Below are 72089 nucleotides of genomic sequence, written 5' to 3' on the forward strand. Positions count from 1 at the left end.
GCGGGTTTTCGTGAGATAGTCGCCGTCCGTCCATGGTCCTTATTGACTGCTCCTTATTTCACAAACCCCTATTACTTCAGCCTGTGAGGCAACCTGAAATGAAGGAGAGAGAGGGAGACAGACAGAAAGTGATAGAGAGAGGGAGGGAGGATGAAAAAAAAAGGGAGAGGAACGGATTAACTGTCAAGAGAATGTGAAGCTAATTGACGCCAGGTTCACGCAGCTGTTTCTTGTTGCTGCGCGCTGCACGGACCGGGTGGGAGGATTGGATCCAGATGTGGGCCCTGCTCTTCGGATCGCCCGCCAATAACAATCCTCTGGAATGCCAGTCTACAGGAGACGAGACCTATTAGTGGACCCGCGCCGGGGCGTGCTCCGCTGCGCTCTCCATTCGTCTCTCCATGTCAAACCCTTGGTTTGTTTTTCAGCAGACCGTCTTAAGACTTAGGGCTTTTTGTTAGGGCGTTGAGTTGACTACAGGGCTGTCTTCACAGAGCTGTTAATACTATAATTGTGTTTTACTAACTAGCCTCATAATGTAGGTACTGTGTCATTGTAGCCGTGTTACATGTTGATATTATTTGACACATTCAAGGGTTTGAAACCAGCTATGGGGTTCGAAATATGTTTAGCATATTTCTGAGGGGCATTTTAAAGTTCCCCAAAAATGGAAAATACCTTTGTGTCCTGCTGTGAAAAGTGTTTCTTTCAAAACCGTCCTTGAAAATGCATGTATCCTTTCTTCCCAGCTGTATTTTCGGGCATTTGACTGGTGGGACGTGGGGGCCTTATTGTTTGCAGGCATTTATTTAGTCTCCTACTTTAAGAGGAGGACATTGACCGAGAACAAAAGTACTAGTCACCCAGTAGTAAATTAGAGCGTTCACAGTGGAAAAAGGGAACTGAAAGGAACTTACCACCACATTATGCTTTTTTAATACCCGTTCTTCCCTCCTCCAGCCCAGACAAAGCCTAGTTAGGATTGGTTCCCCCTATTCTCCACGGCTTTCGGGGATATTCTACCCCTCTTGCTTACTCTCTCTCCTGGTCAATGGGGTTGGGGAGTCCAGCTGCAGTGGGCTTGTCAGCACCCAGAGGAGAGTTCAAATCCATGCTTGTATGAATTTCCCATTGAAGACTTATAGCACAATATGGACTGGTTTTCAAATGAGAAACTCAGTTCTTTTTTGGATCCCCCCCTCTTTTACAGACTATTCCAAATCTTTCAAAATGTTGGAAAGTTTGGAAAACGTTGCTGTGAACCTTCTCTCGCAAGGCATTCTTTACATTGTCATAATCGTGACATGACACGACACATCATTGGCTGTAAAAAGAAAAGAAAAAAACATCAGCTCATGACAAAGAATGTGTAACACTGTCCAAGTCTGTCTCGTTATATGCTTTAGCGCTCACGCAAACCTTTTCTGGCTAACCGGCTGACCTAAATCAAGGCTCGCGTCATGAAGGCGAATGATGGAAGATTCAGGAAAAGTCTCCCTACAACTCTTCCCATGTGTCTGATGTACGAGCGCTTTATGACTCCTCGTGCTATCTCATCAAACTGCACCCCATCCATCTCCGTTCTGTTTCCAGTCCTGCTGAGCTTCAGAGGATGGGGGTCTGTTCAGGGTCTGAAATCATAAAGTCCTGATCTAGGATCAGTCTTTTAGATCATACTGAATACAATTATTATGGACAGGGGGAACCTGATCCTAGATCAGCACTTCCACTCTGAGATGCTTTATGAATACAGTTGTTGTGAAATGAAACCCTGCTGTTGTTCCGTTATTCCCGTATCTCCAATTTACCAGACCAGCTTGCTCTCAGTATGTTTTGTTGGAATGTGATCTATTCCGACCTACACTATATATACAAAAGTATGTGGAAACCCCTTCAAATTAGTGGATTAGGCTATTTCAGCTACACCCGTTTCTGACAGGTGTATGAAATCGAGCACACAGCCATGCAATCTCCATAGACAAACATTGGCAGTAGAATGACCTTACTGAAGAGCTCAGTGACTTTCAACGTGGCACCTTTCCAACAAGTCAGTTTGTAAAATTCTGCCCTGCTAGAGCTACCCCGGTCAACTGTAAATGCTGTTATTGTGAAGTGGAAACGCTAGGAGCAACAACTGCTCAGCCGCAAAGTGGTAGGCCACACAAGCTCACAGAACGGGACCGCCGAGTGCTGAAGCGCGTAACAATCGTCTGTCCTCGGTTGCAACACTCACTACCGAGTTCCAAACTGCTTCTGAAAGCAACTTCAGCACAAGAACTGTTAGTCGGGAGCTTCTTGAAATGGGTTTCCATGGTCGAGCATCTGCACACAAGCCTAAGATCACCATGCGCAATGCCAAGCGTTGGCTGGTGTGGTGTAAAGCTCTCCGCCATTGGACTCTGGAGCAGTGGAAACGCATTCTCTGGAGTGATTAATCATGCTTCACCATCTGGCAGTCCGACGGACGAATCTGGGTTTGGCAGATGCCAGGAGAACACTACCTACCAGAATGCATAGTGGCAACTGTAAAGTTTGGTGGAGGAGGAATAATGGTCTGGAGCTGTTTTTAATGGTTCGGGCTAGGCCCCTTAGTTCCAGTGAAGGGTAATCTTAACGCTACAGCATACAATGACATTCTAGACGATTCTGTGCTTCCAACTTTGTGGCTGAATGGAAGCAAGTCCCCGCATCTAGTGCAAAGCCTTCCCAGAAGAGTGGAGGCTGTTATAGCAGCAAAAGGGGGGACCAACTCCATATTAATGCCCATGATTTTGGAATGTGACGTTCGACGAGTAGGAGTCCACATACTTTTGATCACGTACTGTGTGTGATGTTTATGTGTCTTTCCTCTGTATTTTATTAGTTTGCCTCTTGTAGTCACAAAGCCAAGGCAGGTGGGCTCATCGTCCGCAGTCTGTGAGGCTTGGTTTTCTCGCTCTCTCTCGCTCTCTTTCACACACACACACCTTGGAGGGGAGCGCACCTTCGATAAGTCTAAACATCCCTGCGACTGAACCTTGAGTAAGGCAAAGGCATGCCTGTGAGTGTGTGTTTGGGCCATGCCCCCAGAGTCCTTATCTAGCCAAGCTGTAATTGAGCCCTTCACAAATCCCCCCCCCCCCCCGCAGGCTCTATCTCTGCTTGGCCAGGTGTTCCCAATGCAACCCTCCAGATGAGCCACCTGCAAAACACAGGTGTGGCCGTCGCCAGGCAAGAGCACAACACAGCTGCTCCGGCCTGGGGGATAACTAGAAGGTTATTATGGGATCAACTGCAGGTGGAGGAAGAAACACACACACACACACACACGAAAGAACTACACACATACACACTCACACAGACGCACACATACCAAAACAACACGGACGTATGCACGTCTGCATACACACACACGCACGCACACACACACACAGTAACCAAACACCCCAATGAGATGAGAGGTCTTTGGCTGGCAATGTCAAAGCACGCCTTTGAATCCAAAAGATGAGGACTTTCTCTTTCCTGGGCCCCCGTGTTGATGTACGTTTCATTTCACCTGCCTATTGTTTAGTCTCTGACATGACAGGAACAATACAGTTATTTGTAGGGCTGAAAGTGGCACTATTGTCAGGTCCTTCCTGTAATGGACGACACAACAAACCACCATCTTGGCATGAAGCTCAATTTAAACCATTTAATATGAAGAGGAATACGGTTCTTACTATGTCAGACGTGCCCTTTGCGAAATTTCTGTTTTCTATAAAAAGCAGTAGCGAAGTCACTATTGTTTTACAAGGTCGCTGTTAGGTATGGATAAGAGCGTCTGCTAAATGACGTAAATGTAATGTAAATGTAAGTACATTAATGCACTATGCTTATGTTAATCATAGACTTCACATGACTTATAATACTGTAGGTGTAGGCTATAAGATAATAAGAATGGAGTATGCATATTGCATATGTTACTGGGCTATACTATAGAAAAAAGGCTTTAGGCCTGCATACTGTAGGTATGAAAGCAACAGTATCACCATATTAAGCACATTGCACTCTGGCAGTTGGTTAAATACTGAGAATTTGGTACGGTTGGCAGAGCAAGCCAAACTTCAAGCGAGCTCTCGCTGCCTTGGCAATTTTAATAATTATAATACTGTAAGTAAGGGCATGTAAGGCTTTAGCTATATATGGAGTCTGCCACGGATAGGCCGGTTGGTTTATCTGGTGCGCAGTTTAACTGGAGAGAAAAGGAGAAGGTGGTTATTGAATATCGTTTAACAGAGTTATTGGAGAAAAGGATTGGCGTCTGTCCCGCACTTGGCCTTCCTTTGTGGAAACTTAGGGAAGATGCAGCCAAGTGAGCGTGTGACCCACCTCTCATAAATTCTAAGCGTGTACACACACACACACACATGCTCTCTCACACACACACACACACACACTTTTTCGCTCTTTCTTTTACTCTCTCACAACCACATACACACACACACACATTAGCACACCACATGCACAGTTGCACACACAGGCACTCGAAAGCACAGTCCTCCCTTCTCCAACCAAAAGTGTAACAAGAGATCTGACGGTTTTCCATGGGTGAGTAGGCGGGTCAGGCCTTACTTAAACTAATCGCTCCCAGCAGTGTTGAATAGCCAGACACTCTGGAGCCGTGGGCTGAGGTTTTGGAATACCACTGCCGGCTCAATGCCTGCCTTTCATCGAGAGCAAGGGAGAGAGGGAGAGAGAGGGAACGAGAAAGGGGGGGGGGGTGAGTGAGTGAGAGAGAAAAAGAGGGACCCATTTGTTATTGGTGATATAGGAGTGTCTGAAAAGGAGGGTACAATAGCTCATGGGGAGGGAGGGGGTGGGTAAGGTGGAGCTTGGGGGTAATGGGGGGGGGGGGGGGGGGGTAAAGTAGCAGTCAATGGATTTTCTTGTGTTTTCGCTCGGAGCGGCCCCCCCACCCATTTGTTTTTAATATCCCGGGATGAGCTGCGAACGAGCCTTTGAGTGAATCGATAGCTTTGAATTGAGTTGCTGCAAAGAGGGGGGAGACGAGGCCAAGAAGAGAACACCCATAGGACTTCACATGGCCTGTTCTGATTTGATATCATTATTGTGCCGAGCATGCAGCGAGTAAAATAGTCCCCTAGATTTAGCGTGTGACCAGACCACTGCCAAGCATCTTATTTATTTAGCATGTTTTTCCTTCACTGTAAATGAACTTACCAGACATGGAGAAAATGATTATGTCTCCCGTCAGGTTGTCCCTACAGCAGTTGTAATGGAAAATATCAGACGGGACTGCTGCAGTTTCCTCCTCCAAAAATCTAAGGCAGGAGTCTGAAAAAAAAAGCAGAAGAGAGAGAGAGACTCAGAGATTCAGGTGCATTGTGCTTTCATTGATTCCAAAGGAACTCCTGTGGGCTAAGATATGGTGGGTGGGAGGCAAGCCAAGGAATGAGCTGTTTTGGCTGGCTCTTAAGCCTGTGAATGACGAAAGACAAGCTTGGCCTCCAACAGACATACACAAAAACACACACATAAACACTCACTGGTGTCTACTTAAACCAATGTGGAGGTGGAATAGGTACTTTACGGCTGAAAAAAAGACACTTTCACAGCATCCCAGTGTTTTTGTTGACTTCCTGCATGGAGCTCCATTTGGCTAGCGTTAGCATGTTTGCGCAGCATTGCGAATTAAGTTAATGAATGTTTTAAGTCGTGTGGCTTATAGAAAATGTATTTACAGACACTCAAGCTGCCTCATAGTTTTTTTGTTTGTTTGTTTACTTCCTGAGTAGGCTACCTTGTTTGTCTGTCATTAGTATGCTTACTAAGCATTAACAGTCATGACGCCATTATCACCAATGAAATTTAAGTAAATGCTGCTACCTCCCTCCCTGCATGCTTCTCAAACTTTTGTTATCTAAAACTTCCTTGAATGGCTTCGTATGCTAATACAGCAAGACACTTGACTGAAGCCGCCAGAGATGTAAACCAAACGTAGCGCTAATGCTAATACATTAGCCGTTGATTGCATTCAGATCATTCGTGCGTCGCCTTAGCACAATGGGGCTCCTGGGGCTCCTGTTGCGTTGTGGTGCTTGGTGGCTTTCTCTCACACAGATAAGAGGAGGCCCAAAGTGCTGTTGGGCTGGCCCCAGCTTTGTTGCCCTTGGGGGCATGTTAAAAGCCTAGAGATAATTGCCCATTTAAGAAGCGAGGTTCTTCTACCCCAGCCCCCTTTGAGATGGAGCCTCCCATCAACACTACCACGGCCATTCATGAGGCAACATGGCCACCTTTTGTGATGATAATGACACCTTTCAGTAGTCACCTCAGCTGACCGGGGGCGGCTGTGTTTTCCTAGCAGAAGGTGGTGCGAGTGTAAAGCGTGTGTAAAGGCTTTTGGGTTTGCTCCAAGAGGGAAGCATGACTGTGAGGATGGTTTTTGATTGAGACCACACAACATATTCCATCCCTGATAAGTACATTTGGGTAATGTGGCTATGGTCATTATAAGTGCAAATGGGGTAATGATTGTCTCTGCTAGGGATTCATATTTTCCAGAAAATCTATCAAGTTTCAATACCGGGAGTAATTAATATTGATCCCCGGAGTCCTGGGAAATACCACAAAAATTGGAAGTGCCCATTTAAATCCAAGATATTGTCACTATGCCAGGGTTCTCCCAAAATAGGAGGGGCGCTGTGCCACACTGCTGGCTTGGCTGCACCACTATGTAATGATTTAACAGCAAGTGAAACTGATATTTAGGAATGATAGAGTGACTTTGATCGGCAATGACATTGTTGTGAATTTCGAAACAGGCCGTTCATAAATTCGGAGTGTTATGTTCCTCAATTAATTCAGTGCATTTTACCAGTAGGCCTAGGGTATCTCGACACAGAGCATGCTCAGTATGCACCCCGAGTAGGCTATAGCGTTGTCAAATCATATAAGCTTTGTAACGGCAGTCAAACAAAAGTAAAATGACCAAAGTTGCCAAACCTCAAAAAATGACAGAATATCTCCTATTTGGCAAAATCGAGTTGTTGATTATACAGATAACAGATCAGCTCATGAATAACGGGAGATGAAGAGAATAAATTATTTAAATATCAAGGTATATTAACGGCGACCAACTCTGCAAAAAAAAATCCATATTTACTCTCATCCCGTTTGTTGATCACATTCTCTACCGAAGCTCTCATATGGGCAACAATATCAGACAGCGCAGAGAAGCGGGGGGAAATGTTATAGCGGTATTTTGAAATGCATAGGCAAAACGTGCTTTGAAATTGCAACCTATGGATTACAGAATAAAGTTAGGAATTTTCATGCAAGACAGGAGTCATGATTTTGGGTTTCAGTGGGATTGGGACAATAGGAAAATAGCAGAGTTGTGGACTCGAGTCACATGACTTGGACTCAAGTCTGACTCGAGTCACAATTTTGATGACTTGAGACTCGATTTGATATAAAATAAAATAACTTGAGACTGGACTTGGAGCCTCAAGACTCGGGACTTGACTTTGACTTGAGACTAATGACTTGAAATTGTCTGACCAGGTTTTGTAATGTTTTGTCACTCATTTTGTGGCACAGAGTCTACGTGGATTACTCTACACGCAGACAGAGACAGGAGCCACAGCATCGCCCTTGCAAAAAAACCTGCAACAGATTGGCTAGTGAAACGCACACTAGGCCATCTGATTGGACCAGCAAACTGTCAATCAACACAGGTCGGGTGAGCTAGCGAACAGATTGCTGATTTGTAGTACAGCTATTTATTAATTAATTTAACCAGGCAAGTCAGTTAAGAACAAATTCTTATTTACAATGGACGGCCTACACCGGCCAAACCCGGACGAGGCTGGGCCAATTGTGCGTCGCCCTATGGGACTCCCAATCACAGCCGGTTGTGATACAGCCTGGAATCGAACCAGGGGGTCTGTAGTGACGCCTCAAGCACTGAGATGCAGTGCCTTAGACCACTGCGCCACACGGGAGCTATAGGATCAGGTGCAGCGCGAACATCAAATTGTAGGGACAGAGGATAGCCATAATGAATAAATATGCAGCAAAAAAACAAAATGGTGATCAAGAATATTATTAACTGTTTACTTTGCAAGCTTACCAGCAATGGGGCAACAATTACTAGCAAAGGCCTACCGGTCCTTTGGTATGTAAAAATAGCTTGAAATTGATCATTAACTTATGAAGCTTGCATTTGGAATTTGTTGTTAAAATGAATTATTACTGTAGCGAAGACGCACCATAGGCCAGTGGAGAGTGCTTTTTTCTCTCGTTGAAATGTTTGCTGTTGCTTTCACACATTGAAATGCATATGTGGTAAATCTATATAGCATCTATAATAATGGCTAATTGCCATTTCTTACCCTGTTCTGAGGGGGCACAATGTTTATTGTGCACATGAACGTTCACAAGACTCATGAGGTAGAAGTTCTGTTTATTCAATGTATGGTTTCCTTCGTTCATATTTCCTGGGTTATGTCGGAGTTCAGTGTGTCTGTGTCCTATGTCTCTGTCATTTTTGTTGTGCGTAATAGGAGCACGCGCGCCTCAGTGCGCAAAGAAATAGGCTATGTGGCCTGCGCTCCACGCTTTGGAGTCAGAACTTTGAATAATAGAAACGGATTGTTCCCTGTATGCATGGTGTTGAAATATCATTAATAATCATTAAGTCTGATTAAGACGAATGTACCAATGTAACAATGGATGTGGAAATTGCCTTTTACATTGTAGAACCAGTTTATTGGTTGTAATTGTCAATTGGGTAATTGTATGGTCCTGGGGGCCAAGTGCTTATATTATGTACCTGTTTGAGCTACTGTTAGACAGATTTGATTTGTGTTCTCAAGGGGAGGCTATGCTGTCTTCCCCTCTACCAGTGTCTGTTCATTTAGGACAGGTTAAGCCTAATACAGAGGCTATTTCTTATGGGCTATTGCCATGTATATTTAGTAAATCTACTTGTATGTTTTGTATGATATGGCGCTTTCACCATTGGATCACCAAGACCTGTAAATAAATCTACACTCTCTGAGCACGTCAACCTGCCTTGCCTTCTGCTGATTTCATGCCCTTACGACTGCTACAAGGTCCATATTTTACAATTACATAGAATAATCAGAATATGTTGTAGACAAAATAATGAAAAGGACTGTCTGGTTCCTCAATAAATAGACAAAGATTTGGAGTTGAACAAGTAGTTGCATGTATAGATTTTTTACTTGACTTGAAAAAACGTGTGACTCGACTCAACTTGCTCTTAGAATGCACGACTTGGACTTAATTCTATATAAGGTTACTAAGTGAGTCAATAGATATATAATACCCGTTTTTGGGGCTACATTATTGCATGCTAAATGTAGATGAGCCAATTAATAAATGCGCTACCACTTCCACTTGTCCAGCCAGAGATCAATTAACCAAATATACAGGCAGAGATTCAGTGAAACAAAATCACATTTACTAATTATCAGACAAGTCACATGCTTTTGGACGGGAGTAGGACAGGAGTGAAAAGCAAAATCCACTTGTACAACATGCTAGCAAAATGTTCTGATCAGCTAATATACAGTATGAGCAAACTAGAATAAAGATGATCATTAGCACTCATCTCAACTTTCTACCAGCCTAATTGTTACCAAATATCCAAACGGAGATTCAGTGAAAACAAAAACATCGGACATTGATTGAATTATCTAGACGAGTCTCCCATACTCAACTCAAAGCAGTGCGATGGCGCTGTCCCAATCAAAATGGATCTGAAATTATAATCTAGGTGACCACATACATTTAAATTAGTATAACGGTTGGATATGACTTTGGGAGTTTCAGTATAAGCAAGAATTTGATACGTGCCTTCAATTGCATTAAAGATGTCATTTTAGCAGACGCTCTTATCCAGAGCGACTTGCATTCAGTTGATCATGACTAAGGTGAGTTTTCCTCTGCACTTTTTCTAGGCCCAATGGCTGTTTCCTCGTCTCCTTACTCCGCTGCCGCCTGCCTCCGCCACGTTGTTCTTGACACCAGTTTAAATCAATATAGCCTTTTTTCGGCCTCATTTCATTTCTATGATCTCGGACCAGGGCTTGGGATTCAGGTCACCGGGCTCTGGTCGGACCGGGATCACATTTTCAGTTCTGATTAGAATTCGAGTCTAGTGTGCAGTCCGGCAGTGTCAATTATGCGTGTGCTTTGAATTTATGGCGATCTGTGAGAAGTAAATGCTCTATTCTAAAGGTTTCTATGCAACAACCTGTTTGGATAATGGGCTGTTTAATTTTTTGCCAATCTGCTGCTGTGCATCTTGTGTATTTTGTGGAATTGCATTAGTGCGACATTGGGGGGAAATGTTGTAGGCTAATTTCCCAGGTCTTGTCATTTAATTTTTTCAGGAAATGTGAAGAGTGGTCCCGGGAGTGTCCGGGAACCGGTGTTAATCCCTAGTCTCTGCTCTATACTGAAGGGAATTGTGTCATTTTCACTGTTATTGGGTCCCCCCAAAAAGAAATGATCACTTATCGAGGTGTGACCACAATGTCCCCTTTTCCCTCTCCCACCTGGATAAGAGGACACCTACTGTATGTGAGAATGCTGTTCATTGACTATAGCTCAGCGTTCAACACCATAGTGCCCTCCAAGCTCATCACTAAGCTCAGGACCCTGGGACTGAACACATCCACCACACTGACCCTCAAGACAGGGGCCCCTCAGGGGTGCGTGCTTAGTCCCCTCCTGTACTCCCTGTTCACCCCCGACTGCGTGGCTGCGCACGACTCCAACACCATCATTAAGTTTGCTGACGAGACAACGTGGTAGGCCTGACCACCGACGACGATGAGAAAGCCTATAGGGAGGATGTCAGTGACCTGGCTGTGTGGTGCCAGGACAACAATTTCTCCCTCAACGTCAACAAGACAAAGGAGCTGATTGTGGACTACAGGAAATGGAGGGCCAAGCACACCCCCATCCACATCGATGGGGCTGTAGTGGAGCGGGTCGAGAGCTTCAAGTTCCTCGGTGTCCACATCACTAAGGAATTAATTAAGGTGCTACAGAGGGTAGTGCGTACGGCCCAGTACATCACTGGGGCCGAGCTCCCTGCCATCCAGGACCTCTATACCAGGCGGTGTCAGAGAAAGGCCCTAAAAATCCAGCCACCCAAGTCATAGACTGTTCTCTCTGCTACCGCACAGCAAGCGGTACCGATCCACCAAGTCTGGAACCAACAGGACCCTGAACAGCTTCTACCTCCAAGCCATAAGATTGCTAGTTAGTTAAATAGTTAACCAATAGCTACCCGGACTATCTGCATTTACAATTTTTTCACTAACTCCTTTGTCTCATCACATATGCTGCTGCTATTGTTTATTATCTATACTGTTGCCTAGTCACTTTATCCCTACCTATCTGTACATATCTACCTCAATTACCTCGTACCCCTGCACATTGACTCGGTACTGGTACCCCATGTATATAGCCAAGTTATCGTTACTCATTGTGTTTTTATTCATTGTGTTATTATTTTTCTACTTTTCTCTCTGCATTGTTGTGAAGGGCCCGTAAGTAAGCATTTCACTGTTAGTCTGCACATTTTGTTTTACGAAGCAGGTAACACACACATATACAGTCACACACACACTCTCCAAATGGTCAAGGCCCTACACATCTGTACAGTGAGGGAAAAAAGTATTTGATCCTCTGCTGATTTTGTATGTTTGCCCACTGACAAAGACATGATCAGCCTATAATTTTAATGGTAGGTTTATTTGAACAGTGAGAGACAGAATAACAACAAAAACATTCAGAAAAACGCATGTCAAAAATGTTATAAATTGATTTGCATTTTAATGAGGGAAATAAGTATTTGACCCCTCTGCAAAACACGACTTAGTACTTGGTAGCAAAACCCTTGTTGGCAATCACAGAGGTCAGACATTTCTTGTAGTTGGCCACCAGGTTTGCACACATCTCAGGAGGGATTTGTCCCACTCCTCTTTGCAGATCTTCTCCAAGTCATTAAGGTTTCGAGCCTGACGTTTGGCAACTCGAACATTCAGCTCCCTCCACAGATTTTCTATGGTATTAAGGTCTGGAGACTGGCTAGGCCACTCCAGGACCTTCATGTGCTTCTTCTTGAGCCACTCCTTTGTTGCCTTGGCCGTGTGTTTTGGGTCATTGTCATGCTGGAATACCCATCCACGACCCATTTTCAATGCCCTGGCTGAGGGAAGGAGGTTCTCACCCAAGATTTGACGGTACATGGCCCCGTCCATCGTCCCTTTGATGCGGTGAAGTTGTCCTGTCCCCTTAGCAGAAAAACACCCCCAAAGCATAATGTTTCCACCTCCATGTTTGACGGTGGGGATGGTGTTCTTGGGGTCATAGGCAGCATTCCTCCTCCTCCAAACACGGCGAGTTGAGTTGATGCCAAAGAGCTCGATTTTGGTCTCATCTGACCACAACACTTTCACCCAGTTCTCCTCTGAATCATTCAGATGTTCATTGGCAAACTTTAGACGGGCCTGTATATGTGCTTTCTTGCGTAGGGGGTCCTTGCGGGCGCTGCAGGATTTCAGTCCTTCACAGCATAGTGTATTACCAATTGTTTTCTTGGTGACTATGGTCCCAGCTGCCTTGAGATCATTGAAAAGATCCTCCTGTGTGGCGCAGTGGTCTAAGGCACTGCATCGCAGTGCTAGCTGTGCCACTAGAGATCCTGGTTCGAATCCAGGCTCTGTCGTAGCCGGCCGTGACCGGGAGACCCATGGGGCGGCGCGCAATTGGCCCAGCGTCGTCCAGGGTAGGGGAGGGAATGGCCGGCAGGGATGTAGCTCAGTTGATAGAGCATGGCGTTTGCAACGCCAGGGTTGTGGGTTCGATTCCCACAGGGGGTATGAAAAAATAAATAAATAATGTAAGTCGATCTGGATAAGAGCGTCTGCTAAATGATGTAAATGTAGTTCTGGGCTGATTCCTCACTGTTCTTATTGATCATTGCAACTCCACGAGGTGAGATCTTGCATGGAGCCCCAGGCTGAGGGAGATTGACAGTTATTTTGCGTTTCTTCCATTTGCGAATAATCGCACCAACTGTTGTCACCTTCTCACCAAGCTGCTTGGCGATGGTCTTGTAGCCCATTCCAGCCTTGTGTAGGTCTACAATCTTGTCCCTGACATCCTTGGAGAGCTCTTTGGTCTTGGCCATGGTGGAGAGTTTGGAATCTGATTGATTGATTGCTTCTGTGGACAGGTGTCTTTTATACAGGTAACAAACTGAGATTAGGAGCACTCCCTTTAAGAGTGTGCTCCTAATCTCAGCTCGTTACCTGTATAAAAGACACCTGGGAGCCAGAAATCTTTCTGATTGAGAGGGGTCAAATACTTATTTCCCTCATTAAAATGCAAATCAATTTATAACATTTTTGACATGCGTTTTTCTGGATTTTTGTTGTTGTTATTCTGTCTCTCACTGTTCAAATAAACCTTACCATTAAAATTATAGACTGATCATTTCTTTGTCAGTTTGCAAACGTACAAAACTAGCAGGGGATCAAATACTTTTTTCCCTCACTGTATCCATTGGACCCGTAGCTGTATTGTATGAGCTCATTGTGGACTCATTACCACAATCCTCCTCCTATTCCCCTCACTCACACAACAAGCTATCCATCACAAGGCGTAATTAGTGAGTGGGTGAGGTAACGATTTTATATTTCTCTCTCTACCCCCTTCAGACCCTCCAACATCCAAACTCCTCATTCCTCCCGCCTCTGGACTAGAGGAGAGCGCTGGTGCTGTCGTTTAAGCACTGTTTATTTTTCTAAAAGTAGATGTTCGGAGAGAGAGCGTGTGAACAGAAACAGATGCTCGAAATTTACTGGGGTATCTCATTTTGTGGGCAGCTAGCAACTCTTTTCCCTTTTTTTTCAGTCTCGGCCGCACAGCCTAGCAGAATGGTTAACAGCTGTGGGAGACAGCATGAAGGAGCTAAAGCAATTCCATATCGCATTCAGTATTGACTTTCCCCCTTCAAAAATGACTACATAAGTGTATGCTTAGCTTTCTCCCTCTATGGAGCGATTATGGGCAAGACATAGACAGTTCAGACAGTATGCGTGGCAGAGAAAGCTAAAGGCTAAGTAAGAATGGTTGGTTGGTGTATGTTATCTGAATTAAGTGCTAGCTAGCTAGCATGGACACACTGACCTGTAGGGCTAGCAAGCGTAGCGTCTGGGTTAGCATCTGCGGAGCACCCGCAGTCAGTGCTGCACCTCCTGTTCCCTCTGCCACGGCCACCTGGCCCTCTCTCCATTGGCCAGATGCACTCTCTAAATGTATCAGTCCAAGGATATCAAATAAAGCTGTGCTGTGCGTGTGCATGTGTGTCTGCGCTTGGCTTAGTTGCCTCATTTTAACCTGCAGTATCAGCTGAACCTTGGGAGGCAATTAGGATGTGTGTGCGTGCAAGGGTGGGTTATATCACCTCTTAATGAACTGCTAGTGTTTGTCTTGGACTGCTGTTTGTTTTTTGTTTGTTTGTTTGAGCACTTGTGTGTGCTAGTTGGAGTACTCCTGTCTGGAGCCTTGAAATGCCTTGATTATGTGTACCGTGGTTTGCCAGTTGTCAATTATAGAGTCTAATCATTGACTCACCACAGAATTAGAAGGAACTCAGTCTTGACAATCTAAAGTCGGCTCTATAATTCTATTTTTAGAGGTTTGGGTCCCCCAAAAATGTTGGTGAAAAGCAAAACCATCCATTTTCTACTATTTGTTTCTCTCTTTCTCTCTTGTACTGCCGATAAATCAGTCGCTGGCTTAAATTTAACTCAGTGAAGCTTGAGGACAAGAGGTTGCATTCATTTCCTCGCAAGTGTCCACACACTGGATTCAATGGCCTACCAGACTGCATTAAAGTGGTGAAACAAAAAGAGAGCCCAAGAAAGAAAAAGGGCCACAGAGGGGGTATTAAACATTGTGAGAGCCCCCCTCTTGAAGGGGGGGGGGGGGGGGGGGGGGATGAAGAGGAAATTAATGCCCCTCTACCCCAACCCCCCACCCCAACTTACTTGTCACAGCCTTTGTTTAGCCTGAAGGTGCAAGTACAATTAGTTATGTTAATCACGAGGTCCGTCGGTAAATACATTAAATAGAAGGGACGTGGCCTTGTCGGTGACATCAGCCCAGCAGACTGCCCTTGGAAACAGAGGAAAGAGTCTGTGGGAAAAGGGGGGAGGAGTCAGAGAGAGAGAGAGAGAGAGAGGTTCACACAGCGAGAGAGAACACACAGTGTGTGTGACAGAGAGAGCAGTGACAGAGAGAGAGCAAGATAACAGGCACAGAGCAAGAGAGCGAACAGAGCGAGAGAGAGAGAGAACGAATAGAGCGAGCGAGAGAGAACGCACAGTACTGGACTGCCTGGATATCCTCTTCCATCTGGGAGCCATCTGTGTTTCTTTGGCTCTGGACTCGGCCACACTGGGGCTCACATATGTGGGAACGCAAACACATGCCTGACATATGAAGGAGTGGAGAGAGAGAGAGAAGAGAACGTTAAGAAAGCAACGGCACCCCAGCTGAATTAGGACAGACGAGCCGACTCTACTAGGGTGGAGGTAAAACAGATTTGATTTCCCTTTTCCTTGTGTGCTCCTAGTGCATAGTCTATTTTTGTTGTATTTATCTATGTCTCTGTGTGCGCTTCAGTGTGTTTAGTGTGTGATCGACCGAAGGAGAGTGTGTGCTTTGTCTAGCCCAATTAGCCTCTGTACAGATGGTGAATCATCCTCTCTTTCTTATCTCCTCCTCTCTTTATCATTCTCTGCCAAGGGAAGAGAGGGATGCACATGGCTAAGAGTTAGCTTAGCACCAAGAACTGCTGCCTTTTAAGACCAATTCTGTCAGCTCAGTATTGCAAATGACTGTTTGTGAAAGCCTTGGGTCTGGTTTTGAATTGGAACACACACTGACACTGTAAATGCAAGACTACTTACTACTAGGAGGTTGCTTCTTAGTCGTTCAAATATTTTCCTAGTCTAGAAGCTCAGACGGATGGTATAGTCTTGTTTAGATCTTTTCCAGTTGTTTTGAAAGACACTGACGTGTTCATTTGCTTGTGTGCTGTACGGCCAGGCTATTCCACGCTTTTAAGGTAAACAAAATGGATGCTTATGTTGAGGTGAGGCTTGAGTGACTATGACAAGTCAGTGAAGGTTAAGGAAGGATATTGCTATCTTTATGCTTTCCTTATGCCTAAAAGTTTACCTAGCAACACATTGTTAAGAGTAATATCCAGAGCAGGGCTCTCCAACCCTGTTCATGGCGAGCTACCCTCCTGTAGGTTTTCAATCCAACCCCAGTTGTAACTAACCTGATTCAGTTTATCAACCAGCTAATTATTAGAATCAGGTGCGCTAGATTAGGGTTGGAGCGAAGACCTACAGGACGATAGTTCTCCAGGAACAGGGTTGGACAGCCATCCAAAGAATACTCTTGTTGCTAACACTGTATGCAAGCCTCACACTTTTCCATAGCTAATAATTAATTGAAATTGTTAGCAACTCAAGTACATACCTAGTACATTTATTATAGTGTAGGGCAAGCTATATATTTTTCAAGAAGAGCTCTGCTGCATCAAAGGGTGATGCCTGGGCATGTTTTGAGGTAAAACAATGAAGGGGAAGGCTATTCCTATTGGTACAGTGAATGGACTTGTCTCTGTGTATTTATGTTTGCTGGGGTGGAGTGGATGGAGAAAGAGGAATGAAGAGATAGAGAGAGACAGACAGACAGAGAGGGGACCTGGCAAGTCTCAGCCAAGTAGAGCAGGACTCCACGCCTGTAGGGAGATAGGACTGGGCAGGCTCAAACCATGGAGTCTCGCGTCTGGGGGCCGGCTGGACATTGTCACACTCCTGACAGCAGGAGCCGTGTGTGTGTGTGTGTGAGAGAGAGAGAGAGGGAGATATGGGCCCCCATTCTGTCTCCACACGTGAATTTTCAACAGTTTCAAAGTAGACTCATTCGTCAAAGTGTTTTATATAGAAATATTAGGATATTATGATACAAAATCCATTCAAGCACTCATCCACCTACATTCTCTTACCTATGAAGTATGAATTTATACCTAGTCCATAGCAATAATTAGTCATGAATTGCTGAGATGAATGAGAAAGATCAGACTTTCATGAAGTCAGCGACACCATTGACCTTTGTCCACTCAGCTTAAATACTTAGAATGCTACCTTTATTTGCCCCTCCCTCTTTCCATTGCTCTCTGTGGTCCACACACACAAGTTCCAGGCAGCTGCTCCAAACATTGGGGAGAAGGAAGCTCTTGATTAGTTCCAGTGACTAGGGCTGTGATATCTAGCCTGGGGAGGAAGAGGGGAGAGGTGTGGATGGGGAGGAAGAGGGGAGAGGTGGGGATGGGGAGGAAGAGGGGAGAGGTGGGGGTGGGGATAGGGAGGAAGAGGGGAGAGGTGGGGATGGGGAGGGGAGAGGTGGGGATAGGGAGGAAGAGGGGAGAGGTGGGGGTGGGGATAGGGAGGAAGAGGGGAGAGGTGGAGGTGGGGATAGGGAGGAAGAGGGGAGAGGTGTGTCTGGGGAGGAAGAGGGGAGAGGTGTGTCTGGGGAGGAAGAGGGGAGAGGTGTGTCTGGGGAGGAAGAGGGGAGAGGTGGGGATGGGGAGGAAGAGGGGAGGGATGGGGAGGAAGAGGGGAGAGATGGGGAGGAAGAGGGGAGAGGTGGGGATGGGGAGGAAGAGAGGAGAGGTGTGTCTGGGGAGGAAGAGAGGAGAGGTGGGGATGGGGAGGAAGAGGGGAGAGGTGGGGAGAAGAGGCCCCAATCACAACAATTTGCTCTCTCTAAACATCCATTTTAGAGTAAACTGTCTGTATATGATGAGTTAGTGTGTGTGTGTATGAGATAGAGTGCTTGTGTGTGGTGGGGGGGATATTGCTTGTGTGTGGTGGGTGGAGGGAGGGGGGTGGGATATTGCTTGTGTGTGTGGTGGGGGAGAGATATTGCTTGTGTGTGTGGTGGGGGGGGGGGGGGGGGGAGATATTGCTTGTGTGTGGGGGGGGAGATATTGCTTGTGTGTGTGGTGGGGGGAGATATTGCTTGTGTGTGTGGTGGGGGGAGATATTGCTTGTGTGTGTGGTGGGGGGAGATATTGCTTGTGTGTGTGGTGGGGGGAGATATTGCTTGTGTGTGGTGGTGGGGGGAGATATTGCTTGTGTGTGGTTGGGGGGGGGGGGGATATTGCTTGTGTGTGGTGGGTGGGGGATATTGCTTGTGTGTGTGGTGGGGGGGGGGAGATATTGCTTGTGTGTGTGGTGGGGGGGGAGATATTGCTTGTGTGTGTGGTGGGGGGGGGGAGATATTGCTTGTGTGTGTGGTGGGGGGGGGAGATATTGCTTGTGTGTGTGGTGGGGGGGAGATATTGCTTGTGTGTGTGGTGGGGGGGGGGATATTGTGTGTGTGGTGGGGGGGGGGGGATATTGCTTGTGTGTGGTGTGGGGGGGGAGATATTGCTTGTGTGTGGTGTGGGGGGGGAGATATTGCTTGTGTGTGTGGTGGGGGGGGGAGATATTGCTTGTGTGTGTGGTGGGGGGGGGGGAGATATTGCTTGTGTGTGTGGTGGGGGAGGGGGGGATATTGCTTGTGTGTGTGGTGGGAGGGGATATTGCTTGTGTGTGTGGTGGGGGGGAGATATTGCTTGTGTGTGATTATGACTGCTTGTGTAAGTGTATGAGTACATGTGAGTGTGTATGTATGAGAGTGTAAGTTCATACCCCCCCCCCCCCCCCCCCCAACCGGTTCTCCATTGAGGTCCTAAGAGGGCACCCTTCTTGTGAGAAGTGTTAGAGTCAGAGGTCTGGCTTGGAGCCTGTGGCTCTGGGTAATGCCTTGTGCCCCAGCCCGGTGACCCAGAACCGCAGGCCTTTGTTCACTGTACTGGTTTGAAGAGATACGTTTCCCGTCTTGGAGGGGGGGGGGTCTTGGGGGAGTGACAGCGCTAAATGGCATGTTGGGCCCCTGAGAAATGGCCCTTAGTGTCAGTGGTGGTTGTTGAACCCTATCGTCTGTGGTCCTTTGAGTGTAGTGTGTGTGTGTAAGAAAAAGTAGTGTGTGTGTGTGTGTGTGTGTGTGTGTGTGTGTGTGTGTGATTTGTATATATTAGGTTCTGTGTGTGTAGGGAGTTGCTTTCGAGGGAGACACTGTTTTGTCGCTGTGTGTGTATTCTGTGTAAGTGAGAGGTTGATTCATAGATAGAAGCTGTGTTAAAGGGAGATGTAGGGAGTTTATCTACTTAACCAGTCAGACGCAACGTTGTATCTGTTTCAATGGCGCTGCTCACAGACGCCATAATGGAGTACAATGTTGCGATCTCTATACATCTCTATGCGACAACTGGGAAAGAATGAGGAAGTGAATCTTGTTTCTTATGATTATCAGTGAAATTAACGAATTTATAAAATATTGATTACTATGTATAGCTTTGTAAGACTATAAATTACCAAATACCCAGTTTTGGAGGAGTTAGAGGGTCTAATCCCCTGCTTTTGGCTACTGTAACAGGAGATTTACAGCAATTGTGCTAAGCTAACGATATGCTAACTTCAATAATCTCCAAACTGCACGAAGAGACATAAAAGTGGTATTCATGAGTTCATCTGACTTGGTAAGTAGATAAACAACCTAAATCTCGCAGTATCCCTTTAAAGGAGATTGCATTTTTTGGTGTGTTCTTTTCCCTTTCCCCATGCATGACCTCTATCAGAACCATGCACAGGGCCCACAGATACCCCTCTCTCTCTCTCTCTCTCTTTTTCTCTCTCTGTCTCTCTCACTATCTATCATCCGTGACCTCTACAGAGTGTGTGTGTGTTGGCTCAGGCCCACCTCACAGGCTCTATGACAGCTACCATCCAACACAAACACCTCTCCTCTGTCTCTCCTCCTCGCTATCCACTCTCCTCCATTTTGTTAAACCCCCACTCTCTCTTTTGCCTCTGTCCTCTGTTTCCCATTTTCTCTCTCTCTTACTACCGTACTCTTTATCCTCTCCTTTCTCAAGGTTCTCTCTCTCTTCCTCCCTTCTTTCCCTTCCTATTGATCCCTCTCCTTTCTCTCTTCCTTCTTTACCTTCCTCACTCTCTCTCCTTCCCTCCCTTGCTCTCTCAGGTCAGTACATGCCTCCCTTCCAGAGGAGGCTGGTGGGAGGAACTATAGGAGGACGGGCTCATTGTAATGGCTGGAACGGAATAAATGGAACGGAGTCAGACATGTGGTTGCCATTTGTTTTATGTGTTTGACTTGGTTCCATTAATTCCATTCCAGCCATTACATTTTTACATTTGACATTTTAGTCATTTAGCAGACGCTCTTATCCAGAGCGACTTACAGGAGCAATTAGGGTTAAGTGCCTTGCTCAAGGGCACATCGACAGATTTTTCACCTAGTCGGCTCGGGGATTAGAACCAGCGACCTTTCGGTTACTGGCACTCTCAACCACTAAGCTACCTGCCGCCCAATGAGCAAATCCTCCCATAGCTCCTGCCACTAGCCTCAACTGCTCCACTCCCAGTTTTCTGTTTCACATGACCAAGTATGTAATTAATTATGGTGAGCAAACAAACTCTCTGGGGCCTCCTCTGTCCTATTGTCTATTTCCCTCTCCTAAGCCGTGAGTTATGGACCTGCGACTGACTGTACAGAGAAGCAAGATGCACCGCCCGCTTTGAGACCCCGGGTGTAGGTAGTATAGAGCATAAAATAACAATAATACACTCCCCACACACCAAGACACACCCACGTAGAAACACACAATCTTGCGCACAGACACCAAAACATGCACACACACCAAAACATGCACACACACCGACTGGAACACACACATAATCAGGGCCAAGACGATACCAGTATCGCAATACTCATTAGTAGCATGGCAAGGAAACAAAATATGAAGCGGATTTCACTTCTTTAGGTAAAAAGCACTAATGTTGGAAACAAACATCATTTTGTTATCATCTAGAGTCACATTTATTTATTTTTCAAACTATAGCACACAACATTTTACATACAGCAGGTTTTGAAAGAACTAAAGAATTCGATCTGCTTCGTGTTTTAATTTTTGGAAAAAATATTGTGATGCTGGTATTGTCACAGCCCTAACACAACTGCACTGAAACACACAAATGCATACACACCCATCCCCAGCACCCCCCACACACTCATTTTCTCCATTGTTCAAAGCACAGTCCCATTGTTGTCCTTATCTGTCTCTCTGGCAGAGGCAGTGCAGCTCCAACATTAGGACTGACTTTTTATTTTATTTTTTTATTATACATTTAGCAGACGCTCTTATCCAGAGCGACTTACAGGAGCAATTAGGGTTAAGTGCCTTGCTTAAGGGCACATCGACAGATTTTTCACCTAGTCGGCTCGGGGATTAGAACCAGCGACCTTTCGGTTACTGGCACAACGCTCTTACCCACTAAGCTACCTGCCGACTTTAGTCAGCCTGTCGCATGCTATCCAGTCGAATCTATCCAGTCGAATCTTGGCGCGCCTGTTTGCACCTACTGTATATTATGATGACATTTTTGTGATGTTTTAGTTTGTTTTGGTGTTCGGCAGGGATTTTTTGGGCTGTTCGTGCACACTAAATGTTTTTGTTGAGGCAAGTCGAAGTTCGGTAGCCGAAGTCTATGCCCCTTCACCTGTGATTGGTCAACAGTATGGGTGGGAACTATGAACGGGATTCGTCAATTAACTGTTTGTTGTCATTCAACGAGAGACAACTCGTTTTCATGCAAATACTGCACCAAACAATTTTGCCTAATGTAAAATTGCGCAACGAAGGCCTCCTCGGCAAAAACGTCGAAATTAATTACAGATTTCTTGATTTATCTTAGATTCATTCAGACTATTTTGAGGAACTGTACTGGCTATGTTGTTGCTATGGTGTCTCAAGAGGGACAAACAACAGTAATACTGCCATTATTTCTCATTTTGCAAGTGAAGGTCTATTAGGGAGTATGCGAGCACAGACTTTCGGTTACGCCTAGCCGAGTTCTGCTGGACGCAAACATAACATAGTATGCGGACGCCTTAACCCACAGCTCAACGCCAGTGGATGAGTACATACATGGGCCTGCTCTGGCACACTCCTGGGAAATAGGCACATATGGCTGGCTGATGATTAACGGGGCATTGTGTGAATGTGGAAATAGTTACATGTCATGATGTGTGTATTTTTAATCACTCCACCCACATTCCTTAGGTCAAGGGTTTTATGTTGAAGTTGCAGAGAGAATATTAGGCTATTAGCGGACTCTCATGAAAGCCAATTCATGAATCAAATAAATTGGCAAATAGATTGGGTAAGGATAGCCCTACAATGCATGTGAACAGGCCTGTAGGCTACACGTCAATGCAAGACAGTAGGCTATAAGTCCAACATTCCACTGCAATGCTTTACACGCCTGCTCTAGGTGCATTCTCCTGGCTTGCTCCCAACCATTTAAGAACTTTTCAAATTTAGACTTCAGGGGGTATACTCCCAACATTTCCCATATCTGACTATTTATGACTTGTATTACTCATCTTCTGACATTTTCCCTCTGTCAATGTGCAAGTATTCCACCGTCATAATCTGCGTTGTGAAAACCAAGGTTTATTCATGCGTTAAACATGGCCTGTGGCGTATTGAACATCTGGCTTTGATTGACCTCCTCTTTCCCTTGGTGGAGCTGTTCATATTAAGCCTCCCTCCTTGCACCTGGTCTCAAACGAGCTTGCCTTACTAGTGTCTCTCGTTCCTGTTGAAAGCTCGTATCCAATTTTATGGACAACACTGCCTTGTCTGATTAATCAGGCTGTAATACACAATTAATTGGTAGATATATCCTGAAACTAATGCCTGCAAAATCATGTAAATGGTCCCTACAAGCCAGATTTAAACTTACTCAAATTTTAGACAAAATAGCTACAGGAATATATTGATGAAAATGGTATATTCAAGTATTATTATTTTTTGTTGAATTTAAATTTTCAAAACCATCTAAAGATATATATATATATATATATATAAGGTGTGGATGGTTCTCCATCCTCCCCTGATTCAGAATATATGATTTTCATTGTCATGGCATGCTTGGTTCAATAGCTATTGATGAGAACCGAATAGGCCTATCCAATATAAAACTAATTTTACATTGGTGCCAAAGCGAACCTAATAGGCTACCTACCAGCTCTCTAAGTGGGGTAAACAATACTTTCCTGTGGATATTTTGACTCAAATTTTGAGCAGCTGAAGGACAAACCGCACAGGCAACCGGTAGAGTAAAGCTAGCAGCATGGTCAATCTGGAGTCTGCATTGGCCTTACAGCAATTACTGCAATGCGGCCTCTGCAGAAGTCAGGGCATTCATACTTCTTGCACTTCACGGAGCAGAGCCACAGATAGAACAATGAGACAGATATTTCACTGGATTTCTAAATGTGAAGCATCCGGTGGGCATTTCCACTCACTACCAAATATGGATGGATTCTGGCCGACATTCTGCAAATGTTCTCATCGATTCAACATTTGATCTCAATACAGTTCCCCAGTCTGCTGGGCACACTAGTGGACACAACTCTATCATAAATCGTGGAGTTGAGTTTAGTCGGCTACTTTAAATGTAATTTTATTAAACATTCTGGCTTGTAAGGATCATTTTCATGATTTTGCAGGCATTCGTTTCAGGCTGTATATAGCAATTAGTTGGGTTTTACAGCCTGATTAATCAGACGAACGCTGCCTGTGCTTGCTATAGTAGACTAGTGTCACGCTTTCGCCTCGGCGCTGCCTCTCTCTGACTCCGTCCATGTCCGACATGATAAAAAACGAGTGCTGTCTAGGCCAGCAGGTTAAGTGGAATGTCAGACGGTTCGTAATGAATAGGAGCCGGTTTGTCTGACCCTTTGAAAGACAGAAGAACTCATGAGCACCCACCACTCTCTGATTTACGACCGTGCTCAGTGTCAAGGGAGTTTTATCGATGTGTTTTGCGAGCCGGGTCGTTAATCAACAGTGGCGGCAGAAAGTTGAGTTAAAATCCGAAGGGATGACAACAACACTACTCGTGCTGCTTCCCCATTTTAATGTGTCATGTAATTGTCGGTGATCGTTTTTCATGGGCGCAGTTGGAGTTGAAAGAGACATCAGGGTGGTGGGGACTAGGATGATTGATGGCAAGCAAATCAATTAGGCATGGAGAGGTGAGAAGGGCTGTAACCCTATAAGCATCTATTGGGCAATGAGAAGGAGTGCTGCTGGTGTGGGAATGGGGGTAGAATGGGGATGGATGAAGGATGCAAATAGGGGTTATGTCACTTCGTCATTCAGTGTGTGATTTTTGGCTTTTTGACAAGCTTTTGTTTTGCATAGATGTGTTCACAGAATTTTTTTGTATGAGTTTCCCACTCACCTGGTGACTGACCCCACAACTGGTACTAGCCTCTATAGACCGACCGACCGACAGACAGACAGACAGACAGAAACACACACACACACACCCTCCATCTAACCCAGCGGCACTCAGTGACGCAGGTGTGTGTTGTGCCACTGAAATGGATGATACTCCCAGTCAAAAAGTGACAATCGAGCCATTGGTTACAGACTTAATGTGATCGTGTGTGTGTCCCCGTCAGTCACTGGTGTTTGTGTGTGTGACTCCGTTTCAAGCATCACCAACATACTAGTATATCAGACGACTTCCCTATAACCTATTACTTGTTTTGTTAAATGAAGACACAGTCCATGGAGATTTTAAAATGACCTTATTCAATCAAATCTGTAAACCATGTTTCTAGGGGTTGACCTAAGCCATTTGGATTCATGCATTCATCAAACGCAACAATACTCTGTGTGGAACAGAAAAACACCCAACTGAAGAGAAGAATGTCACAGCCTTCCTTAACAATTGTGATTGAATAGTGTACAGGGGGGTGTAGAGGCACCCTATTTCCTATATAGTGCACTACTTTGACCAGGCTCTGGTGAAAACTAATGCATTATATAGGGAACATATGGGACGCACCCTATCACACACGTGGAGGGCCATTTAAACCCAGAGCGCTGATCTCATGTCCACGTTGAAGCCGTTCCCTTCCTCAGGTCCTACAGTATTTGAGTCCTCTCTCCCAATCGCCCGTTCCTTCCCTGCTTTTTGAATTCAATGTCACTTTTTTTTTCATGGGGCCACACTTTTATAGCAGGCGTTTGTACACCGTACAGTCTTCTGCTTTTGCTCTCTCTCTCTCTCTCTCTGTCTCTCTCTCTCTCTCGCGCGCGCGCGCTCTCTCTCTCTCTCTCTCTCTCTCTCTCTCTCTCTCTGTCTCTGTCTCTCTCTCTCTCTCTCTCGCGCGCGCGCTCTCTCTCTCTCTCTCTCTCTCACTCGCTCGTGTTTCTTTCTCTCTTCTCTCTCTGCTGTTTCTCTGTCATTCTGTGCCAGTAAGTGCTATTCCATCTCTGCAGTCATTTTTTACAGGCACCAGCCAGGACAGCCGTTTGTGTTTTTGTAATTACTGCTGAGAGACGAGGTTATAGACTGGAGGGGGAGGGAGGGGGGGGGGGGCAAAGAGTGCTCCCACCCTGATCAGTCAGGAGCAGCCTCCCCCCTCTCTTTTCTCCCATCCCTTCGTCTCTGAGAAACGTGATGGGCCCACGTTGACGACACATCTGTTACTTACTCACACACACTCGGACGGACACACACAAGGACGCACACATGGACGGGGACACACACACACAAAGGTACCCTGTTGACGTGGGGCCCGGGTCCAGCTATGTAGTTTGAGATGTAAGGCGAGCCAAGACAAACATACAGCCGGGCCGTTTGAGGCCTTTTTCCCTCCGTGGCGCCTCTAACGTGTAGACTCATTTATTTTCCCTGACGTTGCTTGTCCAACGGACTTGGGATGTGTCCCAAATGGCTGCATGTTCCCTTAATAGTGCACAAGTTTTGACCAGAGACCGTAGAGCTCTGGTCTAAAGTAGTCCACTATATAGGGAATAGGGTGCCATTTGGGATGCAGCCTTGGATGTCTTGCTCTGTCTGAAATGTTAGGCAGGACTTAATTTGAGTCTTTCTTGGATCAAGGCCCCACAAAATATTATAAATAATATTTACCTGTCCATAGGTAGTAAATCATCTTTTAACACCCCCAGTTGATTAGACACTACGGAGGTTACAATAAAATGTTCCATTGGCCGATTGGAGTTGTCGCCGCCCGAGAGGCAAATACTATAAATAAAGTTTATTCAAATGAGCTGAATGGAGCTAGCTGCGTATTCCTCCCGCATATCAGAAAGCTGACACCACACACACACACACACAGACAGACCCCCGATTTAGGAGCAAGCGCTAAGCCTTTATTTACCCAGTTGTCATGGGGGAGTTGTTCAAACCTGTTGCTTAGCTGTGGAGGACACGAGGATGGCTCGGCCTGACCGCGTGTGTTTGTGTGAATGTATGTGTGTTATTTAGCGCATGTGTGTGTGCTTTTGTGTTTATGTGCTTGTGTGTATGTGCTTTTGCGCATGTGTTTGTGTGTGTGTGGGCAACAGACAGAGCGAGAGAAAGGCAGAGAGGGTAACAGATGTGCGCTGTATTGTCAGTGCGTGTGGACGGGCAGAGACCAGGTGCAGGCTTTGTTTCCAGCCTTAAGTCCACTCTCACCCCGCTGCATTCAGTGCCTCGTGTCTTTACCCCTTCCTCCCTCTATCCCCCTCTCTCTCTCCCTCTCTCCTTCCCTTGGAACACAGTATTGTGTCTCTCCCCTTGGCTGGGGGAGCTGGGGCCCTTCTGTCCCCTCTTTCTCTGTCACAGGTGACTGTTGGGGGTCCCAGCTGGCCAGCCTCTTGCCCGATTAGATCCATATGGCGGGGGGGGGGGGTTTGGGATTGAGGCAGCAACGGTAGCGGTGGTGGTGCTAAGGGGCTGATAGCTTAAACCTTTTGTGTCCTTGGCTTGGCGGGCAGCCTTCTCTTCTTGTCCTCTTTCCTCTTTTTGACTTTCTCCCTCTCTAACTTTATTTTTTGTATCTCTCTTTTTCATTCTCTCTCTTTCTCTCGATGTATATATCTATCTCCTGAGAGTTTTGTTGGTTGGAGTGCGAGGGCGGTAGGTAGGTGGGTGCAATGGTCCGTTTTTGTGTTGTCATTTCTTTTATATGGATTTCTAAGCATTCAGAGCTCAGAACTACCAAGGCCTTTTGATGGAAATGTATCTTTCTAAAAACAGAAGTAGAATTTGTATTTTAGAAGCGCTCTACGTGTCTCGCTTGTGAAGCGAAATGCTAGTCATTTTGACACAGAATGCAGAAGCTCTTTTCCATTTGTTGTTTGAGACATTGGTGCTGTTGTTGTTGTTGTGGTACTGTCACATTGTCTGTCAGGTGTCCTTGAGTTACAACATAAAGGTTAGCTATGTGTGGGTTGGAATGGCCACACGCCAGGAAATGTTGTGCACGTGAATGTTGCAGCACGGGTACTGACCAAGACAAGATGAAGAGCATTACACCGGATTGAAGGTCTCTGCACTGGCTGCTTGTGAGTTTTAGAATTAATTGTACGATTCTTCTATTGCTTTTTAAATCAATCCACGATTGTGCACCACAATACATTCCCACGGGGGGCCAGTATGAAAAATGTATGCACTCACTAAAACTGTAAGTCGCTCTGGATAAGAGCGTCTGCTAAATGAGTAAAATGTAAATGTATATCAGACATGCTTTTAAGTTATGTACCCAGTAGGTCCCTCAGGTCCTCTGGCACTGGCCTTTTTAACTATCCCAAAGCCTAGGACCAAGAGGCATGGAGAGGCAGCCTTTAGTTACTATGCCCCCAGCCTCTGGAATAGCCTGCCAGAGAACCTGAGGGGGGCCGAAACTGTGGACATGTTTAAGAGATCTTAAAACACAGCTTTTTAGCTTTGCTTTACCTTATGGGGCTTTTAATCGTTCAGTTTTATTGTTATTCTTTTGTTTTTTTATCCTCATGTTTGATGTGTAGTAAATATTTCATTTTCGTTGTTTTTATTAGTTTTTTCCTGTGAAGCACATTGCGTTGCATTCCATGTCTGAAATGTGCTGTATAAATAAAGCTTGATTTGATTTGATGTATGTTCAGAGGAAGCTGTCAGACAGTGATAAGTGGTGAATGCCTGCGCTGCCACTCCTCACTCCATCCCCCATTTAGTGTCAAGATGAGTCGTAGATCATGAAAAGACATCTTTTGACCAATGGGTAAAATATGTTAATTGTGTATATAATCCTAAAAAAATTAACAATGGTCCAAACCTCAAGTCTCTATCATAATCCGTTCAAAAGTTATTGGAGGTTTTACCCTAGTTGGATGGCCAGATGTAAAATGTACAATGAACAAAAAAATAAACGCAACATGTAAAGTGTTGGCCCCATGTTTCATGAGCTGAAATGAAAGATCCCAGAAATGTTCCATATGCACAAAAAGCTTTTTTCTCTTTTACATCCCTGTTAGTGAGCATTTCTCCTTTGCCAAGATAATCCATCCACCTGACAGGTGTGGCATATCAAGAAGATGATTAAACAGCATGATCATTACACAGGTGCACCTTGTGCTGGGGAAAATAAAAGGCCACTCTAAAATGTGCAGTTTTATCACACAACACAATGCCATAGATGTCTCAAGTTTTGAGGGAGCGTGCAATTGGCATGCTGACTGCAGAATTGTCCACCAGAGCTGTTGCCAGATAATTTAATGTTAAATTCTCTACCATAAGCTGTCTCCAACGTCGTTTTAGAGAATTTGATAGTATGTCCGACCGGCCTCACAACCTCAGACCACGTGTATGGCGTTGTGTGGTGAGCGGTTTGCTGATGTCAACGTTGTGAACCGAGTGCCCCATGGTGGCTGTGGGGTTATTGTATGGGCAGGCATAAGCTACGGACAACAAACACAATTGCAATTTATCGATGGCAATTTGAATGCACAGAGATACCGTGTCAAGATCCTGAGGCCCATTGTCGTGCCATTCATCCGCCGCCATCACGTCATGTTTCAGCATGATAATGCACGGCCCCATGTTGCAAGTATCTGTACATAATTCCTGGAAGCTGAAAATGTCCCAGTTCTTCCATGACCTGCATACTCACCAGACATGTCACCCATTGAGCATGTTGGGAATGCTCTGGATCGACGTGTATGACAGCGTGTTCCAGTTCCCGCCAATATCCATCAACTTCGCAGAGCCATTGAAGAGGAGTGGGACAACATTCCACAGGCCACAATCAACAGCCTGATCAACTCTATGTGAAGGAGATGTGTCACGCTGCATGAGGTATATGGTGGTCACACCAGATACTGTCTGCTTTTGTGATCCACGCCCCTACCTTTTCTTTTTTAAGGTGCATATCTGTATTCCCAGTCTTGTGAAATTCATAAATTAGGACCTAATGAATGTATTTAAATTGACCGATTTCCTTATATGAACTATAACTCAGTAAAATCGTTGAAATTGTTGCGTTCATATTTTTGTTCAGTATATTTTATAACATAAGGAAGTGAAATATCATCACCAAAGCATGTTTTCAATCCACTCGGGGCACCCTATGAGATCCGGAGCCTGCTGGTTTTCTGTTCTACCTGATAATGAATTGCACACACCTGGTGTCACAGGTCTAAATCAGTCCCTGATTAGAGGGGAACAATGGAAAAAATGCAGTAGAACTGGCTTCAAGGTCGAGTTGAGTTTTGGAAGCCTTATAATATGCTTTCTTTCCTTCCTTGTATCCTAGTTTATTTTCCTGCATCCCAGTATGAGACTCAGAGCTTTTGTAACTGATAAATAATAAATAATAATAATAATATGCCATTTAGCAGACGCTTTTATCCAAAGCGACTTACAGTCATGCGTGCATACATTTTTTTTGTGTATGGGTGGTCCCGGGGATCGAACCCACTACCTTGGCGTTACAAGCGCCGTGCTCTACCAGCTGAGCTACAGAGGATAACTGATGACATATAATTGACATTTCTGTACCACACGCTCAAAGTCACTCTTATCAACTAAACATGCTTCTTCCATCTGCATTTTTCATCTGATTACCCACTCAAATATAACACAATTATCCTCAAGACACACACACGTGTCACATTTGATCTAGTTATTCAATGCAGTGACTCTTTTACGGGCCATGAGGGAATAGACCGCAGTAAGGAGGATGTCGGCCATTCCAGTTCACCGCTTCATCTGTTTCTCGAAACCTCTCTCTCCCACCCCCAGTCTCTCCACAGCTGTTAGATTGCTTATTAGAGTGGGAGATTGGAGACACCTGGTGCACAGGAGATATCTATCTATATAAAATAAGAAAATAACATGAACGATTTAAGAGGTAGGCCGTGTCCAAATACGCATACTTGCGGCCTACATAGTAGGCCATGTAAGTTTGCGATGAATTGGTATACTTTAAATGCTCAGATGTCATACTCATTTTGGCTTTTCATCTAGTAGAATTTGCTACACACTATTGAGGAAGATAATTGTCTTTTCACACCCACGTGTGTTCGACGACAGCTGATAATCAGAATAGAGGAACAATTCTCTACAAAAATCAACGATTTGGCGCGGAACAAGTGCGATTACCAATTCAATGACGCCTTCTCTGTATGGATGAGTAGTATGTTGATATTTGTTTCATACTGCATACATTTGTCCTAAACAGTATGTTCTAAATAGGCTATAGTACGATTAGTAGTAATATACAGTATATGAAGGACCAATGTAGCTGTTTTTATCTCAATATCAAATAATTTCTTGGTAACAATTAAGTACATTTACTGTAATTGTTTTCAATTACAATAGTCAAAAATAATAAATGGCTTCTTAGCAAAGAGCAATTTCTCAAGCAGTAAATTTGCTAGGACTGTCTGGGAGTTTTCTTAGTAGGGAGGGGAAAACTGAAAGCTAACTAGGTATCTATGCCAGTGTATTCTAATCTATAGTATTATCCTTTGCGTGACATTTTAAAAAAGTAATTAAAAAGTATACCAGATCTTTGAAACAGCTTCAGGGAATGTTCACATTATCATAGAAATAGAAGCTATGGAATGGGCTTCCACATTCAAGTCATTCTAGATTATATTTCTATGTACACTACAAGCGTTACTTTTCAGGCACATTTTTTCATTTTCTTTGTTGTTGCTCTCTCTATGTCTTCCTTTTTGTTCATCCATATCAGGGATATGGTGACAGGTGGCACTCCGGCCAGCTAGATAGACTTCTTGCACAAGGCCAATATTGACTGGTAAACATAGGTGTCTCTTTGCGCTAACACTGGACCATTTTCCCTAATAGTGTGTGTTTGGGCTGATGTGCCAGCTGCTCGACGTGTCCTTCAGACTGACAGTAGTAGTCACAGGTAGGAAGTCATCCGGCTATGGCCAACTCATTTAAATATTACATTAAATGATCTGTAACGGCGCCATGCAATGTCTTCTAGATTACCTTTGTCATAGCCAAGGTTTCCCTATTTAATTTGACTAGCGCGTGATGCTAGAGCTGTATGGTTACTGTAGTAAATCATGCTACAAAATTGGCTTGATAAAGAAAGCGTTCTTGTAATACACAGTCTGTTCAAGTACTGGCCATGTCCGAATACCCATACTTGAGTTCTAAAGTTTTAGTAAGTAGTAGTTAAGACAGATTTTGGACACGGCCACTGTCTCCCTTTTTATGTCTTGGTAGAAATGTTATTTACAAATCCTGAAAAATTACCTCTTGAAAAGAGTGTGAACCCGGACAGTGTGGTATGCTTTTGACTTGAGGCGGATGTACTCAAGCGAAGCACAAATCAAATCATCGTAAAACAACAGGTGTAGACTTACAGTGAAATGCTTACTTACAGGTCCTTTTCCAACAATGCAGAGTTCAAGATAAAGATAAAAAATAGAGAGAGAGAAATAGTGACACGAGGAATAAATACACAGTGAATAGCAATAGAGTAAAAGTAACATTGCTATATACAGTGGGGAAAAAAGTATTTAGTCAGCCACCAATTGTGCAAGTTCTCCCACTTAAAAAGATGAGAGAGGCCTGTAATTTTCATCATAGGTACACGTCAACTATGACAGACAAATTGAGAAGAAAAAAATCCAGAAAATCACATTGTAGGATTTTTTATGAATTTATTTGCAAATTATGGTGGAAAATAAGTATTTGGTCACCTACAAACAAGCAAGATTTCTGGCTCTCACAGACATGTAACTTCTTCTTTAAGAGGCTCCTCTGTCCTCCACTCGTTACCTGTATTAATGGCACCTGTTTGAACTTGTTATCAGTATAAAAGACACCTGTCCACAACCTCAAACAGTCACACTCCAAACTCCACTATGGCCAAGACCAAAGAGCTGTCAAAGGACACCAGAAACAAAATTGTAGACCTGCACCAGGCTGGGAAGACTGAATCTGCAATAGGTAAGCAGCTTGGTTTGAAGAAATCAACTGTGGGAGCAATTATTAGGAAATAGAAGACATACAAGACCACTGATAATCTCCCTCGATCTGGGGCTCCACGCAAGATCTCACCCCGTGGGGTCAAAATGATCACAAGAACGGTGAGCAAAAATCCCAGAACCACACGGGGGGACCTAGTGAATGACCTGCAGAGAGCTGGGACCAAAGTAACAAAGCCTACCATCAGTAACACACTACACCGCCAGGGACTCAAATCCTGCAGTGCCAGACGTGTCCCCCTGCTTAAGCCAGTACATGTCCAGGCCCGTATGAAGTTTGCTAGAGCGCATTTGGATGATCCAGAAGAGGTTTGGGAGAATGTCATATGGTCAGATAAAACCAAAATATAACTTTTTGGTAAAAACTCAACTCGTCGTGTTTGGAGGACAAAGAATGCTGAGTTGCATCCAAAGAACACCATACCTACTGTGAAGCATGGGGGTGGAAACATCATGCTTTGGGGCTGTTTTTCTGCAAAGGGACTAGGACGACTGATCCGTGTAAAGGAAAGAATGAATGGGGCCATGTATCGTGAGATTTTGAGTGAAAACCTCCTTCCATCAGCAAGGGCATTGAAGATGAAACGTGGCTGGGTCTTTCAGCATGACAATGATCCCAAACACACCGCCCGGGCAACGAAGGAGTGGCTTCGTAAGAAGCATTTCAAGGTCCTGGAGTGACCTAGCCAGTCTCCAGATCTCAACCCCATAGAAAATATTTGGAGGGAGTTGAAAGTCTGTGTTGCCCAGCGACAGCCCCAAAACATCACTGCTCTAGAGGAGATTTGCATGGAGGAATGGGCCAAAATACCAGCAACAGTGTGTGAAAACCTTGTGAAGACTTACAGAAAACGTTTGACCTGTGTCATTGCCAACAAAGGGTATATAACAAAGTATTGAGAAACTTTTGTTATTGACCAAATACTTATTTTCCACCATAATTTGCAAATAAATTCATAAAAAATCCTACAATGTGATTTTCTGGATTTTATTTCCTCATTTTGTCTGTCATAGTTGACGTGTACCTATGATGAAAATTACAGGCCTCTCTCATCTTTTTAAGTGGGAGAACTTGCACAATTGGTGGCTGACTAAATACTTTTTTCCTCCACTGTACAGGGAGTACCAGTACATATAGGTAGGGGTAAACTGAAAAAATAAATGAATATATTGAAAGCAATGGAGGGTTGGGTTTACTCCGACGATGGAGTTGCATATCAGTTCTGAAAGAATTCCCACATAACATACTATTTTTGTTGTTGGCCCAGATATTGTTATTATTAAGTTATACGTCCCATGGATTGTGCTATTGCGACATCATCCTCATTTCCTGACCATAAGGAGTGTGTGGAGCATTGGAACCAGGGTGTGTGTGTGTGTGCGATCCAGGCGGCTCCCTGCGACGTGCTGGCACGGTGTGTGAGTGCGTGCGTGTCTGTGTGCGTGCGTGCGTCTGTGTGTGACAGAAGCCCAAATGGCTGTGTATAGCCCTCCTTCCTGCCCCCTGCTCTAGTGAACAGGTGGAGTGATAGCAGGCAGGCCACGGGATGGAGAGAGAGGAGGACAAGAAGAGGGACAAATGAAGGGTGGGTAGAGTCAAAGTGGGGCTCAGGTGCAGGGGCAGAGGGGGGCTGTCAAATCGTGGGGTGCAACGGTGCAAGCCCGAGAGTTCAGGTCAACCCTCGCTGTTGTGTGGGAATGTGTGTGTCCATGCTTGTGTGCTGGCTTTGGTCATTCAAAAGAAAAATATCGACTACAATGCAAGCATATACCTGTGTTGCTTTTCCCTTTTCTGAGGGTTGTCTACGAACTAATGAGTTACTAGAATTATTGTTTATTTCAACATGCCAAATAACTCCACATTGTATTTCACCCTAGTTCTTACCCACGTTTGTATTAACCCACGCTTTCATATGAAATACAATACACACTTAAATGTCACTAAAGTACTGGCTATTGCATTCATATGTTTGTGTATGAAGAGACAGACACTCAGTTCATAGCATCAAAAGAGCATAATAGTCCCACCCTAAAGAAAAGCCCTAAAACCATGGAACTCTATTGAAAAGAGCCGTCTCACCCAACCTTTGACCCTTTAAAACCCTGCTTGTCTATTAATCGTCCGTCTAAAAGCAGTTGGAAGCGTCTGATCCACCCCAAATGGAGACAAGATGCAGCCTTCATGGGATCTGCCCCAACAAAGACGCCCTCTGATCCAAAGATTATTACAATCTCTCCCTCTCTTTCTCTCTCTCTTTCTCTGTCTCTCTCTCCCCATCCCCTGATCTGGTGGTCCCATTCAGTTCATTCATTGGCCGTGGCATATTGAGAAGTATGCGTTTAACATTCAAAAGCTTTTGCTTCTCTCCCCCTCTCTCTTCGGCCCCTGTCCCACTGGCTCAATGAAAAGCCATTCTTCTCCATGAACACAATGGTTTTTCTTCATTAGCACTTCTGCCATGGATCTCAATGGAGGGGTGGAGGATCTCAAGGCAAGGCTAGACCCCAAGACATCTGGTTTCTCTAGTAGGGTCTAAAGGGGGTGGGAGTGGAGGCGGGGGAGGTTCTGACAAAGGCAAGGACTTGAAGAGTCTCTGCATTGAAAATATTGAGCTGAATCTGAAAATGAGGCTTAGGATAGTGTTTAACTTGAGTGGCTGATGATCAAAACTTCAAACCTACTTACATTTACTTAAATTTTTTTTGTCATTTAGCAGACACTTATCCAGAGCAACTTACAGTAGTGAGTTCATACATTTTCATACTTCTTTCGTACTGGTCCCCCGTGGGAATCACAACCACAACCCTGACGTTGCAAGCGCCATGCTCTACCAACTGTGCCACACATTACCATGTACGTACAGATGTGTGTGCCTGCATGCAAACTGTGTCTGAATGAACACCTCGACCACGTAATGACCACTCCCCACATGCACCTATTGACCACGCATCCTCTCTCTCTCTCCCCCCCCTCCCCTCTTTCTCCCCCTTCAGACAGTGGAGAGAAGAAGACCCCTGCCATGCCCGGCTCTCCTGTGGATGTCAAGACTCATTCCAGACCAGCCCCCAGCAGCAGCAGCAGCGCCACCATGCCCCCCCTGCCCTCCATCAACCCTAGCGGGCCTCGGCCAGCCTCCTTCTCCTCCACCACACGTGAGTACCGCTCGCCGGGGTGAAGTTTCCCTTAGGTGCAGATCTAAGATCACGTTCTCCTCCCCCAATCGCAACCTTACACATTAGTGGGGGGAAATACAAAACTGACCCATGATAAGCTTCTAGGGGCAACTTGACCATACACAGACTCGCCGACACCATGACAGCGCCCCCCCCCCTCCACTGCCACTAGCTCCCCCTAGAGGAGCCTCCAAGGGCCTGCGCTCTTTGGGGTGAATCGTAACTTCACTTAGTTTTCACTTAGTGCATGGCTAAGTGAAAATTGTGACATAAATGGAAGTTAGGATTCACCCTTTTTTAAATAGCAACCAGCAGATTTGAGCTGTGTGATTCATAAATTGATTAGGGCACGTGTCAAACTCATTCCACGGAGGGCCGAGTGTTTTTGCTCCACCCTTGTACTTGATTGATTAATTAAGGTCACTAATTAGTAAGGAACTCCCCTCACCTGGTTGTCTAGGTCTTAATTGAAAGGAAAAAACAAAAACTCGCAGACACTGCTCTCCGTGGAATGAGTTTGACACCCCTGGATTAGGGGATTGTGGTACATGATTTTTGTGTATCCTGATACTGTAAATGTATGTCTTCTTGTCTTCGTCTGCCTTAATTCATGGCCTTAAATCTTAAACATGATAAAAGATCTGACGATTCCAATATGAAAGATTGCGTCAACCCATTCAGTCTATCAGCTCCTCCGGTAACTTCTTTGACCTCCTACGCTGACCTCTCTTTGGCTCTTCTCCCACCCCGTGCCACCTCTTCCCTCCCCCAGTGACCAATGGGATCCACCACTCCCCGCCCATGCTGAACGCCGTGCCCTCACCGCCCCAGCGCTACAGCAACGGGCCCAGCTCCTCTTCTTCCTCCTCGCTGGCCAATCAGCAGCTCCCGGCCACGTGCGGTGCCAGGCAGCTCAGCAAGCTCAAACGCTTCCTGACGACGCTGCAGCAGTTCGGCAACGACATCTCACCCGAGATCGGAGAGAGCGTCCGCAACCTGGTGCTTGCCCTCGTGGTAAGTGGTTGATGAAACATTTTAGGAACGATGGATGGAACGCCTGTAAAAAACCTTGTCACTTTGCGTTGTTCTGTATTGATGTGTTGCATTTGATTTGAGTAGCGATTTGATAATTTACCCTCGGGATGAATAAAGTGAATTGAGTTTAATTGAATTATATATTTCAACATAAATGTTGATTTCACTACAAATCTGGCAAACATATACTGACCAAAAATATAAACCAACATGCAACAATTTCAACGATTTTATTGAGTTACATGTAAGGAAATCAGTCAATTGAAATAAATTAATTAGGCCCTAAGGATTTCACATGACTGGGCAGGGGCGCAGCCATTGGTGGGCCTGGGAAGGCATATCAGAATGAGTTTTTCCCCACAAAAGGGCTTTATTACAAACAGAAATACTCCACAGTTTCATCAGCTGTCCAGGTGCACATTTTAGAGTGGCCTTTTATTGTTCCCAGCACTAGGTGCACCTGTGTAATGATCATGCTGTTTAATCAGCTTCTTGATATGCCACACCTGTCAGGTGGATGGATTATCTTGGCAAAGGAGAAATGCTCACAAACAAGGACGTTAACAAATTTGCACACACAATTTGAGAAATACGCTTTTTTATTTCAGCTCATGAAACATGGGACCAACACTTTACATGTTGCATTTAGATTTTTGTTCAGTATAAAATATAGTATGTTTATTTATGTAGGCCTATATTTTATTTTGGAAGGAACATGCCCGTATATTCGCTATATGTGGCTCAAGTGGACCTACAGTATTGGTTTTGAGAGGCCCCATCTGCAACATATTGAGCACTGTGCTCCAGATAATACCTATCTATCATCTGTGCACAATCATCTTTCATCCATGAGCAGGTTGATTGACAGTTGAAAGGGAAACTTACTTAAGGTGCTCTGTAGTTATTGCACTGGTCACTCAGTGATCGAAGCGATTTAAAGTCTATCATCGTGTCCGAGAGCATCCATTTTCACTGATCTACAAATGGACTGATCCACTGTAGTTTGGGTCTATTTATGATGCCAAATGATTTGTAGATCAGTCAGTCTGCAGTTGCTGACGACTGCAACATAGTTGATCTAAAACACGCTCAGTGTTGGAGACTTTGAACCTTGAGAGGGGAACTGTGGTTGGCTGATCTCTCCTCTGTCCCAGAATTCAACGGTCACCATCGAGGAGTTCCACTCGCGGCTCCAAGAAGCCACCAACTTCCCCCTGAGACCCTTCGTCATTCCCTTCCTCAAGGTAACACCTACCTTCTCTCTATTTCCCCTCTCTCTATTTCTCTTTCTATCTGTCTCTCTCTCGTTCTCTCCCTATGTGGTGGAAATATTGATAAACTGAATCCAGGCCTGTGCTGTGCGGACGACAGCGTTCCCCTTTGTCCTCTTCACAAGGCGTTTGATGTTCGGAGGAGGTTTACAATGATTCAAGGACTGCATATAATTAGTCATGAAATCAGGGGTGGAAAAAGCAGATGTTTTGTATTGAAGGAACAGCGAGTGTGCATCCCAAATGCCATCCTCCCCTCAGCAGTCTCCACTGAAAGATTATCTGTCTGTCTTAATGGAAGCTGCTGAGAGGAGAACGGCTCATAATAATGGCTGGAACGTAGCAAATGGATTGGCATCAAACACCTGGAAACCATGTGTTTGATGTATTTGATACCATTCCAACTATTCCGCTCCAGCCATTACCACAAGCCCGTCCTCCCCAATTAAGGTGCCACCAACCTCCAGCTAGCTCTGGTCAAAAGTAGTGCACTATATAGGGTACCGTTTGAGACGCAGCCCTATTCCTTTCATGAACCATAGAGGAGCTTCAGAAATCTTGAACTAATAAAAATGCAAATATGGTAATAAATAATGAGAAACCGCAAGTACACGGTAGCATTATTACAAATTAGGAAAACATGGACATTTCTCAAATTGAATATTCGACGTCAAGACGTTTGTCATACAAACAGAGAATTGGGGTTGTGAATGTATTTATTTATTGCCTTTCGGTCATTCCCAAGTAACAATATAGTTGTATGCGTTGACTTAACGAGCGACAGGGGTTGCGCTATTTAATTGGGCCGTTGAGTAACTTTGCAACATGGGGGCCTGAAATTGAATACTTATTAAGAGCTACCCTCATGACAAGCCAACATAAATCTTCCAACAAGTCAAATTTCTCAGTGTTTTTGCTCCATTCTTCAGAAGGTGAAAATCAGCTCTTTTTCCATGGTTTACCTCTCCTTCACCTTTCAGAACCCCGACTCTCTGAAAGAATAAAATACATTTTTTCTTCTTCTTAATTTACCAGGCTCCCCAACTTCTCCCGCCCTCCCTCCTTCCCTCCTTAGCACCGTGGCAGTGGATAGCTCGAAAAGAAAGAGGGACAGAGCTCGGAAGTGTGAAACATGACTATAAACCATTCCCTCCCTCCTTTAATGGGGCTCAACAGTGCGCCATATGGACTCTGTGTCGCATTAAAAGAAAGCAGTCATTCAGGCTTGCCCGGCGCCGCCAATTTCGCATCCGCCCAGCAGAAAGAGAGACCGGCGCTTAACTGACAGACAACATATGTGGTGGACTGATGTAGCGGTGGCCCTGGGTAGGGGGGGTAAGGGTCTTAAATGGAGAACGGGGGAATGAGGAAGTCTATAATTATAAGCACACTCGGACCTGTTGCTCATTAAGAGATGGAAAGAGAAATAGAGAGAGGGAGGGAGGGAGGGAGGAGCCTGCATCCTCTCATCAGGCTCGGTGGCCATTCTGTTCTGCCTCCGCTCATCACTCTTTTTCTCTCTTTCGCTTGTCCCGCTCTCTTTACCCCCTACGAGGGGGCCTGCGTTCTGATTGCACCATGTGATGTTTGTCTTCCTCCTCTCCTCCTCTGTATCGTTCTGTCCCTCCCTCTTCTCTCTCTCTGTCTCATTTGACCTCCGCAGACTCTCATTCCACTCAGCCTTGCTTCTACTACACACACTCCCTTACATGAAGCCTCATTTCTCCTCCTATGTGTTTGGGTTTTGCAGTGATCTACTGAAAGGTGGGCAGCAGAAACAGTCACGGGGCTTACGCTAGGCAGACAGACTGAGACAGCGGCCATTTTTAACCCCCGTGAGGAGGGGAGAGAGTGTGTGTGTATGCATGTGTCTCTGGCCTCTCAGGGAGAGATCTGCTGTATGTCTTTCTCCCCCTGGGCCTCCTCAGTGATACGTCTCTGCCTAGTGTCTCTGCCGTGTCGCCATGGCATTTCCGTGAGGACTCCGCAGAGGCTCCATGACCATACCGCGATATGTAAATAAGTCGCTGATGCGTTTCAGGTTTTTCACCAAAAAATGACATGTAATGATATTTTGTGGACATGTCAGTTGGATTTAATAGGAAATTCACTTCGAATTTGCACAAGATCAGATCAGCATATTTAACTTTTGATCAGTAAAGTCATAGAGAATGAAGATATTCCCAACTAGTTTTGTCAGCTAAGAAATAGTAGCCAGCTCTTTTATGGCAACAGTATGGCATCTATACTGTCTCCATGATGCCACTGCGTCTACACGGCGTTTCCGTGGCGTTTCCTTGACAGCCGTGATCCCTGTAGTTAGATTTTGTAGGCTTTGAGAAAACATAATTACAGGAACTCACAAGAATACTGTATATTATACTTCTCTCGCTCTCTCTCTGCTTTCCAAATGACACTCCCCTCCCTTTCTCCCCCCCCCCCCCCCCAGGCCAACCTGCCCCTACTGCAGAGGGAGTTGCTCCACTGTGCGCGTGCGGCCAAGCAGACCCCGGCCCAGTACCTATCCCAACATGAGCACCTCCTGCTCAGCACCACGCTGGCCTCGCCCCCCGACTCCTCAGAACTGCTGCTGGAGCCCAGCGAGAGAGAGAGAGACATGGCCACCAAGAGACACAGCCCTAACAGGTAGGAGGGAGAGAGAGAGACATACAGACAGACAAAATGTACACACACACACACACACACACACACACACCAAGAGCGACACAGTCCCAACAGGTAGGGGAAAGACTGTCATATACATACAGACATATACTGTAGACACACACACACACACACAGAGATGAGAGAGACAGACACACATCCATGTATAGTTTGCAAGCAGCCCCAAACACAACAGACGGCCCTCCCCAATATCACACGTACACATTTCCACTCTCTCTCATGCCTTCCCTCCCCGACATCTTTCCTGCAGGGCCAAAGAGAATGGCTTCCACGAGCGCCCGCCCGCCCCCCTGGAGCCCCCAACCAAGCGCATCTGCACCATCAGCCCTGCGCCCCGCCACAGCCCGGCCCATCCCCTGCCCCTCAGCGCTCAGCTGCACCCCACGCCGCCCCCACTGCAACACTACGCCCTGGAGGACATCAGCGCCCCCCACCTACTGCACCGTGAGAGCCGGATACTGGAGCTCCGCGAGCTGAAGGACAGGCCCAGACTACCAGGTAGATAAAACACAAGTTTACTGTACACACCTACTGGTGGTCCTGTGTGGCTCAGTCGGTAGAGCATGGTGCTTGCAACGCCAAGGGATTGTGGGTTTGATTCCCGTTGGGGCCACCCATACAAAATAATTGGAGAGAGAGACCTCTAAGAAGAGACACACACACAAAACAAATACAACCCAGATGCATATACAATCTCAGGGTTTAGCCCTACATGAACAGATGTAGGTATCCTTGATTCTCTCACATTGATCCCTCTGCTGTTTTCCACAACACTCGTAAGGGATGACTCAAGCAACACAGAGGTTGCATCATAAAACAGCACTCTTTCTCACTCACACACAACCAGCCTTTAGTGTGGTCGATATGAAAGCTGCTAATGGGTGGTCTGTGTGGGTGTCCATGCGAGCAAGTGTGTGTGTGTGGACATGCACAGCAAACGGCATAGAAGTTCTCCGAAGGCCATAAATCCATGGACCCCACGTGTGCTTAGAAAGTGTGCCAAACTACCCAGGAAGTAGTGTACCTTTGAGAGAAGATTGTATCTAGTTCATTGTAAATCTGCGTGCCATCTGGTCCCTGTCAATGTCAATGGCCAGATGGGATATTCAACAAAGTAGACACACACTCGCATAAACACAGAAGCGAACACACACACACACTACCCCCCCCCCCCCCCCCACCACCACCACACACATAGTGCCCTAAGGAAACGACAGTAGTTCATGCCGAGGCACACCTTTAGGGAGTCGAAGCAGGGGGGGGGGGGGGGTTGTTTACGAGCGTTGCGTCCCAAGGTGCAGTAAGCCATCCAGCCTGTTCACCGCCACATCTCAGAGAGCTTTGAACTGGGGAGCGCTGATGAGAAACAGCAGCGGGGGTGGAGACAGGGGAGAAGGAGAGAGGTGTGTGGGGTGGATAGATAGTGTGTGTGTGTGGGGGGGGGTAGTGTGTGTGACCATTAATGAGCCAATATGTATGTATGTGTGTGTTTGTTCCTTTTTGTTGTTCAAGTGTGTATTTGTGTCTTTGAATGTTGTGTTATATGTTTGTCTGTTCGTGTGTGTTTGCCTCTCTTTGTGTGTTTGTGTGTGCTATCTCTTCCCTGCACTCATCCAAACCAGAGCGGGTATCAGCTCTGCTTAGCCAGGGGGTGGCTGTGTTTAGAAGTGGGCCTGCGCCACACGGCCTGAACAGCTCCCTCCATGGAATGCTGCTGGCTTCAGACCATGGGGAGGGGATGCCCACTACTCCCCGACAGTTACCCAGCCACAGGGGGCAGAAATGGGGAGGAGAGGGGGGTGGGGATGGTGTCGGTGGTTTTACACTGACAGCTGACCTCCAGATGTGGGGGAGTCCCAGCGCTGCTGCATGCCGTGACTGGGCCCGGGGTCTGGTTCTCATCAAAAGACCTCTCTCTGTCCCCTCTCCCTCTGTCTTTCATCCGCTCGCTCTCTCTTTCTTTATCGCTCTTCTTTCTTTTCATCTCTTTTCATCTCTTTTTTTTTTACTCTTTCTTAGTTTTTACGTCTCTCGCTCTGATATACACTGAGTGTACAAAACATTAGGAACACCTTCCTAATATTGAGTTGCACCCGCTTTTGCCCTCAGAACAGCTTCAACTCGTCAGGGCATGGACTCGACAAGGTGTCGAAAGCGTTCCACAGGGATGCTTACCCATGTTGACTCCAATGCTTCCCACAGTTGTGTCAAGTTGGCTGGATGTCCTTTGGGTGGTGGACCATACTTGATACACACGGAAACTGTTGAGCGTGAAAAACCCAGCAGCGTTGCAGTTCTCGACACAAACCGGTGCGCCTGGCATCCCTGATCATACCCCGTTCAAAGGCACTTAAATATTTTGTCTTGCCCATTCACCCTCTGAATAGCACACATACACAATCCATGTCTCAATGCTTAAAAATACTTATTTAACCTGTCTCCTCCCCTTCATCTACACTGATTGAAGTGGATTTAACAAGTGACATCAATAAGGGATCATAGCTTTCACCTGGATTCACCTGGTCAGTCTGTCATGGAAAGAGCAGGTGTTCCTAATGTTTTGTATTCTCAGTATTGCCCTTATCCCCTACTGAATATCTCTCTCTCTCTCTCCCCTCCCTTCTATCCTTAACTCTTTTGCCACTCTTCGTCTTTCACTCCTCCTCTTCCTCTCTCTTGTGTATGAGGAAGCGAAACAGTAAAGCTAGTAGCGAGATGGTAGACCACAGCTTGTCACTAAGCTATGGTCATGACATGGAATGTTGTTGTGAAATAAGACCATCTAAATGTTATTGTGGGATTGACTATTATGATTAATGGACACCACTTTCACCCCCTTCTCTCCGCCTCTATTCCTGACATATTCATTTGTAATGACGTGTTCCTTTTTAATCACCACTTTAATCTTTCATTTGTCTCGTCTATCTAATCAGGCACTAACGGGGGCTACCGCGAGGAGCCCGTGGACCACAGGCTGACAGACAGAGAGTGGGCCGACGAGTGGAGGCATCTGGATCATGTAAGTACTGCTGCTGACAGTAGACGCCGCTACCACCACTGGAACTATAAGTGCCGTAGCTCCTCTCAATGCCTGGTGGAGCCATCGAGGCTGTGTCAGACTGGGTGTCCCGTTCACTGTGGTGGACTTGTGTTAAAGCAATCGGCTGTCTACATTCGAGAGCCTTGCGCTCCAGTAGTGATTGACTGCGCAAAGCAGGAGTCCTACCCAATGAAATGATATTTATTTTGTCTCACAAAACAGGCCTGTGTATTGAGACTCATTATGCACCCCAATTAACACTACTGTATATAGCTATTACTTAGCCCCACGTTATGACATATACCACAGGAGGTTGGTGGCACCTTAATTGGGGAGGACGGGATCATGGTAATGGCTGGAGAAGAATGAGTAGAATGGGATCAAATACATGGTTTCCAGGTGTTTGATGCTATACCATTGGCTCCATTCCGGACATTATTATGAGCAGTCCTCCCCTCAGCAGCCTCCACTGACATATACTGTATCTTTAGAGGTAAGCTATATCTACTGCAGTAGTGTAGATATAGGACATATTTTGTGGTTGGGCATTTGGAAAATTGGGTGGGCCAGAACTGAAGCCCTCCATTGTATCTACTTGCTATCTAAAAGGCTCTAATATCAAAATCAATTAAGATAAAAAAATATATATACAAAAATGGATCTCTCTGAAGGTCCCCTCTTTCTGTCTCCGTCCCTCCCGTCTCCAGGTGTTGAACTGCATCGTGGACATGGTGGAGAAGACGCGGCGCTCGGTGGCCGTGCTGCGCCGCTGCCAGGAGTCCGACCGCGAGGAGCTCAACTACTGGCGGCGGCGCTCCAGCGAGCAGGAGGACCCCCGCAAGGGAGGGGCCGCCACCATGCCCGCGCCCTTCTCCAAGACCCACAGCCCCCACACGGCCGAGGGACTCACCAATGGTGGGTGGTCTTCTGTCTTTACATTACAACTAACTCTTATGAGCTCAAATCCATGGGTGAGAAGTTAAGTTCATTTCTACCCTTAGGATTTGGCCTTTAATGAATCAATACATTATATATATATATAGATCTGTCGATCAGGTGTGTATCTTGTCAGGTGGGATTCCTGGGGTAAGGGAGTAAAAACTAGTATGCCCCTTGATGGTGAGCTGCTGAGCAACCGCCTGCTACTGAGCTCCCACATGGTCGCACACATAAACCCACTGCCCTCTGGTGTTCATCTACAGAACTACACCCATCAACACACTAATGACACATTTCGAAACCTATACAGGATGCATTCCAAATGGCATCATATTCTGTATATTGGTAAGGAATAAGCTGCCATTTGGGATGCAGACTCAGTCTTGCTGGCAGTGTTTGTCTCTCAGTGCTCGTCTGCTCCTCTCTCCTGGGCCCATGCTGCTCCATGGCCCCCAGACAGGTGCCAACGCTGCCCCCGTCCAGATTGGCCACAGAAGGCCCTGGCAGTGACAGCCTGCCATCCTGTAAGACCCAGAGCTGGCTGCCCGCCGCCCGGCCGGAGTGCCATCTGTGTGCCCAGCAGTGTGTCTGGGCACAGTGTACACAGTCCAAACCCAGCCCGGGCACCACAGAGCTTGGGCATAGGTCTGGATTGAGAAGAGCAGCTCAGAGAGAGAGAGAGAAAAGAGAGAGAAGAGAGGGATAAAGAGTGAGAGTGAAAACAAACAGGATGTAGCTACAGCTTGGTTGTCAGCTCCTCTGCCCTAGCCAATGTACTCCCTCTTCAAGCTGCCCGGCTATTCGGTTAATTTGGACAACTGGGGAAGGTTGAATTGGTGTGGTTAGTGAGGGGATTGTATATCCCAAGTTAATAGAGCGGATGGTGCTATCTCACACAAGTCTGCCGGGTGCTAACTTTTTTTTTTTTTTTTTTTTTTTTTTTACAGAATCCCAGAGAGACTTTGCGCCGCGGCCTGGCTCGGGCTACGTGCCGGATGAGATCTGGAGAAAAGCTGGTAAGGGCTGGTACAACAGTGTTCAATGTCCCGTGTGTGCATTCAACATGAAATGTTCTTCTTCTTTCCCTCTCTATCTCTTTTTCTCTCCCTCTCTCGCTCATGAAAAAAATATTCTTGAAAAACATTTGATATAAAGGAGCCCCCTTCATCCATCTATTATAACCACTATGTATCCTAAAACCACCACATGGACTAAAACCTGACCCCCTGTGTCCCCTCTCTCACAGAAGAGGCAGTGAATGAAGTAAAGCGTCAGGCCATGGACGAGGTGCAGAAGGCTGTGGCTGAGGCGGAGCAGAAGGCCTTTGAGATGATCACGGCTGAGCGCGCCAAGATGGAGAAGACGCTGTCCGAGGCCAAGAGGAAGGCCACCGAGGACGCCATCCAGGTCATCAACGAGCAGGAGGACTCCAGCGAGGTTCGGAGGATAGATTAGTGCATAAGTACATAACTGTGTACACTCTTAGGAAAAAAAAAGGTGCTATCTAGAACCTTAAAGGGTTCTTCGGCTGTCCCCATAGGAGAACCCTTTGAAGAAACCTTTTCTGGTTCCAGGTAGAACCCATGTAGAACCCTTTCCACAGAGGGTTCTACATGGAACCTGAAAGGGTTCTCCTATGGGGACAGCTGAACTGTTTTGGAACCCTTTTTCTAAGTGTACACACATACTGTGAAGAGAGAGTCATAGTGAGCACATATGAATAATAGTCAAAGCTGCAGGACATGTAGATGCACTACTGTGGTATTTACATACTACTTGCCTAGTATACTTTGTCCATTTCTCCATAAATATAGTGTACACACACTCTTCCTCTCCCCCTGCACGTAGTCTACACATACACAGCTGTAGTCTATTATTTATCTCTATACTAAACCTCTCCATTTCGCTCTCCCTGCAGTGCTGCTGGAACTGTGGGCGCAAGGCCAGCGAGACGTGCAGCGGCTGCAACGCGGCGCGCTACTGCGGCTCCTTCTGCCAACACAAGGACTGGGAGCGCCACCACCTCATCTGCAGCCCCGGCCTGCAGGCCCAGCCCAAGCCTGTGTCCGCCATCACCGCAGCCAGGGCCGCTGCGGCCGCTGCAGATGTTACCACAGGGGCCAAGGCCCCAGAGAGTGTACCAACCGCTGCCAGCCCTGGGGGGGAGAAGGGGTCGAATGCCTCTCGTTCCTCCACCCCGTCCACTCCTACATCAGTGTCAGAGAGCAACGGGCACTAAGACTAGGACCATGGAGGGTGGTAGTGATACTGGCTCTCACTCAAGATGGCCTCCGTTCCCCTTTTCCTTCCATTCTGTTGTTCGTGACTGTTCATAATGGACGCCCCAAAATGGCTTCCTTGCTCTGTTTCCCGTTCCTCTCGAACCGCTGACAGGTGAAAGAAGCTAGTGTACATTGTTCCATCGTTTTGGCTTTCACCAGACAAATAACTTTAGGTCAGCGGTTGTGAGGGAGTGGAGACGAGGGAAGGAAGCTGTTTTGAAGAATTACGTTGACCCAATGTCTGTGACATGAAGTGATGTCACAGACATTGCGTGAAAGGAGGAGGAAATTAGGTCATGTTACACCCAGAAAGAGGAGAAACTGTGGGGAAGGGAGGGATTGCTTTTGTAATGGTGGGCAGAAGACACTCATCTGCTTTGGGACTCGGAGGATCCATTTTCAACAGTTGGACAAACAGACAATCCACCTGACAGATGGACACTTGTTTCACTTCATCCAAAATAACAATCCCAAACAGAGATGAGACGACTAAGGACTGACTTCAGACAATGTTTTTGTCATTTGTATTGTTTTAAGAGGACTGAGGGGGATGTATGAGATTTGGAACGGTCATTTATACCCAAGGGTGAACGTGATGGTTGAAGTACATATTTCCTAGTTTACTGTTGTGTTTGTATATAACGCTAAGGAAAAAGAGGGTTATGGGTCTGTGTTGACAGTACCAGAGTTCCTCATCATGGAAAGACATTTTGGAGGTGACACGATAGTGAAGTCACCTCCACAATCCTGTTTGTATAGCTACTTTTCTTGATCGCACAAGTTATTCGTCAGGTTCCTTTTTTGTGTGTGTGTACGTACACGTGTCAAAACGGTTGTGCCGTCGGTGGATATTGTAAACTAAAACATTACTACGAATTTCAGAGCAATATAAAAAAATACAAAGTGTTCAGGTATTCACAAGCTGTTATGCATCACCAAAGTTTTCAATTGCTAAACAAGTGTCATTGCCTGTAACTGTCTATTGTTGTACACAGAATAAATATACAGAAACACTGTTTCTTGTCTTGTTCTATGATGCGTATAGTTATCTATTGTCATTTTCACCCATTTGTCCACACTGAGCTTATAGAATAAATAAGATGGTAAGATAGAAAATAGTGTAAGGTGTAAAGATGAAGAAACTGCACATTTCTAGAAGTTTAGCAATCTACTACAGTCATTGCTTAGCTCCATGTCACCCGTTGTACAATTCTGGGTCAGATGTCTTCAGATTTTGTGAAGTTTGCACCGGTTTTCCATCAGGAATATAATACTGTATTAGGTACAGTATAGTCTGATGGAAATAGAAATATGCTTAATTTACTTTTTTATTAATGATTAATTCATCCCACTGGGGCAATTATTTACAATTAATAAATAAGTAGACGATATATAATACACATTAAAGTATATTAAAGTAGCTTATTGTTTTTTGCTTCCCTAATTACCTCTGGAAAAAGTTCTAAGTTCACACTGGTGCAACATTAGTGACTCTTCTCTGGCCCTCTTTTGACAGCATTTGAAACAGTTGGTTTTAGATTGTTGGATGACTTACAGTACCAGTCAAACGTTTGGACACACCTACTCATTCAAGGGTTTTTCCAAACTATGAAATAACACATATGGAATCATGTAGTAAGCAAAAAAGTGTTAAACAAATACAGTGAGGGAAAAGAGTATTTGATCCCCTGCTGATTTTGTACGTTTGCCCACTGACAAAGAAATTATCAGTCTATAATTTTAATGGTAGGTTTATTTGAACAGTGAGAGACAATAACAACAAAAAAATCCAGAAAAATGCATGTCAAAAATGTTATAAATTGATTTGCATTTTAATGAGGGAAATAAGTATTTGACCCCCTCTCAATCAGAAAGATTTCTGGCTCCCAGGTGTCTTTTATACAGGTAACGAGCTGAGATTAGGAGCACACTCTTAAAGGGAGAGCTCCTACTCTCAGTTTGTTACCTGTACAAAAGACACCTGTCCACAGAAGCAATCAATCAGATTCCAAACTCTCCACCAAGACCAAACTCTCTTGGCCAAGACCAAAGAGCTCTCGAAGGATGTCAGGGACAAGATTGTAGACCTACACAAGGCTGGAATGGGCTACAAGACCATCGCCAAGCAGCTTGGTGAGAAGGTGACAACAGTTGGTGCGATTATTCGCAAATGGAAGAAACACGAAATAACTGATAATCTCCCTCGGCCTGGGGCTCCATGCAAGATCTCGTCTCGTGGAGTTGCAATGATCATGAGAACGGTGAGGAATCAGCCCAGAACTACACGGGAGGATCTTTTCAATGATCTCAAGGCAGCTGGGACCATAGTCACCAAGAAAACAATTGGTAACACACTACGCCGTGAAGGACTGAAATCCTGCAGCGCCCGCAAGGTCCCCCTGCTCAAGAAAGCACATATACAGGGCCGTCTGAAGTTTGCCAATTAACATCTGAATGATTCAGAGGAGAACTGGGTGAAAGTGTTGAGGTCAGAGAAGACCAAAATGGAGCTCTTTGGCATCAACTCAACTCGCCGTGTTTGGAGGAGGAAGGATGCTGCCTATGACCCCAAGAACACCATCCCCACCGTCAAACATGGAGGTGGAAACATTATGCTTTGGGGGTGTTTTTCTGCTAAGGGGACAGGACAACTTCACCGCATCAAAGGGATGATGGACGGGCCATGTACCATCAAATCTTGGGTGAGAACCTCCTTCCCTCAGCCAGGGCATTGAAAATGGGTCGTGGATGGGTATTTCAGCATGACAATGACCCAAAACACACGGCCAAGGCAACAAAGGAGTGGCTCAAGAAGAAGCACCTTAAGGTCCTGGAGTGGCCTAGCCAGTCTACAGACCTTAATCCCATAGAAAATCTGTGGAGGGAGCTGAAGGTTCGAGTTGCCAAACGTCAGCCTCGAAACCTTAATGACTTGGAGAAAATCTGCAAAGAGGAGTGGAACAAAATCCCTCCTGAGATGTGTGCAAACCTGGTGGCCAACTACAAGAAACGTCTGACCTCTGTGATTGCCAACAAGGGTTTTGCCACCAAGTACTAAGTCATGTTTTGCAGAGGGGTCAAATACTTATTTCCCTCATTAAAATGCAAATCAATTAATAACATTTTTGACATGCGTCTTTCTGGATTTTTTTGTTGTTATTCTGTCTCTCACTGTTCAAATAAACCTACCATTAAAATAATAGACTGATCATGTCTTTGTCAGTGGGCAAACGTACAAAATCAGCAGGGGATCAAATACTTATTTCATATTTGAGATTCTTCAAATAGCCACCCTTTGCCTTGACAGCTTTGCACACTCTTGGCATTCTCTCAACCAGCTTCACCTGGAATGTTTTTCCAACAGTCTTGAAGAAGCTCCCACAAATGCTGAGCACTTGTTGGCTGCTTTTCCTTCACTCTGTGGTCCGACTCATCCCAAACCATCTCAATTGGGTTGAGATCGGGGTATTGTGGAGGCCAGGTCAACTGATGCAGCACTCCATCCCTCTCGGTAAAATAGCCCTTACACAGCCTGGAGGTGTGTTGGGTCATTGTCCTGTTGAAAAACAAATGATAGTCCCACTAAGCCCAAACCAGATGGGATGGCGTATCACTGCAGAATGCTGTGGTAGCCATGATGGTTAAGTGTGCCTTGAATTCTAAATAAATCACAGACAGTGTCACCAGCAAAGCACCCCCACACCATAACACCTCCTCCTCCATGTTTTACAGTGGGAAATACACATGCGGAGATCATCCGTTCACCCACATCGCGTCTCACAAAGCCACGGCGTTGGAACCAAAAATCTCAAATTTGGACTCCAGACCGAAGGACAAATTTCCACCGATCTAATGTCCATTGCTCGTGTTTCTTGGCCCAAGCAAGTCTCTTCTTATTATTGGTGTCCTTTAGTAGTGGTTTCTTTGCAGCAATTCGACCATGAAGGCCTGATTCACACAGCCCCCACTGAACAGTTGAGGTTGAGATGTGTCTGTGACTTGAACTCTGTGAAGCATTTCTTTGGGCTGCAATTTCTGAGGCTGGTAACTCTAATGAACTTATCCTCTGCAGCAGAGGTAACTCTGCCCCCCCACAAATTAACTTTTAAGAAGGAACACCTGTTAATTGAAATGCATTCCAGGTGACTTCCTCATGAAGCTGGTTGAAAGAATGCCAAGAGTGTGCAAAGCTGTCATCAAGGCAAAGGGTGGCTATTTGAAGAATCTCAAATATAAAATATAATTTGATTTGTTTAACACTTTTTTGGTTACTACATGATTCCATATGTGTTATTTCATAGTTTTGATGTCTTCACTATTATTCTACAATGTAGAAAATAATAAAAATAAAGAAAAACCCTGGAATGAGTAGGTGTGTCCAAACTTTTGACTGGTATTGTATCTGTAAAAATCTATACAGTGCGCTTGACCTTTTCCACATTTTCTTACGTTACAGCCTTATTATAAAACTGATTAAATAAAAAATAAAATCATCAGCAATCTACACACAATACCCCATAATGACAAAGCGAAAACTGGTTTTTATAATTTTTTGTGAATTTATAATTTTATTTTATTTTTGCTATCACCCTTAGCTATGAGACTTGGAATTGAGCTCAGGTGCACCCTGTTTCCATTGATCATCCTTGAGATGTTTCTACAACTTGATTGGAGTCCACCTGTGGTAAATTCAATTGATTGGACATGATTTGGAAAGGCATACTTCTGTCTATATAAGGTCTCGCAGTTGACAGCGCATGTCAGATAAAAAACCAAGACATGAGGTCGAAGGAATTGTCCATAGAGCTCCGAGACAGGATTGTGTCGAGGCACAGATCTGGGGGAAGGGTATGTCTGCAGCATTGAAGGTCCCCAAGAACACAGTGGCCTCCACCATTCTTAAATGGAAGAAGTTTGGAACCACCAAGACTCTTTCTAGAGCTGGCCGCCCGGCCAAACTGAGCAATCGGTGGAGAAGGTCCTTGGTCAGGGAGGTGACCAAGAACCTGATGGTCAATCTGACAGAAATCTATAGTTCCTTTGTGGAGATGGGAGAACCTTCCAGAAGCACAACCATCTCTGCAGCATTCCACCAATCAGGGCTTTATGGTAGAGTGGCCAGACTGAAGCCACTCCTCAGTAAAAGGCGCATGACAGCCCACTTGGGGTTTGCCAAAAGGCACCTACACCTATACATTTAAATCCAGATACATACATTTTAAATGGAATGGGCAGTGGTGCACAGTTTTTTTTCAAGACAGAGGGAATACAACTTCAAAGGAAATAAAAAATGAAGAAAGAGAAGAACAAAGGTAAAACAAATAAAGTGAAGTAGAAATAAAGAAAGCTATAAAAAGTGACACGTGCAAACTTAAGTGTGAATCCTAACTTCCACTTAACCTCCTAGGGCTTAGTGGTCACATACGTGGACAGCACTTTTCAGCTCTTATGTCCACAATTGTGTAGAAGTTCTGTCATATTTCATGGCTTATTCTGATTTAGATATTTATAAAAGCCTTGTATATTTGTCATGACATGCAAATTTGAAAAAAATAGTGTAAAACTAGCAACTTTGTAGGTCGCTAAACATGAAGTACACGTAAGTGTACTTATGGACTGAGGCTCCTCGAAACAGCTAATATGCTTGTAAACATGCACACACATAAAATGGGAAAAAAGCTAGCTCTGATGCAGCTAAAAAGCTGTACATGGTCCCAATGAAATAAATAACAATTAAATCACTAAATACATACATACATACTTAAATTAGTTGTGTTGAAAATGTTAGCCTAATGCAAGAGTGACTATTTAAAATGCAATGTTTCCATATTATTTTTACTCTCCGATAGTCAAAACATGTTCAAAAAATATGTGTATGTGTTATTAATACATTAAAAAACAGTCAGGAAAAAAACTGCTGTGTTCAAGGCAGAAATGAAGAGTTTTTCATTCTATTACACAAAGGTGACTTTATTGTGTTTTATGGAAATTCGGACCATGAATCCACATATGTGGACATCATTTTTCTCTAAAAGTACATCATATCAAAAGATGATACTTAGTTTTTATTCTAATTAGGTTCCAATAAGCCCAAATAGCAAAGAGAAATAAAAAATGCATGTAAAAAAACAGCTTGGGCCTTAAGAGGCCTTTTAAACTTTTAACTTAGTCTTACACTGACATCAATGCATGACTACATTACAATTTGACTTATTAAGTGGAAGTTAAAGTAACTTCCCAGTGAAAATCTCACTTTTAAAAGTTGTTGACTCGTCCTATAATCGTATTTGTGGCCTAAGTATAAATTGGAGAAAAAACACTTAAAAAACCCCACCTCAAACCTGTATCTCAAACAGACCGTTTAAAAAATGCTTGCTAATTACTCATAGAACAAGATGTCATCTCTCTGAGCAGGATGAGCTGGCCAATTAGCGTCTTCTTCCATGACTATTTTTAAAGACTGGTATACGCCCACACCATTCTGTTGTTGGGGTATGCCCACACCATTCAACACAGAAAAGCTGCTTTTTACATACTTAATTACAATTTTTTGAAGGAAAACTATTGAACTCATATTGGAAGTATTTATAGGTCATATTTCATAGAAATCTGGAAACACTGGGCAGTTACTTTAAGATTCACCACTAAAGGATGGATGCCTCTCACCAGAATCAGGAAGAACAGTCTGAATAGGCCCTTCGCTAGTCTTTACTTTACTGACTTTATTGTCCCCATGGGGCAATTTTGTTGCAGGATCATGTACATGTTTAAAGTGCCATTTAAATACAGTAGAAAACAAATTGACAATACAACACTCATAACAGTTACATGGCAATAAAAAATTAGTCATTTAGCAGATGCTCTTATCCAGAGCGACTTACAGTTAGTGCATACATTTTTTATTTTAAAAACATTTCATACTGGCCCCCCCGTGGGAATCGAACCCACAACACTGGCGTTGCAAGCACCATGCTCTACCAACTGAGCTACATGGGGCCCTAAATAATCTTGATTTATATCTCAACGATACACAGGGATTTATCTTATTCTCTCTTCTTGCCTTTGAATTACTAGAGGGAGTTCTGCTCTACAGAAAGTGCTCGGCAACATAAATACCAATATACTGTGGAATAATGCATTATTCTTTGAGAACTCTGCTCTTAGAGTTTAGGGACTCAGGAGAATAAGGTTTTTATTAGGTTGTGAAAGATTCCAATATTCCAGTAGTGTACTTATTGCTTGGTTCATTATTATTTTAAACTGTATGCTTAATAAATTGGGCTTGTGTTGCTTTGGTTAATACGCTGCTTTACAGTGTTCAGTCTCTTGGGTATTGCAGATAAGACAGTGTTACAGATTAGAGTAACAATTTACTGAAAGCCAACAGGTATAATTATTTATTACTAGTTATAAGCATGTATGAGCATTTTCAACTGACTCAACATGGCTGTTATAAATCAGAATAAAGATGATAACATACTTACAATGCATTATAACTGCATTATAATGCATTATTATAAATTAAGTGTTATACAGATTGGTAAAGCTACGGGTCCATCCATAGGGAGTCGTTTCTTAGAACAGCATTGTATACTGTCCTTGCCGTTCGCTTTCCGAAGTAGTAGGTGGGAGAGAAATACCGAACATTTATCATCCGACACACGATGCTTGACTTGCTTTAGTGTTCAGTTTACTTAAATTCCTCTCAGTCATAACCTTAAAGCAAATGAACTCGACAAAGGCGTCACACTGTGAAAATCCATTTACACACACAACAGTGAGAGAGAGAGAGCGAGAGAGCAAGAGAGAGAGAGCGAGAGAGAGAGAGAAGCATTTCCTGTTGTGTGAATTGTTGTACATTGGATGTGTGGAGACATCCAGCATAAGATTCATAAACTAATTTACTCTCTTTCTCTCTATATGATAAACACATTTTATTAGGTACACCCATCTAGTACCGGGTCAGACCCACCTTTGCCTCCACAACAGCCTGTATTGTTCGAGGCATGGATTCCACAAGGTGTTGCTTTCAAACATTGCTCAATTGGTATCAAGGGACCTATCGTGTGCCAGGAAAACATTCTCCACACCATTACACCACCACCACCAGCCTGTACCGTTGACACCAGGCGGGATGGGGTCATAGACTCATGCTGCTTACGCCAAATCCTGACTCTGCCATCAGCATGACGCAACAGGAACTGGGATTCGGTGGACCAGACAATGTTTTCCACTCCTCAATTGTCCAGTGTTGGCAATCACGTGCCCACTTCTTCTTGTTTTTAGCTGATAGCAGTGGAACCTGGTGTGGTCGTCTGCTGCAATAGCCCATCTGTGACAAGGACCGACAAGTTGTGCGTTCCGAGATGCCGTTCTGCACACCGCCATTATTTGCCTGTTTGTGGCCCGTCTGTTAGCTTGCACGATTTTTGCCATTCTCCTTCGACCTCTCTCATCAACGAGCTGTTTACGCCCACAGAACTGCCGCTGACTGGATGATTTTTGTTTATCGCAACATTCTTGGTAAACCCTAGACACTATCGTGCGTAAAAAGCCCAGGAGGCTGGCCATTTCTGAGATACTGGAACCGGCCGATGATCTGGACTGAGCGGGAGGGCCAAGAGACCTGAGGTGGCAGAACGGAGTGCTCAGGTTGGGGTGTAGTGTTTGAGCATAGCCTGAAGGTAGGGAGAGGCAGTTCCTCTTGCTGCTCCGTAGGTAAGCACCATGGTCTTGTAGTGGATGCAAGCTTCGACTGGAAGCCAGTGGAGTGTGCGGAGGAGTGGGGTGACATGGGAGAACTTGGGAAGGTTGAAAACCAGGTAGGCTGAAGCGTTCTGGATAAGTTGCAGGGGTTTGATGGCACAAGCGGGGAGCCCAGCCAACAGCGAGTTGCAGTAGTCCAGACGGGAGAGGACAAGTGCCTGGATTAGGACCTGCAACACTTCCTTTGTGACGTAGGGTCGTACTCTACGGATGTTGTAGAGCATAAACCTGTAGGAGCAAGTCACTACTTTGATGTTTGCAGAGAAAGACAGGGTGTTGTCCAGGGTCACGCCAAGGTTCTTTGAAATCTGGGAGGGCGACACTGTGGAGTTGTCAACCGTGATGGAGAGGTGGAGCTTGAGGTGGTGGGCCGACATCCAAGTTGATATATCTGCCCAACACGCAGAGATGCGTGTTGCCACATGGGTGTCAGAAGGGGAGAAGGAGAAAAGTAGTTGATTGTCATCCACATATCAATGATAGGAGAGACCATGTGAGGATATGACGGAGCCGAGTGACTTGGTGTATAGAGAGAAGAGGAGAGGATACAGGGTTGGCTTCAGTGTATCTTTACTCCATCAAAGCCGTTAGGTTATATGCAGTATGCATGCCTATTTGAACTTCTTTGTCTTGTTAATGCAGTGAACCATTTATCCACTCTCTATGAAATATGCAATTTGCACCTTTGGTGTAAAGGTACAAAACGGTGTGGAAAGGATTGAGGCCATTTCTCCTGAGAATCAATTATTCCAAATCAATTCAAATCAAATCCAATTTTATTGGTCACATACACATATTTAGCACATGTTATTGCGGGTGTAGCGAAATGCTTGTGTTCCTAGCTCCAACAGTGTAGTAATATTTAACAATTCACAACAATACACAAATCTAAAAGTAAAATAATGGAATTAAGAAATATATAAATATTAGGACGAGCAATGTCGGAGTGGCATTGACTAAAATACAGTAGAATAGAATACAGTATATACATATGAAATGAGTAAAGCAGTATGTAAACATTATTAAAGTGACTAGTGTTCCATTATTAAAGTGACCAGTGCAGCAGCCTCTTAAGGTGCAGGGTTATTAACCGGGTGGTAGTCGGCTAGTGATGGCTATTTAACAGTCTAATGGCCTTGAGATAGAAGCTATTTTTCAGTCTCTCGGTCCCAGCTTTGATGCACCTGTACTGACCTCCCCTTCTGGATGGTAACGGGGTGAACAGGCCGTGGCTCGGGTGGTTGATGTCCTTGATGATCTTTTGGCCTTCCTGTGACATTGGTTGCTGTAGGTGTCCTGGAGGGCAGGTAGTTTGCCCCCAGTGATGCGTTGGGCAGACCGCACCACCCTCTGGAGAGCCCTGCGGTTGCGGGCGGTACAGTTCCCGTACCAGGCGATGATACACCCCGACAGGATGCTCTCAATTGTGCATCTGCAAAAGTTTGTGAGGGGCCAAGCCACATTTCTTCAGCCTCCTGAGGTTGAAGAGGCGCTGTTGTGCATTCTTCACCACACTGTCTGTGTGGGTGGACCATTTCAGATTGTCAGTGATGTGTACGCTGAGGAACTTGAAGCGTTTCACCTTCTCCACTGCGGTCCCATCGATGTGGATAGGGGCGTGCTCCATCTGCTGTTTCCTGAAGTCCACGATCAGCTCCTTCGTTTTGTTGACGTTGAGGGAGAGGGTATTTTCCTGGCACCACTCTGCCAGGGCCCTCACCTCCTCCCTGTAGGCTGTCTCGTCATTGTTGGTAATCAGGCCTACTACTGTTGTGTCGTCTGCAAACTTGATGATTGAGTTGGAGGCGTGCTTGGCCACGCAGTCATGGGTGAACAGGGAGTACAGGAGGGGGCTGAGCACACACCCTTGTGGGGCCCCTGTGTTGAGGATCAGTGAAGTGGAGGTGTTGTTTCCTACCTTCACCACCTGGGGGCAGCCCGTCAGGAAGTCCAGGACCCAGTTGCACAGGGCGGGGTTCAGACCCAAGGCCCTGAGCTTAGTGATGAGCTTGGAGGGTACTATGGTGTTGAAGACTGAGCTATAGTCAATGAACAGCATTCTACAGTCCCTCCTGTAGCTCAGTTGGTAGACTATGGCGCTTGCAACGACAGGGTTGTGGGTTCGATTCCCACAGGGGGCCAGTATGAGAAATGTATGCACTCACTAACTATAAGTCGCTCTGGATAAGAGCGTCTGCTAAAATGTAAAATGTATTCCTCTTGTTCAGATGGGATTGTGCAGTGCGATGGTGATTGCATTGTCTGTATCGATTGGTGTGGTATGTAAATTGAAGTGTGTCTAGGGTGTCAGGTAAGGTAAGGTAGAGGTGATATTATCCTTAACTAGCCTCTCAAAGCACTTGGTGATGACAGAAGTGAGTGCTGCGGGGCGATAGTCATTTAGTTCAGTTGATGCCAAAGAGCTCGATTTTGGTCTCATTTGACCACAACACTTTCACCCAGTTCTCCTCTGAATCATTCAGATGTTAATTGGCAAACTTCAGACGGCCCTGTATATGTGCTTTCTTGAGCAGGGGGACCTTGCGGGAGCTGCAGGATTTCAGTCCTTCACGGCGTAGTGTGTTACCAATTGTTTTCTTGGTGACTATGGTCCCAGCTGCCTTGAGATCATTGACAAGATCCTCCCGTGTAGTTCTGGGCTGATTCCTCACCGTTCTCATGATCATTGCAACTCCACAAGGTGAGATCTTGCATGGAGCCCCAGGCCGAGGGAGATTGACAGTTATTTTGTGTTTCTTCCATTTGCGAATAATCGCACCAACTGTTGTTACCTTCTCACCAAGCTGCTTGGCGATGGTCTTGTAGCCCATTCCAGCCTTGTGTAGGTCTACAATCTTGTCCCTGACATCCTTGGCCATGGTGGAGAGTTTGGAATCTGATTGATTGATTGCTTCTGTGGACAGGTGTCTTTTATACAGGTAACAAGCTGAGATTAGGAGCACTCCCTTTAAGAGTGTGCACCTAATCTCAGCTCGTTACCTGTATAAAAGACACCTGGGAGCCAGAAATCTTTCTGATTGAGAGGGGGTCAAATACTTATTTCCCTCATTAAAATGCAAATCAATTTATAACATTTTTGACATGCGTTTTTCTTTCAAATAAACCTACCATTAAAATTATAGACTGATAATTTCTTTGTCAGTGGGCAAACGTACAAAATCAGCAGGGGATCAAATACTTTTTTTCCCTCACTGTATATACACATACATACACATACATGCATATACGCATATACATACATATATATATATACATATACAGTGGGGAAAAAAGTATTTAGTCAGCCACCAATTGTGCAAGTTCTCCCACTTAAAAAGATGAGAGAGGCCTGTAATTTTCATCATAGGTACACGTCAACTATGACAGACAAAATGAGAAAAAAAAATCCAGAAAATCACATTGTAGGATTTTTAATGAATTTATTTGCAAATTATGGTGGAAAATAAGTATTTGGTCAATAACAAAAGTTTCTCAATACTTTGTTATATACCCTTTGTTGGCAATGACACAGGTCAAATGTTTTCTGTAAGTCTTCACAAGGTTTTCACACACTGTTGCTGGTATTTTGGCCCATTCCTCCATGCAGATCTCCTCTAGAGCAGTGATGTTTTGGGGCTGTTGCTGGGCAACACAGACTTTCAACTCCCTCCAAAGATTTTCTATGGGGTTGAGATCTGGAGACTGGCTAGGCCACTCCAGGACCTTGAAATGCTTCTTACGAAGCCACTCCTTCGTTGCCCGGGCGGTGTGTTTGGGATCATTGTCATGCTGAAAGACCCAGCCACGTTTCATCTTCAATGCCCTTGCTGATGGAAGGAGGTTTTCACTCAAAATCTCACGATACATGGCCCCATTCATTCTTTCCTTTACACGGATCAGTCGTCCTGGTCCCTTTGCAGAAAAACAGCCCCAAAGCATGATGTTTCCACCCCCATGCTTCACAGTAGGTATGGTGTTCTTTGGATGCAACTCAGCATTCTTTGTCCTCCAAACACGACGAGTTGAGTTTTTACCAAAAAGTTCTATTTTGGTTTCATCTGACCATATGACATTCTCCCAATCCTCTTCTGGATCATCCAAATGCACTCTAGCAAACTTCAGACGGGCCTGGACATGTACTGGCTTAAGCAGGGGGACACGTCTGTAACTGCAGGATTTGAGTCCCTGGCGGCGTAGTGTGTTACTGATGGTAGGCTTTGTTACTTTGGTCCCAGCTCTCTGCAGGTCATCCACTAGGTGTGGTTCTGGGATTTTTGCTCACCGTTCTTGTGATCATTTTGACCCCACGGGGTGAGATCTTGCGTGGAGCCCCAGATCGAGGGAGATTATCAGTGGTCTTGTATGTCTTCCATTTCCTAATAATTGCTCCCACAGTTGATTTCTTCAAACCAAGCTGCTTACCTATTGCAGATTCAGTCTTCCCAGCCTGGTGCAGGTCTGCAATTTTGTTTCTGGTGTCCTTTGACAGCTCTTTGGTCTTGGCCATAGTGGAGTTTGGAGTGTGACTGTTTGAGGTTGTGGACAGGTGTCTTTTATACTGATATCAACTTCAAACAGGTGCCATTAATACAGGTAACGAGTGGAGGACAGAGGAGCCTCTTAAAGAAGAAGTTACAGGTCTGTGAGAGCCAGAAATCTTGCTTGTTTGTAGGTGACCAAATACTTATTTTCCACCATAATTTGCAAATCAATTCATAAAAAATCCTACAATGTGATTTTGGGAATTTTTTTTCTCAATTTGTCTGTCATAGTTGACGTGTACCTATGATGAAAATTACAGGCCTCTCTCATCTTTTTAAGTGGGAGAACTTGCACAATTGGTGGCTGACTAAATACTTTTTTTCTCCACTGTATATCCTTTAAAAATATATATATTTCCCTTTATTATTTTCCAACCCCACCATCCCCTCCCTAATTGGAGTAAACTAGTGAACAACAATGCTTAGGCCTCTACTTCATGCTTATACATACTATATACATTCTATGGACACAGTCAATAATTATATTTTGTTTGTTTCTACTCCTGAACTTCCTCCGATCATTTTCATGATGTCCATCTGGTATGCTTCTATATGCCATATCTTTCTAACTGTGCTCTTTCACAAAAGCTCACAATATATAACCTATATACTTATTATGGACACAGCATGTCTTACACTAGTTATCTTGTTGTTATTAGTTGTTGTTATTAGTCCCATCCTTCAGCTTCATTCAACACCTCCCATCTATCTCTTAACACCATCCATATTGGATTTCTATTTGCCATATATTTTTCAACTGTACTGTGATGTTTTACAAAAGTTCTGAACCTTTCTATTCTCATTGTTTCTACAGTTTGTGAATTGAAAATAAACATTTTTGCAAAAAGTATTATTATATTATTGATCGATTGACTATGACTTTTCAGATCACCCAGTAATGCTATCTGAAAGGTTAGCTCCATGCAAACATTGCAATCCTTCAGCCATTCCCGAACTTGTGTCCAGAAACAAGCTACAAATGGACAGTACCAAAACAAATGATCTAATAATTCTGTCTCTTCACAGCCAAATCCACAGAGCTGGGAAGATTGTATCCCCCATACAAATAACATTCTATTGGTAGCAAGAATTTTATATAATAATTTAAATTGAAAAATTCTAAGTTTTGAATCCGGCGTCGTTTTGCATATCAGTTCATAAACACTATGCCATGGAATCGGTACGTCAAAAATCTCTTCCCAACTATTTTGCAATCTATATGGGTTGGCTGTCAATCATTTGGTCCTTAAATGAAACGGGTAAACTTTTTTATTTATCACAATTTTCTTTAACCAATTATGTTCTTTAATGCAAGGCCGACAGACAAGTTCCTTACTTTTTCCTCCTTCCACTTTCCTCTTCCATTTATATTTCTTATCATATTCTGCTATGCATAATGCAGTCTACTTTGCATCTCTGCGGTCCATAAATATTTACTAGTCCTTGAAATTGATTGTGATCAGGGATTCATATGCAAAGGTTGAGATCAACATGTTGATGGGGGGACTTAATGGTAATACCATAGTACACCAGTAGGTGGTGGTAAAACACTTCCACACAATTCAATCCACACAAGGGTTTGGGCCAATTCCATTTCAACATAGTTTCAGGTAATGAGTTGAAATTCACATCATGATCATAGTATGAAGATGCTGACGATTGTTTTCAATTATGATTTGGCTTTTGTTGAAAAATGATATCCCTCACTATTTACAGTAATATAGTACAGTAATATAGCGTACATATATGCATGAAAATGCATAAAGTTGATCTCTTAGGGATAGTTGGAGATTGATGTAATTCCTCTTTAACGCATGTATGTGTAATGGCTCATGTTACAGCCCAGCTTCATTATACTGATGTTTGGACATTACCACTATATTCTGTCTGAGTCTATCAACAACAGCCAAGATAAGTACAAAATCATTTTATCCTATGTACCTTCTACATTTTTAAGTGAACTATCCCTTTAAGACTGTAGCTTCGCTGTATGTGAGTGTATTAAGATGTCTGCTAGAAGGTCTGGAACTTTAGAGAGGTGGAAGTGCACTCCCCCTGGAAACAAGTTGGCTGTTACAAGCCCCACTGGCTGTTCCCCCTCAATCACTAGTACACTAGCCTTTCCTGTCAGGAACTAAGAACATGGGACAGTATATATAATTTTGTTGAGGAAAGATAAAAGGGTAATCTCAAACCCCTCCCAACCTCACCATCCATCTAATTTGTAGAATTACAGAAATACAACTAGCATCAAGGAAATCTTCAGTAAGATGCAACACTGACAGTAAATAATACAAAAGACTAGTTATTATCCCGAGTGGCGCAGTGGTCTAAGGCACTGCATCACAGTGCTAGCTGTGCCACTAGAGATCCTGGTTCGAATCGTAGCCGGCCACGACCGGGAGACCCATGGGGCGGCGCGCAATTGGTCCAGGGTAGGGGAGGGAATCGCCGGCAGCGATGTAGCTCAGTTGATAGAGCATGGCATTTGCAACGTCAGGGTTGTGGGTTCGATTCCCACAGGGGGTATGAAAAAAAATGATGTATGCACTAACTGTAAGTCGCTCTGGATAAGAGCGTCTGTTAAATGACTAAAATGTAATTATAATTGTTCCACTTTTTATTATGTATATTTTATATAGGAACAATCGGAGCTCAGAGTCTAGATACCATTTTGATATAGATATCATAGTGTTTGTGGTGTTCCCCTCACATCGGGAAGAGCAGGAAACCACTGAATAAGTTGTATTTATCACCATTATATTTAGAGGGGAGAGCATGTAGACCAAGTCTCCCTCCTCCAGCTCTAGTCACTCCATTGGATACATTCTCAGCGTTTCCGTGATTATTGTACTGTTCTGGCCTCATTATACCCTGGTCCTTCATGAACAAGGGTACGACCACATACTGCCAAGAGCTGTTGTCCATGGCACTGAATCTGTAGACTTCTCTCACTGGTGCTGGGAAGATAATGTCCCTGCATCAGATGGAAAACAGAGAGAGATACGCTGTCTGTCTATCATAGACACTGGAGCAGGCTGTTAGTGATGTTGGCCTCCAGCTGGCCTCTGTGGACACGTGTGGTTTATTTTGTAGATTGGTACGTGAAATTGGGCTGTAGGCTTGGATAGTGTTGGTGATGACTTTGGGGTAGACCACAGTGGTATTGAAGGGTCCCACTATTTTACCTAAACCAGCAGAGAATGCCACCTTTGGTCTCGCTGTGAATACAGGGGAGGGACACAGATTTGTGATATTAAGCACTATTGTACGTACGCAGTTAGCCTAGCGGTTAGAGTGTTGGGCCAGTAACCGAAAGGTCACTGGTTTGAATACCCGAGCCGACAAGGTGAAAAATCTGTTGATGTGCCGTACTACTATGGCTGACCCTGTAAAACAACACATTTCACTGCACCTATCCGGTGTTTGTGACAATAAAACATCTTATTATTTATTTAGCACAAATGACTTTACCACAGGTGATTAAAGCACATATTCAATATTGCAAAGACATTGAACTATGCTACATTGAAGCAAAAAGAAATTGCTCCTCCACCTGGCTTTCACTGGCTGTCACTGTGGCCCCCATGGCTGGCAGGATGATGTTTATTGTCATGAGTCTTGCCCTGGAGGCAGAACTGAGCGGTTTCCGCTAGATGGGCCAACTGCAAAGTCAAATTGGCTATATACAGTGCATTCGGAAAGTATACAAGTACCCCTTGACTTTTTCAGCATTTTGTTACGTTACAGCCTAAAATGGTTTAAACGTTCCCCCCCCCCCCTCATCAATCTACGCACAATACGCCATAATGGCGAAACGTTTGCACATTGATATATATATATATATAAAAAGTGAAATATCACATTTACATAAGTATTCAGACTTTTTTACTCAGTACTTTGTTGAAGCACCATTGGCAGCGATTACAGCCTCAAGTCTTCTTGGGTATGATGCTACAAGCTTGGCACACCTGTATTTGTGGAGTTTCTCCAATTCTTCTCTGCAGATCCTCTCAAGCTCTGTCAGGTTGGATGGGGTGCGTCGCTGTACAGCTATTTTCAGGTCTCTCCAGAGATGTTCGATCGGGTTCAAGTCCGGGCTCTCGCTGGGCCACTCAAGGACATTCAGAGACTTGTCCCGAAGCCACTCCTGCATTGTCTTGGCTGTGTGCTTAGGGTCGTTGTCCTGTTGGAAGGTGAACCTTCGCCCCAGTCTGAGGTCCTGAGCGCTTTGGAGCAGGTTTTCGTCAAGGATCTCTCTGTACTTTGCTCCGTTCATCTTTCCCTCGATCCTGACTAGTCTCCCAGTCCCTGCCACTGAAAAACATCCCCACAGCATGATGATGCCACCACCATGCTACACCGTAGGGAGGGTTCCAGGTTTCCTCCAGACGTAACGCTTGGCATTCAGGCCAAAGAGTTCAATCTTGGTTTCATCATACCAGAGAATCTTGTTTCTCATGGTCTGAGAGTCCTTCAGGTGCCTTTTGGTAAACTCCAAGCGGGCTGTCATGTGCCTTTTACTGAGGAGTGGCTTCCATCTGGCCACTCTACCATAGCTCAAACAAGATGGCCACTATGAACCAATCAATGTTTATAGGGGTGCAGCTAATTGGTTTATCACCACATAAGTTCATATGTACAGTGAGGGAAAAAGGTATTTGATCCCCTGCTGATTTTGTACGTTTGCCCACTGACAAAGACATGATCAGTCTATAATTTTAATGTTAGGTTTATTTGAACAGTGAGAGACAGAATAACAACAAAAAAAATCCAGAAAAACGCATGTCAAAAATGTTATAAATTGATTTGCATTTTAATGAGGGAAATAAGTATTTGACCCCTCTGCAAAACATGACTTAGTACTTGGTGGCAAAACCCTTGTTGTTAATCACAGAGGTCAGAAGTTTCTTGTAGTCGGCCATCAGGTTTGCACACATCTCAGGAGGGATTTTGTCCCACTCCTCTTTGCAGATCTTCTCCAAGTCATTAAGGTTTCGAGCCTGACGTTTGGCAACTCAAACCTTCAGCTCTATCCACAGATTTTCTATGGGATTAAGGTCTGGAGACTGGCTAGGCCACTCCAGGACCTTAATGCGCTTCTTCTTGAGCCACTCCTTTGTTGCCTTGGCCGTGTGTTTTGGGTCATTGTCATGCTGGAATACTCATCCACGACCCATTTTCAATGCCCTGGCTGAGGGAAGGAGGTTCTCACCCAAGATTTGAAAGGTACATGGCCCCGTCCATCGTCCCTTTGATGCGGTGAAGTTGTCCTGTCCCCTTAGCAGAAAAACACCCCCAAAGCATAATGTTTCCACCTCCATGTTTGACGGTGGGGATGGTGTTCTTGTGGTCATAGGCAGCATTACTCCTCCTCCAAACACGGCGAGTTGAGTTGATGCCAAAGAGCTCGATTTTGGTCTCATCTGACCACAACACTTTCACCCAGTTCTCCTCTGAATCATTCAGATGTTCATTGGCAAACTTCAGACGGCCCTGTATATCTGCTTTCTTGAGCAGGGGGTCCTTGTGGGCGCTGCAGGATTTCAGTCCTTCACGGCGTAGTGTGTTACCAATTGTGTTCTTGGTGACTATGGTCCCAGCTGCCTTTAGATCATCGACAAGATCCTCCCGTGTAGTTCTGGGCTGATTCCTCACCGTTCTCATGATCATTGCAACTCCACGAGGTCAGATCTTGCATGAAGCCCCAGGCCGAGGGAGATTGACAGTTCTTTTGTGTTTCTTCCATTTGCGAATAATCGCACCAACTGTTGTCACCTTCTCACCAAGCTGCTTGCCGATGGTCTTGTAGCCCATTCCAGGCTTGTCCCTGACATCCTTGGAGAGCTCTTTGGTCTTGGCCATGGTGGAGAGTTTGGAATCTGATTGATTGATTGCTTCTGTGGACAGGTTTCTTTTATACAGGTAACAAACTGAGATTAGGAGCACTCCCTTTAAGAGTGTGCTCCTAATCTCAGCTCGTTACCTGTATAAAAGACACCTGGGAGCCAGAAATCTTTCTGATTGAGAGGGGGTCAAATACTTATTTCCCTCATTAAAATGCAAATCAATTTATAACATTTTTGACATGCGTTTGTCTGGATTTTTTTGTTGTTATTCTGTCTCTCACTGTTCAAATAAACCTACCATTAAAATTATAGACTGATCATTTATTTGTCAGTGGGCAAATGTACAAAATCAGCAGGGGATCAAATACTTTTTTCCCTCACTGTAGATTCAGGTCTATTTCAACCCCTACAGCCTTAACATTATCCACCACATGAATTGCTACTGACCTGTAGCGCTCACTTCCGTCATCATGAAGTGCTTCAAGAGGCTAGTCAAAGACCTCATCACCTCCTCCCTCCCCGGCACACTCGACCCTCTCCAATTCACCTACCGCCCTGACAGATCCACGGACAACACAATCGCCATTGCACTGCACACTGCCCTCACCTACCTGGACAACAGGAATGCATATGTGAGGATGCTGTTCATCGACTAAAGCTCGGCCTTCAATACCATAGTGCCCTCTAAGCTCACGGCACTGGGAAGGAACTCCTCCCTATGCAACTGTGTCCTGGTCTTCCTGACGCGGCGCCGCCAGCTGGTGAATGTAGGCAACATGACCTCCTCTACGCTGATCCTCAACACGGGGGTCCCATAAGGGTGCTTCCTCAGTGCCCTCCCGTACTCCCTGTATACCCATGACTGCGTGGCTTCACACAGTTCCTATTCCATCATCATGATCGCTGACAACGCGACAGTAGTAGGCCTGATTACCAACAACGACGAGACGGCCTACAAGGAGAAGGTAGGCACTTTGACGGCTTGGTGCCAGGTAAACCACCTCTCCCTCAACGTCATAAAAACAAAGGAGGTGATTGTGGACTTCAGAAGGAACCAAGCTGGGCACGCCACCCATGGAGTCTATCTTTGACCGATCACAGGAGGAGAGGAAGAGGATCAGCAATGATCCACAATAGACGTCAGCAACAATGAGAAGTAGGCTACACCTGCAGTCAGACTGTTACTACGGGGTGTGTGTGGATGTGGGTGGTCTTTATCTCATCTCTCACTCATCATGTCTGCCATGATCTCTTATTCCCCCTCTCTCTCCCTCCCCTTTCTATGGTCCAACAATGTGACCATTATTAGAGACTGCTGGAGGGTAATATACTGGACCGGCCTACCTTGTTGTTCAATAAAACCACTCTTTCAGGAGTGGGCGCCAGAAAAAAAAAGCAAAAAAGGGAAGAATGAGGTAGAGGCACAGCAAGCTACAATAGAGAGGAGTACTAAATAGTAGGCATTTTGAGTATGTGAAAATAGAACGTTTTGTAGTATGTGAAATTTCGAAACTGTTGTATGCTTTAAATGCCAGGATGTCATACGCATTTCGGCGTTTGATCTAGTAGAAGTCGCTGCACACTATTGAGGAAGAGAATCGTCTTTTCTGACGTGCGTTTGACAACAGCCGATGATCAGAAATTGACACGCTGCACCAAAATGAACGAATGGCAGGAGTTAACGCAATCGCGCATTTGATGACACATTCTGAATATGGAGGAGCCTAGTATGCTGATATTTCTCGCTTACTGCATTCATTTTACGAAACAGTACATTCTAAATAGTATGTTCTATGATACAGTAAGTCCACTGTAAGCAGTTTAAGTAGGTAGTAGGCAAGACAGATTTTGGACATAGCCAATGTCTCCATCTGTCTTTATTTTCACCTCATGCTACTGTACATCTATCTCAGTGATGCTAAGTAGTTGAAGTCATTCAGTACTCACTTCCCATCTCATTATGATGAATCATAAATTCCTAATTACTGTTTGGTTTGTTAATTGTTTGTAGTTGGTGTTACTGTATGGTTGATTTACAGTTATGCCTCTCATCTCTCCTTCTCTCTCTCTCTCTCTCTCTCTCTCTCTCTCTTTGTCTCTGTGAGCTGTATTATGAGAAAAACTAATGTGGACTGAGGAGTCCAAATATTGTACAAAACATCTGAGCCTCAAGCATTAAAGTGTGTGTGTGTGGTTACATTCACAGACACAGCAATCAGCTCGTTGGGGGTGAACTGGAAGCACAGTGCTGTAGGAGGTGGGACAGAGGAGACAGCAAACAGAGACGGCTTCATTCTGGTGACAGACACAGTGAGACACACACACACACACTAACCACCATTCCCTTGTATCTCTCTCTGCTAGTCTAATCTTGGCTGGGATGCTAGTGAGATGTTCAAGTTCAACGAGGAGACATATGGAGTCAAGTCTATCACTCCAATCTCTATCACTCCAATCTCCATGTATATACAGTGTACACGTGTATCATCCCTTCTGCTCCATATTCTGTGTTAAGAAAGTTTAGTTGACGTTACTGATACCTTATCCATCAAATCATATACTTTTTCTCTCCTTCCTGTAGCTGAGGGTTTGCATCTGTGTCTGTGTGCTATTGTAGTGTTCATTGCACTCTTGCTCTGTATCAGTGCCATCCATAATTTCCCCCAAAGCCCAGAGACCTGTACAGACCAACAAAACTCACCTGCCGCCAGGTACAAACACACCTCGTCTGAAAATGTGCATAGACCCAAAGTTACACCACATGTTCTAGACCAGGGGTATTCAACTCTTACCCTACGAGGTCCTGTTCTACCTGATAATTAATTGAGGGTATTAGTATACAGTACCAGTCAAAAGTTTGGACACACCTACTCATTCAAGGGTTTTTCTTTATTTTGAATATTTTCTACATTGTAGAGTAACAGTGAAGACATCAAAACTATGAAATAACACATATGGAATCATATGTCGTGATTTTACACTTTTTTTATGGGCCTAAGTAAAGACATTTATTTTAATGGTAAACATGTATTACCTTTTAATGTGGCATGAACACAACCAGTCCTGAAGTTTTCATCTGATTGTCAAACAAATCCCTTCAAAAAGTAGGCTACCTGCTCACGTTCATATGCAGTCAATGGTTCGACCACTCCAAAACAATTCCAGCGTCCAAACACCAAAAAGTGTAATGACATTTGTCGATTGTCATTAGGCCTACACTCTTGTAGCCTGAATGAATTGATGAATTGAACACCTGAAAAGGGGCTGAAATACGGGATGCAAATACAGCTGCGTCTGTTCTGAGCTCATTGGCGTGGGAAACTGATGGCCCTGTTGAATGGTTGCAAGTTCGCTAGCGAAAGCTGAATACAGACAGAGAGAGAGGGAGACAGGCAGAGTAGAGAGATGAATGTGATTGAAAGAACCTGAACCAACCGTCACTGGTTTGCATTTTGTAGCATTTGAGGGGGCTAAGCACCCCCCCCCCCCCCCCCCCCCAAATTCAAAATGGATTACATAGATTTTTCCTCCACCCATCTACACACAATACCCCATAATGACAAAAGTGGAAAAATATATATTATACATTTTGACACATTTTTGGAAAATGAAATACAGAAATATCTCATTTACATAAGCATTCACACCCCTGAGTCAATACATGTTAGAATACCCTTTGGCAGCGATTACAGCTGTGAGTCTTCCTGGGTAAGTCTCCAAGAGCTTTGCACACCTGTATTGTACAATATTTGCACATTATTCTTTAAGAAATGCATCAAGCCCTGTCAAGTTGCTTGTTAATCATGGCTAGACAGCCATTTTCAAATCTTGCCATAGATTTTCAAGCTGTTTTAAGTCAAAACTGTAACTCGGCCACTCAGGAACATTCAATGTCGTCTTGGTAAGCAACTCCAGTGTATATTTGGCCTTGTGTTTTAGGTTATTGTCCTGCTGAAAGGTGAATTTGTCTCCCAGTGTCAGTTGGAAAGCAGACTGAAGCAGGTTTTCCTCTAGGATTTCAGCTGTGCTTAGCTCTATTCCATTTATTTTTATCCTAAAAACTCCCTAGTCCTTGCCAAAGACAAGCATACCCATAACATGATGCAGTCAGCACCATGCTTGAAAATATGAAGAGTGGTACTCAGTGATGTGCTGTGTTGGATTTGCCCCAAAGATAACACTTTGTATTCACGACATAAAGTTAATTTCTTTGCCACATTTTTTGCAGTTTTATTTTAGTGCCTTACTGCAAGCAGGATGCATGTTTTGGAATATTTTTATTCTGTACAGGCTTCCTTCTTTTCACTCTGTCATTTAGGTTAGTATTGTGGAGTAACTGCAATGTTGTTGATCCATCCTCAGTTTTCTCCTATCAAAGCAATTAAACTCTGTAACTGTTTTAAAGTCACAATTGGCCTCATGGTGAAATCCCTGAGCGGTTTCCTTCCTCTCCGGCAACTGAGTTAGGAAGGATGCCTGTATCTTTGTAGTGACTGGGTGTATTGGTACACCATCCAAAGTGTAATAAATAACTTCACCATGCTCGAAGGGATATTCAATGTCTGCTTTTTTAATTTTTACCAATCTACCAATAGGTCCCCTTTTTTGCAAGGCATTGGAAAATCTCTCTGGTCTTTGTGGTTGAATCTGTGTTTGAAATGCACTGCTTAACTTGGGGAACCTTACAGATAATTGTATGTGTGGGGTATAGAGAAGAGGTAGTCATTCAAAAGTAATCAATTTTAAATTCAGGCTGTAACACAACAAAATGTGGAAAAAGTCAAGGGGTGTGAATACTTTCTGCAGGCACTGTACATAACTTGTGCCATATCTGTGGCTGAGCTTTTTTTTCTTCATATCCTCTTTTTGGAGAGGTAATGTTATGGCTATACTTGTTGACGATCAAGGTAAGATGGATGTAGCTACTGTATAACATTATCCTACTTGTGCTTGCTGAAGCTTTATTAACGTGACCTCAAGTATTTTTAAGTATCTGAAATGCTGTATGTATTTGCATGCATTTGTTTGTGTTTTGTTGCCTAACAGTATTAGTGCAACAACAACCCAACCAATCTATTGGTCCACAGATAACCGGCAAATACTGGCCACATCAGACTGCAATTACTGTATGTAGTGACACCAAAAAACTATTTTTGGCCTGAATTATACTTGGAACTGCTGGATCATTACATAATAAATTACATATTTAAACTGTAATTTCATCACAGACCCTTAGTTTATCTAAATTTGACACACAAGTAAAAATGTATCTGTTTAAATCTGTTGCCTAACAAACAATTGTTCTTAGAAAGAACAGCACAAAAACTAAACCTACAGAGATTTTAGGAGGAAATCTGTCCAAGATGTTACTCTGAGGGGGGAAACACACAACAGTAGTCACTTTAGATTTTGTCACTGCTCCGTACAATCTCCATGCATACAATAAGGTCCAGTTATACACAACAACAAAATTCACCCAACTTCCACGTAAGTCAAATTTTCACTTAATCATGTGTTGATGTCAATTGGAGTCTAAGTGAAAATTTGACTTAAGTGAGCGTTAGGATTCGCCCTTTTGTGATAATGTTTATGTTCTGATGTCATGATTTTACACAATTCAGATATTGTCATAATAATCTGTGGTTGTTAAATGATCGTCATGTCACATGGGATGAACAAATCAAGGTTTTGGCTTGTTGTCAGGCTAATCTTAAGAAATGATAATTACCTCAAATGATGGTATCCTGATTAAAATGATCATCATCATCATCATCATATCATGAGGATGGTCATGCAGTTGCATTGACACGTCACTTGTTATGACCCCTTATGACATTTGTATGTCTTGCTTTTGTCAATGTCAAGTCTACTTTTATTACGGAAGTTTTGTAAATGCACACACATTTATTATCCAACAAGGTATTTTATTTTATTAAATTTTTACCCC

At 44.5% G+C, this 72089-nt stretch overlaps 1 protein-coding gene across 1 annotated transcript; it reads left to right on the forward strand.

The window, feature by feature from the left end:
- Positions 1–15292: 15292 nt before the first annotated feature.
- On the forward strand, positions 15293–48002 carry cbfa2t2 (CBFA2/RUNX1 partner transcriptional co-repressor 2). The gene is made up of 11 exons (XM_084172710.1): positions 15293–15629; positions 35555–35713; positions 36507–36748; positions 37924–38013; positions 40490–40686; positions 40976–41223; positions 43659–43744; positions 44473–44680; positions 45652–45720; positions 45951–46141; positions 46623–48002. The coding sequence occupies exons 2-11, from the start codon at positions 35581–35583 to the stop codon at positions 46941–46943; spliced, it is 1785 nt and encodes a 594-aa protein (XP_084028836.1). The 5' UTR covers positions 15293–15629; positions 35555–35580; the 3' UTR covers positions 46944–48002.
- The last annotated feature ends 24087 nt before the right edge of the window (positions 48003–72089 follow it).

This window comes from Coregonus lavaretus (genome assembly GCF_964263955.1).
Source record: "Coregonus lavaretus genome assembly, chromosome: 12".
In the NCBI taxonomy this organism is placed as follows: Eukaryota; Metazoa; Chordata; class Actinopteri; order Salmoniformes; family Salmonidae; genus Coregonus; species Coregonus lavaretus.

What these genes read in the sequence shown, in the direction of transcription:
- cbfa2t2 (XM_084172710.1), top strand. Translation starts at nt 35,581, where the DNA reads ATGCCCGGCTCTCCTGTGGATGTCAAGACTCATTCCAGACCAGCCCCC. An exon ending in TCGTCATTCCCTTCCTCAAG is followed by an intron (nt 38,014 to 40,489) that starts GTAACACCTACC and finishes CCCCCCCCCCAG; the next exon opens with GCCAACCTGCCCCTACTGCA. An exon ending in AAGAGACACAGCCCTAACAG is followed by an intron (nt 40,687 to 40,975) that starts GTAGGAGGGAGA and finishes TCTTTCCTGCAG; the next exon opens with GGCCAAAGAGAATGGCTTCC.